The sequence below is a fragment of the Adiantum capillus-veneris genome, chromosome 6 (assembly GCF_014529385.1).
Source record: "Adiantum capillus-veneris isolate H3 chromosome 6, ASM1452938v2, whole genome shotgun sequence".
Classification (NCBI taxonomy): Eukaryota; Viridiplantae; Streptophyta; class Polypodiopsida; order Polypodiales; family Pteridaceae; genus Adiantum; species Adiantum capillus-veneris.
The window spans coordinates 69,217,228-69,289,316 of NC_140936.1; positions in this window are offsets into that span (position 1 = coordinate 69,217,228).

The window sequence follows — 72,089 nt, forward strand, 5'->3', positions numbered from 1 at the left end:
GCTACCATTGTAAAAGGGTGGATGGTGAGAGGGCTCCCATAACCCTAAGACAATGTGCTAGTGATGCTATAACCAAATCTTGTCACTTGAATCCGCAAGCTCTAGGTGCCTTCTTGTGAAAATCATAAGGTTGAAGCCAAGCTGTACACCCTCTCTCTCTCTCTCTCTCTTGTGTTTTAGTGTGTGAGAGTGTTCCATTGGTGTTATGGTTAGTGTAAAGTCCTTACTTGATTTTGGGTTTCTCTAATGATTCTCCTCTTTCTTGCATCCTAGTTCACTTTTAAACTAGGTGGTACCCCTTGTGTAGTTGGGTTTTGGCTGTGGGTTTGTTGTTTGGTTGTGCTTCTGGTTGCCCCAGCCCCAATTGACACAGCACGGGAGCCTTGAGGGGTGTTTAGAGGTCGCCTTTCTTGTTGCCCACCCTAGACCGCCTCACAGGCTCACAAGACACCCCAATTTTGCCCTCTTAGTGACACCCTTCAACTTGCAGGCAAACCCTTTGCAAACACCCGCAGGTACACAAAGAGCAAGAGAAAAGGAGGGGGATGGGGAGAAGCAACACAAGAAGTAGGGGAAAATATTTGGTAATATTGCATAGGGAGATAGTACAGTCAAGTATGCAGCTCCAATGACAAGGTTGCAATACATAGACTTTAAAAGCTCCAATCACTCTCTCTGGCCAAAAAACCCCTTAAAAAATCACTCCTATTCCCTTTTATAAGTCTTGGCTAAGGTTAAAAAGCAAAAATAAAAAGATCTATCTAGCTCTTACAATTAACCGAAGCTTCCTTTAGAAATATCCTTGCATGGCCACCACTTGGCACTTTCTTGGTGTTTGGTATCTGCATGGTGCACACTTGCCCAATTTGGCCACCCGGCTCTCCATTTGACTTCATCCCTTTGGTTTTTTCTCTCTTGCTCTTTCTCGACACCCTTGTTGTGGGATTCCACTTTTGATTTGCACCTTGAAGCCTTCAAGCCCTCACTTGCTATCCCTTGGCGGGTTACCTCCCCTTTCTAAGGGGATTTCTTCCTCTCACAGCCTATGCCATGGGACCCTCTCCTTGTATTGCCTCGGACTGCTTCTCACTCCATCGCAAGAATTGCCTCTTATTCCATTTGAGGGAGGCATTAGTGATATCGCTAATTCCCTCCTCTATTGCTTTCAAACAAAAGGGGCCTTCAAGGGCCACAAAAACGAGCCCCAACTGGCCGCGACTTCAACTACCGTCACCGACCACCAACGACCGCTCAGTACAACCAGCCACTGTCGCTGCCAAGGCGCGCTTCCAACTCGACCAAAATCACCGCCCAGGACGCCATGCGCAGTGCCCCATGAGCGGGCCACCATAGCCTCACGCACTAGGGAGCTCACTCTCCTTGTGTAATAGTGAAGGGGGCAACACCCTGGCCCATATAGCCTCGTTGTCCGGGTGTGCGTCCCACATGTGGGATATCCCATGCGACACCTGGCGGTCGCTTGGGTGGCCACCCTCAAATCCATTGCCACACTCCCTAAAAATTTCAAAGAATACTCTTGTTTTTTGTTCCCAGCTTGAGTGCACTGCAGTTTGATACCAAGGAGCCCGATGACCGAGCCAAAAAACCTAGCCACAAGCTAATAGTGCCGACTCCAAACTCATTTGACCTTGCCGGGTGAAAGCATGTTAACCTGTCATGCTTTTTCATGTCCCGGACAATGCTAACTAGCACAATTTTGACATATGCTAACTAGTACAATAACTTGAGCTACATTTCCAAAATCTATGACATATGATATATCAATAGAAAGCACTTGAAACAAGGAATCCAAATGTACAACCTCTGAAAAATTTTGATATTATTTGTAAAACATTTGCCGGACGCCCAATTTTTTGAAGATGTGCTAACCTGAAACTGCTAACTAGCACAAAAAGCGCAACAGGATAACATGCTTTCACCCTGGCACCGCATTTCAAAATTCCCTGAGCCCCTAAACTAAGGCCGCAAAAAACACGAATATTCATCTGTAGTCAACTCCGAACAAGTGCACCCAATCTTCTAGACTCAATATCTTTCCGTTCTGGGCTCCGTTTAATGTGCAGTCAATTCTTGCTAGCTGCTTATGATGCATACCTTGTTGTAGAACCTCCTCGGGGCTCAAAAGATGCGAGATGGCACACCTCCCCATGGAGCCAGGTGGGAACCAACCTAGCCCACGGCAAAACTTCAATTGGCCATAACTTGCAATCCGTGGCTCCTATCTGTATCTGAAAAGACATGTAGGCTCTTTAAATTGAGCACTTCATGCCTATATCTTAACACCCACTTGGACCACCTGTCTCCAGCTGCCCTGTCCGGCAATAATCTACAACACACTGAACCTTCAACCTGCAATAGCTTGGGCTTTGTAGCTCGGTTTGATGAGCCATTTGGACCTGCTCCTTCAGCACTTCAAGCTCTTCATTCTTGGACCCAAAAGTTGCACTTTGTACCTCCTTCATTTGCTCCCCCAATTAGCCCCTCATGGAGCCTTTCTTGGCCTATAAACCGCGTCAGGCATACATTTCCGTTGTTTCTTTTCAGCCCATGATCTTCCTAGTTGCTCCTCCAGCCTTTTGCAATGTTTTTGCTAGCCTGCACATATCTGTCCATGCCACCTTCTAGAGTCGACACACTTTGGCTGTACCAACGACTCTGTGAAGCCCTCCTCTCCAAACTCCATATTGAATTGTTGGATAAGGGCCAAGACTTTGTCCGTAGCACCAAAGGTGCCATCATAGGTAAGGAAAGGGATGCTCTTTCCTCCCTCTTTCAACTTATTGAGCTTGGAAAACCTCTTCCACGTGGCATAGGATTTCCTATGGCCTCTTCTTTTTTATGGTTCAAAAGTTGCACCATCACTTTCTTTAGAAGATGAAGAATTTGAGAAAGATGGAGAAGAGGGTGACCTCTTTCTCACCTTTTTCTTGCCTTTTTCCTCCTTGGCTGCACCATCACTTTCTTCATAAGAGGAAGAGGATGAAGAAGATGGAGAAGAGGGTGGCCTCTTTCTCGCCTTTTTCTTCTCTTGATTTTTATCCCTCTTTGAATTATGGTATGGAGAAGTGTGCAATGGTCTTCTTCATTTAGGAGGTGATGCACAGCATTTTTCCCACTATCTTCGTGGAGCCATCTTTGCCAAGGTGGCAGGAGACTCACTTATTTCTCGTTCCTTTGGTGGGGGATCTTGAGTTCTCCTTTGGAAAGGAGATGCGTCATCAAGAAGAAAATTTTTGAACCTTTTCGTATGGATCCTCTTCTTCTTCCCAAATCGGAGAGAGGCCTCTTTTGGGAGTCTCACAAGGAGTCTTCCTAGGTACTCTCTCGTCATGGTGGGGAGCTTGAAGAATCCCATGAGCACGTAGCTACCGTTGCACTTCACTTTGGAGGGATGCATTTCCCATGGCTTATTGAAGCCTAGAAACAAGGTAGTTAACAAGCATAGGGGCATCATTAGTAGCCTGTTCATTAGCAAAATCAAAGCTATCAACATTAATTTCACTCTCTTTACTATTATCAGCCATTCTAGAAACTTCTAGGTGTACTTTGGCACTTCAAGCCCTATTTGCTACTCCTCTTTACCCCTTTAGAAAAGTACTCAAGCTACTCTACCCATGGCTCAAATATCATCAATTGCAAGGAATAGAAGAGAGGCCCGTCTTTCAACACCAAAACAACATCGGCTCCTATCAAGATTCTAATAGCTCGATAGTGGTTAATCCGTAGGCAAAAGCCTTATAGAACTCCAGTATTATGACCATATCTCTCGATCGTGATGCCCCCTTATCTGCAGGAAGGCAGGCGCACTGCAAGGCTGAAAAAACCCTACTCTACTTACTCAATTGCAATTAATAATACCAACCATTTATAGCTATCTTGAAAACCTCCCTTCTTGATCAAGAAAAGAGAAACCTTGTGCTTTGATGCCAATGTAACATTTAATGGCCTAGTAACTTGTGTGTAGCGGAAATGAGCATGAACATAGTGAGCAGTTCATTAGAATAGATTCCTAATGAGCATAACAAGAGTGCTAGGGTGGAGAGAGCAACAAAAAGCATAACACCTACTTAGATAGGCATGAACAATACTTGAAAAGAAAGAGAGATTAATCTTTTGACAAGAGTTGAGGACTGGATTTACCTGGAGCCGGTCCCCCCTTCAAAAGGCTTTGTATTATAGGTTTCCCCCATCAAGGGAGACATTTTACAATACAATCCTTTTTGTTACTTAAGTAACTAGCTAGTGCAATGAAGATGGAAGCTTCAAGCACTAAGCAAAACACTTCTAAAACACAACATCGATTCCCTCACGGTCTCGGACCCAAGACCTCACACACCTTCAAAGATGGTGAGAGTTAGAGGGATATGGGAATAGATTGAGAGGAAAAAGGAGTAGTATTATGATAAATAAATATATCTCTTCACATAATCACTCATAAAATCTTAGCATAGCTTAGTAATTAGCATGGTAGAGGAGATGAGATGCATTGAAGCTTGGCTCTCGGTTGGATTTGCATCACAAAGCCAAGAGTTGTTGGTGTAGGCCTCCCTTCTCACAAGCTTGGAGTAGATGATGAGCTTTCCATTAAAGCTTGAGAAGGAGAGAGTCTTCTTGCTTCCACACATGAGATTATGTGAGTGTGTGTGTGATAATGCCTATACAAATCAGTCCCCTCTCTCATCTTGGTCGACCCCTCCTGCTAATTTCTCATGCTGGCTTCCCATTGGACCTTTCCAAGCTTAGCTAATAAGAATTAAGAGGCATAAGTGATAGCCTTGTGACATGTGTCCCTCTTTCCCTTTTTGTGAGAGCCTTAGGTAATTAAATAATTCAACTAGACTCTCATTGGACCCCTTTGTCTTCTGGCCAATAGGAATCAGGCAAGCCATTGGGCCGTTGAATGCTCATTGGACCCCTTGGGAGACTTTCCAATAGTCTTCTAGAAAGCTTAATTCTTATTGGTTCTTTTATGAAGTGTTTTTAAATGAATTAAACTAATAGTACTCTAGCCTAATTGTCATTGGTCCACCTCTATGGCCATCCAATAGGATTTGAGTGCACCTTGGGGGAAACTAGGCTAAGGAGCTGACATGTTTCCCTCATTCCATTTGTGTAAAGGAAGCTTGTATGTGTGTGTTTGTGTGTGTATCTTTCATCCCCTGAGGGATCACCCCCTCCTATGTAGAAATCATGAAGACTTTTTTGTACACACACAAAGCATCCAATTTTCCTAAGCTTGACCATTGGACACAACCTTTGATTTTTGGAACCTTAGCATTTTGGAAGTTTTAATGGGCTGAACCTTAGGGTCTTTAAAGCCCATTGTTTCACATTGCTCTTTTGCAAATGGCCATCCTTTGGATCCCTATTTTCCCTCCTTTGGATCCCTCCTGTGGTGGCCGGCGGTCTGCCAGCTTAACCAATATTCTAACTTTTTATTCCTTGGTACTTCTCCATATTAAATGATCAGTTTAACATAAGAAAATCATTTAGGAGAATTATATATTAGTTATTATGACACTACATCTGAGTCCCTCTAAGGCAAGGAGGGAGGAAAGCCTGAAGCTAGGATGGAGTCAAAAGTTGATGGTGAGGTACCTAGAGCTCAACCCCAGGGGGGTAGAAGCAAGCAAAGAAACATGACAGGGCAGTGGGGTGGGAGGGAGGCGGCCAGCAAATGCACCATTTCTTACTACCATTTATCCCACATGTTTTCATAGTAATGACTAGGTTTGCATTTGACATTGGGGGAGTCACCCCCATGTCCTTTAGCGTTTTGATATCTTCAATCTTGTCATCAATTTTGACCTTTTTCTTATGTATGGATGCAGTCACCTTCAATTCTAGATTGAGTAGTTGGGTTAAGTTACTACCTATGTTCTTCTATGTGTTACCATTCTTGTCTTCCCATGATGACGTTTCATCCTTATTAACTTGCTTAGGCGGTTGCCCTTTGTTATCGGCTAGCATAATTTCTCTAGAAGTGCCACATATTGCCATTTGTGTTTTTTCACTATCTCCTTCTTTATCATTTTCCTCATCCTTGTCTTTTGTCAACTCTTTGCAGATCTTGCATGTAGGGGGTAGATCAAAGGTGCGAGCGAGCTTCTTTACATAGCATAGAAACTCATGTTGCAACTCTTTAGTGTGGGTAGTTTGCACATTTTGGAGTGATTCTAGGTTAACTTCAATGAATTCTATTGAGTTGGAGGGAACCAATTGAGCACAGAAGATGTTTGCCTTGGCCTCAAGCTCGATGACTGGCAAGGCACTGTTATGCGTGAATTCATCGTGCACCTCCTTTGCCACATTCTCTATCATCACAGCCTTATCTCATGATCATGGTGCAAATGTTTTGCCTCTACCCAGGCTGCTGCTAGCGCCTCTTGCAATTTCATTCTTTCCTCTATGTGTCAATTTCTCTCTATTGCATAGTCCTCCTTCAATTCTTTTTTACAAGCCCTAGTAGTATAGGAAGTGCTGAGGGATATGTTCATACTCATCCATAAGCAACAACAAAGTGAGGACTTGCCCAATTTTTACTTGCCTTCTGTGGACCTTGGGATATGCCTTCTTCATAAAAGTCCACATTACCCATGCCCATGATACATCTTCTTCATGCTCTGATTGTGCCATACATGCCATGCATTCCCTTAGGACTTTCAAAAGGGACTATATCAACAACCTTTGGGTACTTCAAAAGTACTATAAAAACCACTCAAATCTCTATCTCAAAATTATTTGTCTTGGTAGCTCTTGTGTAGCACTCCCCTAACTTTGGTCGTGTGAAGTACTCCATTATCATTGCAAAGCTAGATCCTTGGGCAACTCACTCTTCTTTAGCCATCAAGGGGAAGTTGTAAGCATGTGGATATAATGTCTAGGGTAATAAAATTCTCCTTAGGGTTAGCATAACTCTTTTGTTAGTCTTGCGTTATTTAGATTAGATCACATTTTCTCCATCCCATTGGTAATTTATTTAGATTAGGTCACATTTTCTCCATCCCATTGGTAATTTATTTAGATTGGAACACATTTTCTCCATCCCATTGGGAATTTATTTAGAAGGGGATTTGTCTCTTTGATAGGGATGAGACGATTTCGGGTGTATAAGTCTTTAAACGGTGACATGCCTATACTTTGATGGGAGGAAGAGTTGTAAGAAACTCCACCAAGTAAAGGTGCATGGTCCATTTGGTTTGTTCCTGAATACAATATGCATCAAGGATGTCTCTGAAGGTTTGTTCTTAAAGTTTTCCCATCAGCTAAATATGTGAATGTAACAACAAAGAGAGATTTCCAAATTTTTTTAATATGAATTTAGAATTTCAATGATATGTTATCCTTTAAGGTAACACGTGATACATAGATGAAAGTTTCATAAATATGTGATTTAGATCCTTAGTTGAGTAGATTATCTTTGCTAGAAAAAGATGAGCATCTTTTGTAAGCATATCCACAATGAGTTAGACATAGTCATAACCTCAAGAAACAGAGAGTCTTATAATAAACTCCATGCCCACTTCATCTAATGTGTAGCAATTGGATATAATCTCTTGGATAGAAAAATCTTTCAAACTTGATCTATTTGCATGTTCAAAAATTGGTAACATATTTAATATGAAGTATTTTGATCCTGACCAAAAGAAGTAATGAGGTAAAGTAGAATAAGTCTTGATGTACCTCTTGTAATAAACCAAGCCAGTAATTACTTCATGTCCTCTAGAATACAAAGCCAATTCTTAAATTATCGATCCCTTTACTCTATTTTCTTGCTTGTCTGTGTTTGACTGTGTTTCCATAAGTGCACGAATTTTTCAAAATAGTGATTTCAAGTAATGTTATGACCAACCTTATCAAATAGCGTTGTGAAAGAAAGGGTGATTGTTATGAGAGTACTCATCCAATACATTTACGAAATCTAGAATTTCATCTCTCTCTCTCTCTCTCTCTCTCTCTCTCTCTCTCTCTCACACACACACACACACACATGCACACACACATACTCGTATCCCACCCTGAGAAAAACATTTTGCACAAATGAAAGTTGTAGTTTCTAGGACAAATAAAACCTCCTTTGAACTCAACTTCCATGCCATGGTGTGTATTATAGTGGGTCCATAGGGCAAGAATTTTAGGCACACTTTAACCTCTAACTTATTTCATGTTAGGATCTCATACTTGCATTTAATGATTCCCTTAAACATATTCTCCCTAAGTCTCTTCTCACCTTCCTCATACTCTTTGGTGTATCTCAAAATTTCAGCCTTCGGGCCTCTGGCATAAGTTTGTAGTGCTTCACATTCCTTGTTGGCATGAAGCTCACACCACCTTGCATGCACAACCTCATACTCTAGTTCTATCAAATTTCCAAATGTCCCACTTTCTTGTGTTTTCTCTTATTGTGTCTACAAAATGATGACTTCCATCATTCTCTTTACTTGGAATGCACGGTCCACAATGTCTCCTTTGACGGGGTTGTAGACTAGACACTTTGAAGGATCTTTTAAGCCTAAGCATTAGGAAAAATATGAACCCTCTAGGGGCCCTTTGGGATTAAGGTTATTTAGAGGTCAGCCAATAGGAAGAGGGTGGTGAACACACTCTATACCCTCAAAAAAGTAGGGGGACAAGGTAGCCTTACACCTCTTAATTGCCTTTTACCTAGTGAGAAGGTAAGCGAGGTGGCTAGGGGAAAGGGGGGGGGGGGGGGGGGGGACCACTTTGACCTCTTTTCCCCCACTTTTTGGCCCGGATTTAAAAATACACTAAAAATTTCAAAATTTCAAAAAAAATCAAATTTCAAGTTTTCCCTCCTTAAAAGGTCCCCAAACCTATTTCATGGTCAAAAAAGTATTTTTGACCTTCAAAAGTTAAAAACGTGCAGTAAAAAATCCAAAAATTTTAATTTTTTTTAAAACAAATCAAAACATCATTTTCACCCTCCAAAGTCTTTCCAAACCTATTCTATAGCTAAAAAGTGTTTTTCTCTCTCTACAAACCCTTTTCAAAGCTCTCCATTGCTGCAACAACCACATGCACCCCCTATAGTCCATCATTATCTCTCTGCTAGCTTTCTCCCACCTCCATTGTAGCACCAAGCAAGCTCTTCCTCCATCTCTTCCCCTTGCCCACCACATAGTTTGACACCAAGCTAGCTCCTCTCCCTTCTCTCACCTCCATGACAACATGAAGCAAGATTCTACTCATTCTACTTTCATTCACTCACACTACATGGAAACCTCTACTCCCGAAGGTGGCAAAAGTATGAGCTCACATGAGTTGCATACCACAACAATAGGAGGTGTGAATATCGCATGGGCATTTCAAGGGTTCATCTCCAACATAAAGATAGAATGGTAAGAAAACTACCCTTGTAGCTTACATTCAGAGCTTAACATCATCTCCATCTTTAAGTTTATCATGCTGGAGAGAATTAACCTCTTTATGGATTTCAGTGTTTAGGCTTCACACCTCATAACACTGGGTGGTGCTATTTTGTTGATGGCTTTGGTGCGCCATCTATAGTTGTGTAGCATGTGATTTGAGTCTCACAATGTAAGTAAGTTGTGTTATCTATGGAGAGTTGTCAAAGATTTTTCTTGTAATTTGTTCTTCGTATAATTGTCATTAGATAATTGGAATGATATCATTTTGTACTTTATAACTTTGTGCTCACATAATCTTTTGTTTACTTACAGATTCAACTTGTTTTAAGAGGCCGACATGAGCAAGCAACCATGTGCAGAGATGGAAATCACTCTATTTTTGTTCCTTGAGGAACCTTTCACTACCATGTTAAAAGATTTTGATAAGAATAGTAGGTGTTTTTTAGAATCTTAAACCAATAGGGACTCTCTAGGAGCTCTCATAGAAGCCATTCATATAGTACTACTATCTTCCCTAGTGTCATAGACACACAAATACTCAAGTGTATATGAATCTCTAGATGAGGAAGACAAATACTTGTAAGAGAAGCCTAACAGCAACAACATTGTCTCCATTTGTAATTATTTTTCATGAGGCTGGATTCTCTATAAATGCAATATAAATATGTTGTTTTGTTAAATGGTGTTGCATTGAGTGAGAGTATTTAATTTAGATTACTGAAGTTTCATACAGATCTGAGAAATATTGTTTACTTTTATGGATATTTTGATTTGCCTGTACGATGATTCAAGTTGCAAGTCTTAATCACTCCACCTTGAAGAAATTCAAGCAATATTTTGATTTCAGTTTAATCATTAATGGTTATTCTTATTAAAGTGGATCATAAACTTTGTCAAGATGTCCTCATTTGGGGATGTTGAATATATATCATTAGCAATGTTTCACAAGTTAAGAAAGCTAAACTCTTGCTTTCCAACATGTTATTGCTTCCATACTATGCATATGCCAAGCTTGATTAGGGGTGAAAGCATGTTAACCTGTCATGGTTTTTCATGTCCCGGACAATGCTAACTAGCACAATTTTGACATATGCTAACTAGTACTATAACTTGAGCTACATCTCCAAGATCTATGACATATGATATATCAATAGAAAGCACTTGAAACAAGGAATCCAAATGTACAACCTTCGACAAATTTTGATATTATTTGTAAAAAATTTACCAGACGCCCAACTTTTTGAAGGTGTGCTAACTTGAAACTGCTAACTAGCACAAAAAGCGTGACAGGTTAACATGCTTTCACCCTTAGAGAAATGATCACTTGAGATGAAGGTGTCTATGTATAGGGGTGACTTATTATTGATTCTTGTTTCATCATACATATATTGTAAAGCCTTTGAGTTTCCAACTTTTTGAGTAGTGTTGAAAAGTCCTTGGTATGAAATCTTCTTAAATATCCCTATTCATTAGCTATTGGTAGCTATTTCTTTGGTATTGCTAAAGATGATACCAATAGATATCACCTTGTGAACTTAGCTGTTAAATTCCGGATTTTATTTTTACCATGTAGCTCATTTGGATAGAGAAATTCTAAACATAAATTATAGATACATGCATTGTTAACATAGAAGATATGTACCACTCGAGCCTATGTAAACTTCCAATCAAGAAACCTTTGGTTGGATACTATAACAATAGGGGTCACATGTGGTTTCAAATACCAAAGAAATGGCTTAACCAAAACATTCCCAAGAACACTAGGTGGACACAAGGAAGTAAATATTGGCTCCTTGTTTGGTCATTTTTCTAGTGTTTAATGTTTAGTGCACAGGATTTGTGAGGCCGTTGACATGGGGAGTTCACTAAAGTATATGTAACATAGCACATGTGTTCAGCAGAAGGGATTTTATATTCTTGTAAAGTTGCAGAAACATGTGTAGATAATGCCTATAAGAGGTACTTTTAATCCATTCTAATGAACACACCTAATATAAGAAAATTTTACATAGTGAATGCTTCGGACCTTTGAACACAAAGAGAGGGGGGGGGGGAGCTCTAATTACATCTGAGTGAAAAGAAGTGGAATTTGTACTGTCATGTTTCATAAAGATTTGCTTTCAATTAATCTAAAAAAAATTTGGTATCCTGGGGTGCAGACAAGGCCATATAATGCAAAAAAAGGGTGGCCACAAGGGCGCGTAGTGAGCCATCCAAAACTGTCGGATGGGCCATATGTGGGTCCTTGTGGCCACCCTTTTTTTGCATAATTAGGCTATTGCTGCACTCCAAGACCCTGGAAAAGATGAGATAAACCTAACATTGAACTTTTCAAGCACATTATGCCTTCCTTCAACTCAACTTACTAGTTCCCTGCACCAAAAGGGAAAATCACATTGGACAGTATAAAAATCTAGTCTCATACTGCATAAACATCTGGTTTCATCAAATATTAACATTCTTGCTATTATAAGGGGCAGACAAGGCCATATAATGCAAAAAAAAGGGTGGCCACAAGGGCGTGCAGGTGAGCCATCCAAAACTGCTGGATGGGCCACCTGTGCGCCCTTCTGGCCACCCTTTTTTTTGCATAATTAGGCTATTGTTGCACTCCAGGACCTTGGAAAAGGTGAGATGAATGTAAAATTTAACTTTTCAAGCACATTATGCCTTCCTTCAACTCAACTTACTAGTTCCCTGCACCAAAAGGCCAAATCACATTGGACAATACAAAAATCTAGTCTCATGCTATATAAACATCTAGTTTCATCAGCTATTAATAATTTTGCTATCCTAAGGGGCAAACAAAGCTAGAAAATGCAAAAAAAAAGGGTGGCCACCGAAAATCCAAATCACTATGGAGACAGTAGACACAACTCTTAATCATTTTGTCATTGCAAAGTCATCTGAAATGATGTGAGCCTCTACAACTTCTTGAATAGCCTCCAACGCTATTGCTTGCATTTTATCCATAGCTTTGAGGCACCTCCTTCACCGTGTGAGCATATTTTTGATGCATGGCCATGATTCAAGTGTTAAGTTTTTTTTTTTTTTTTTTTTTAGGTGTTGAACTTTTCAGTTGTTTTCAACAGTTTCTAGATTTCAATCGGCTCCGAATCTGGTCTGGGCTTGTCTCACATGAATTTGTTCATCTCATCGTGCTCTTTGACCATCATGTGATGAGAAAAAACCATATCTTGCTCGCATTCTCCAAAAATCAACGTGCAAGTTGACAATTTATTTAAAAATGATGTAAAACATACATTTTTTACTTTTTTCTTAATCTACGGGCTCCAACGAGCATTAGAAACAAGGAATCTGAAAATACTCAAAGAACCATTGTTTTATTATGTTAAGGACTGTATTTCCTACATACAAAACTTTCCCAAAATCTCGCCCTAACACCTTCAAAAGTGGCTTCCAAGGAGTGCACTCGGTCAAAATTTGAGACTGAAGAAAAACAATGAGAATGAACTCCTAGACGGTGTATAAACTTTAGAATAACCAAAATTTCCTTCAAAAAAAAAGTTATGCTAAAAATTTGAAAATAGCCCCTCCTTGGAATCCCCACAACGATAGAAGTCAAAGGGTTCAAGGAGAGGTATGGTGTCACAAGTGCATGGTGGGAATCTCATCGAGGTTTATTCCATCAAGATCTCTTGTACTTTATCATGTCTTCTCATGTACAATCTTACCCAAAAAAAAATTTGACACTTTAAATGGCTACAAATCTTATTTAACTTATCAAACAATCTAAAATATGGTAGACCAAGAGTGCTCTTACACATCAACAAACAAAAAAGTCCAAACTTCCTATACATTCGTGAACAACTCCCAAGGGGTAGTGCAATCATAGTTCTTACATCCATTCCATGGCATGGTATGCTCATGGGGTGACCTATCATATAAAAATATCTCTAGTGGGGGTGCCCTCATGTGAGGAAAGGGTGTGTTGCTGATGAAAAGCTGTTGTATTGTCCTACTAGAGATCTCTCCATGTTAGCATAGTGATTTTTGGTGTAGTGGGATCCACATTGCTTGAGGAGAGCTTTGTGCTACCGTAAAAGCTTCATGTTATGCCAGTTCCTTGAGCCATTCTTGCAAACAACGCCACTTAACTAGCATAGTAAGAGGTCACCTTGTATCATGACGCATTAGAGACGTGTTCTTCAAACAAAAATATGTATGAATTCAACATTTTTAAGTTGTATAATAAAGACACTTATTAAGTATATGTCGTACAAATTTGCAAGTATTTCCATCCAACTAGGAATAAAAAATCCTAAAATATACATTAGGATGAGATTACCCACCTCTAATAATGATGGATTTGAAGCACCTACCTGCAAGATGTAACAAAGAAGGCTGTCTTAGAGAAAAAGTGGTGACACTTGACCTCTCTAACCTACACCCACTGTTTCTTGTAATGCCACTGTTTTGAGCTGAAGAGCTTGACATTCGTGCATTCACGAATGCAAAGAAGCACCTGCACCCATACACAACCAATTGCAATAGCCTAACAATCCTACTTCTCCCCTCCCAAGATATTGAAGAACCATACACATTCGTCTCATCGACAGTATGACGATCTTGGGATGACCTCTGCTCACCCTCACGTGCGGGCTTGGGTGCAAACACCGCAGACAAGCAATATGTACACTTTTGTTGTGCAGAGTACATGGTGGTGTAGGCATACGATTTGTGATGTCCGTGAGCACTATGGAAGCTATTGCGTGAGGAAGCACAGAATGAAAAGAAAGAGGGGGGAGGGAGAGGGAGGAACATGGGAGGAGAAAAGGGGGCAGGGGGGGAGAGGGAGAGAGAGGGGAGGAGGAGGAGAGAAGGGGTAGGGAGGGAGAGGAGAGGGAGAGAGGAGGAAGGAGGAGAAGAGAACAAAGGTTTTCTTTTGGGGGGGATTTTGTTTTTTGAAAAAGTGGACTTTTAGTGTTTGTAGGTTTAAAAAAATGTCAAAAATGATTTTTTGATGTGTATATATGTTGGGAGGGAGTTTTAAGTCAAAAATAAGTAAAAATAACTTTTTTGAAAAAAAGTCAAATTTTGGCTCTTAGTGACCCACGTTTTTGCTGATGTGGCCACACCCTTTTACTCCCTTCACTTTCCAAAAGCTAGAAAGAGAAAGTGACCTCTTAAGTCCACATCCTACATGTGTCTAAAAAAAAGGCTAGAAAAGTCTACTCAAAACTAGCTTCTTGAATGCCCTTGTCCCCTTAACCCTACACAACATTAGCCTTAATCCCTAAAAATTAGGATTCCTTACAAGGCCCATGCAAAGTCCATATTTCTCCTAATGGTTCATATGTGTTGAGTAGTTACAACCATGCTCCACAAGTTCTCTCCCTTTTCTATGTCTCCAATTTTATTTCGTCACTTGCAATCTCAATGGATTCTGCAGGACTCCTCTCTCACTAATGATTGACTATTATCACCTACTTTCACTTGGCACATTTTCTTTTGATGTCTGAGCGTTGTATTCCTCTTCTTTCTCTTTAGTCTCACTTCTCTTCTTTGCCATGTTAGGCTACTCTTGCTTTGTCTCTTTTTCTCTTTGTTGCTCTTATGGAGTGTCATCTTCTGTTGGCTCTAGAGGTCCCTCTTAAATGGTTGGCTCTTGAGATGCCTTCTCTTCTTTGTTTTCTTCCTCTTTTGTATGTTGAATTTCAACAAGTTGAACAACGGGTGTATCAAATGTTGGTGCCATAAGGATTTCCATAGGTATTGGAAAATCCTCTTTTCTTTCGTGTTCTACCTCTTTCTCTTACTGATTCTTTATTGCTCTTCGTGCACTTGGATTTCTTCTGAGTCTTTCTCTCCTTCTTGGAGTTTGTTGTTGTTGACCCTCTTGGTCAACTCTTCTCTTGGTACGGAGTTCCTTCTCAGCTTGCAATGTTGCTTCCCTAAGTGCCCTTTCATCCTTTTCCTTAGCATCAATGTCTTCTTGATCCCTCTTGTGTACTTCGTCCAACGATAAGCTCTCATCTATGGAAAATGTTATTCAAATCAACCTAAGAAATAATAATTACAAAAATGTCCAAAAAACACCTATTGAGGAATTTGACTCTGCAACTACTGCAAAATTAGATGTATCATCATGGCTTGTTTCTAAACCCTATGTATGGATGTGTGGAGTGTCAGATTGTAAGATCTAAAGAAGATTGTAAATTAGAGAGGTCAATGGAAGATGAAGCATATACACTTGAACCATTTATTAAAGAGGAAATGGAACCCCTAGTGTGGATATAGATCTTAACTACTTGAGATGTGTCCATCAACAAAGTAACTCCTACCAAGTTCTGTTATAAGAAGGACTCCCAATTTGCATTATTAGTGTTGTACAAGATTCCAAGGAAGCATAGACTATAAAACAAAAAAATCATGCCAACATATTACAAGAGCTTGAACCAAAAGTGAACTCCAATTTATAATGTGAACTACTAAAAAAACAGTCTCTCCCCAAAACTCTAAGGATAAATTTGCAATACTAAGCATAGTTAGGACTCTCTCTTAAATATTTCTATTCATGTGCTTAGCAACTCCATTCTGAGTAGGTATGTATGGTGCAATGTGTTAATGCCTAATCTCAGGTTTGTTATAGAAATTCTTGAATTGTGTGAAGAAATACGCTCCCACTATAAGAGGAGTAGTCTATAACCACTAGCATTTCCGCAGAAAAGCAAAGGAAAATGGAAAGAGAAAATATTGCATACGCGGCAATAACCACGACTCCCATTGTAGTAGTGGTTTGAAAGCAATAATCATGGTAGCTGCGGCGGTAATATACCCGCTGCTATTACCGCGTCAATTGCCACATGTATTACTGTGCTAATTATCGCTAAATGCCTATTCAAAAATAAAGGTGCTCATTTGGGCCACCCAAAATTGGGTGCCCAAATGAGCACCTTTATGTTTGACCCGCATAAAACAATGAAACATCAGTTGTTTTTTGAAAGAGTATACAAGAAAAACAAAGAATTAAAATTGTAAGATCCGCAATTTTTGGGTATGTTTTAAAAATAAGAAAATTAGCTTTCAATATCTATTTTGTCAAATTTTGAGTTAAGATGCTTGATTGACAATATTGGAAGGTTCTAAAGTAAAAAGCAAGGCCGTTTTCATGTTTCAATAGGTTAGATGAACGTTTGGTTCAGTTTTGGAAAAATCCGTTATTTTTTAGCTTTTTATGCTTTTAGGTGTTTTTTTACAAAAAGCAAGGTCGGATCCTTAATGTATATATTCCACTGAAGCTATGGTTCAATTTTGTAAAAATATGCTTTTCGAGTGCTTTTCACGCTATTTTTAGCTTTTCATGATTTTTAATGCTTTTTAGTAAAAAGTGGGTCCGCTTTCTTATTCTAGTGGACGAGGGGAACCCATAGTTTGATTTTAGAAAAAAAAATAATTATTTTCGGCGCTTTTGAAAAGCAATGTGCTTTTTATGATAACCTAAACATAGAAATATTAATTTTAGTCTCCGTCAAATTTAAAAATGATCACTCGGAGCAAAAACGGGACCAAACGAGACTTTCACGAGAATTATTTTTATAAAAAGCAGTATCATAAATACGTCGACCAGTATAGGAAATTCATAATTATGTCGAGACATTATGGTGCAGCATAGTCTAGCTAAGGTTCCATTAGTTGGCCAGATACTGTTCAGTTGGTCAATTTTACTGTAAAAATTGAATGGTAAGTGAGAGTGTTGACCACCAAAAGTAAAGGCATGTTTTTAGCAAAGTTACCAAAAGCTCGTAGCTATTTCTAGCTCAAAAACTAGCGCTAGTTTTTTGCTTGGGGGTTACTCCAGCCTGCTGCACTTGCCTATAAATTGCCAGTTAGTGCTCAGTTTTTAGTGGCGTCTGTTGCATCTACTACCACAAGGCTATACATATCTATTATACAGAGTGGTGCAAGCTCTTCATCACCATCTCCATAAGCTCTTCTCTCTCGGGAAGAAGAAGAAGAAGAAGAACAAGGATACTCTCTCTCTACTTGCTTACTATCTCCTCTCTCATTTCACGGTGTAGACGCTCTCCGAAAACTTTCATGACAGATACCTCTACATATCTCTCATCATAATTCTCTTGTGGCAAAGAAAGAAGACTCTCAACATCCCCTAATTGATTCTAAATCACGGTGAGAAGCTCTAAACTCCATAGCTACCATCATCTCTCTCTCTATGTCGTTTTTTGAGTACTCACTCTCTCGATGATTTTTTTTTCGTATACGAGTGCACGTATGGATTAACCGAGTACGTATGAAGTTGTCTCATGATTATTTCATCATGTTTAACACGTTGATTTATGCACACAATGTGTTTATGATCACGTGTGTGCATGAAAAGCGATTTTCGTTTCACGTCATAGAAGTGGTAGGAACACTGTTTTGGTCATAATTCACAAACCGTTATGAATCAGCTCAAACCCTTTCTACCAGAGATAAAACACATCATTTAAAATGTATATCATGTTTAGTTGTTGGTCAGACTCTTTTTATGCATGAAAGAACCATGTCTTAAGAGTCATATGTGTGTAGACCCTGATTGATTGTAGAGGATATGTCAAACTCCAAGTGTGGGAGTTGGTTCAATGTGATTATGATTTATGGTTAAGGTTTGAGATTCCCTCATGGATTATGGTTGTGATTTTATGGTGAAAGCCGGTGTGGCTCATGGTTTTTTTATTATGCTGCCGAAATGCTGCCAAAATTTTTGCAGCCATGTTATGTTCTAAAGTGGTTATGCAGGATTGGCCGTGCCTCACCCAAGTTGGGTGGAGTGCTCACCCATGTGATGTGATTGGATTATGGTTTATAGTTTTGGGACTGGATCATGAAGTGATCTAGATGGTTCATGATAGGTTTGTAAGGATAGAGACCCTCTACAGTCTAACTACTTCGAAAAGATTGTTTGTGCATATGGAAAGTGCTATTGTGATTGGACTCACGTGTTATGTTTCTCATGGCTGCATCACTAAAAGACTAGGATCACCTACATCGCTTATAAGGCCTTAGACTAAAGGGTCCTTGACCTAGGGCTTTGCTCCATCAGGGGTGTTGCCTAGATCTTCTTCTTTTTTGTTAGGCTCATATATATGGTTACTGCATCGGGGGTTGAACAACCTACACGGATAACGTGTTGGGAATTTTTCCTTGGATTTGCCTAAACACCCAGATCTAGGAATCGAAGAGGCGTGGCACCTAGACTGGTATGGTTGGTGTTGATACCCTACCACCTACTTGTACTTGGGATCCTTTCAGAGCTCGAGTTCATGGAGGGATGCGAAGTGGCCTCAGCTTATGTCTGGCTTGGGTAGGTTGGAGGTGTTCTAGCTCGCTCCCGGTGAAGTCAAATTATCTTTTTCCATAGTAGAGCAATGTGGATGGGTGGACCGGTCGATCTCTACACAGTGTCCGGTGTTCTGCTAGTTATTTTGTCATAAACTATTTCAGGGCGTGCCATCCCTACACAGGGTCCGGTGCTCTACTACTTATACCCAAATTCTTTAATCGCATTAATACATGGTTACCTGTTGCATTTAGACGGGACATTTAAAGATTCTCTGTTGTCATTCTCTCACGTCTCTATGCACTCTGTTTCACCCTCCACTATATTCTCTCTCTCTCTCTCTCTCTCTCTCTCTCTCTCTCTCTCTCTGTGTGTGTGTGTGTCTCTCTCTCTTCTCGTAACATGGTTCACACATATATTCACCCTACATAATGTTATATTTTTCTTGAGTATGCTTTCATTCATAACACCCATTCAGGGGTAGCACTAGTCGCTAGGTACCTCTAGATGCAGTTCGTCTCATGGACTAAACTTCATGCTTGGTCGGGCACTGTGAACTCTTCCCCTGTGCAAACACTTCCGCAACCCTGATGTATATTGAAAATTGTATAAAGGTGTAAATTTTATATTTTGTGCTTAGACCCCCAAGGAGGGGTATCTCTCAGAAATTGAATTTACTTTACCTTGACAATTTAATGTGCAGAAGATCAACTATTTAAAAAAGTTACAAATAAAATGAAAATAGTTGTGTATACATTGTGCCACATTGGGACTTTACAAAAGTTTGGACAGAAGCCTATTTGTTTAGACTTGCCACTTGTAGTTATCCAGTCACTGTGTTGAATTGCTCGTGAGAGATGTGGTTGTTCTCAAACAACCACCATCACCAAGTATCAAATTCTATATGTCGCTCTTGATACTTGACCATCACTCTGGTTGGTCGAGTAAGAGTGATATTTTCCAAAGTTAGCAATAAAAATAACAAATCATTAACTATAATCTTTATAATCACCGATTTAGGTTGTAATTTAATCAATCTTACATATTTTTCCTTCCAGCTTGCTTTGCCTCTCGATCCATAGTGCGTTGGAGTTTGTCTAGTACGAGCTTCACGTTGTTGTCTGTAAGATGATCCCGTAGCTTGATTGCTCTTTTCTTGCATTGCCTACTCCCCACCCCGCTTTTTTCATGGTGCCATCGTGATAGCTCCTGTCTGGATCTCTAGCTTGGTTGGCTGTTGCGTGCCATACACTAGACTGCTTGTTTTTCAAAAATGTTTTTATGTAGCCCTCCAACTATTGTTGTGAAAAATATCGATCGGAGAGGCATTTGGAAATCTAGCATGCAGTGCGTTCTCAATATAGCATGCATGACGGGGCAGTTGGTCTCTAAACTTTACTAAATAGTTCTTATACATCGAATGTATAAGAATTTGAAGATGGCATTGAAACGCCCTACCCTGTGTTGTATCGAAGCCCATATCCCCGCCATATTTACCCTGTACTAGTGCCCTTGCTTGGGTGTTTGGCACAGGTGCGTCAATTTCCTCATCCCCTCTGTCAGGGGTGGCACGCTCTGAAATAGGGGACTTCATTTCCCTGCCACTTACAAAACAAGAGAAGCCACAAGATTTCCTGTCACTTCATCTCTCCTAGTGCTCACTGCCAAGGAAGTAAATGCTAATATGGTGGCTCAGTTTGTGTTGGATAACATCTATTGCCGTTTTGGTGTTCCATGGGTGCTAGTTTCTGATAGGGTTCAAGGGTTTAGAAGCAAGTTAATGCGTGCATTAGTGGAGAAGTTAAAGATTCAACATCGATTTTACTAACCCTATCACCCCTAGTGCAATGGTCTAGTCGAGAGTGCTAATGGGCAAACCGTGTATAAGCAGGATATTGAAGGGGAAACAAATCTAGAGAAATGTCTATGGGTATACATGACGTCTTATAAAGTAGCTACAAATTTCACTCCGTGCAAGCTAGTCTATGGTAAGGAGGATGTATTTCCAATGCATACACAATTGGGTGCTTTAAAGGGTATGTGGGATGTCAATGCCACTCAACAAGGAGTTCTACAAGATTTGATAGCCAATCTGGAGACTTTGCATATGGGCAAGGAAGCAGCAGCGGACTACTATGTGAAGCAGAGAGAGCAGATAAAAATGAAGCGGCTGCTTCATTCCAAAAAATGTCAAATTAAGGTGCCAGATGGGTTAGTTAGAAAGAAGTTTCCTAAGTTGAAGACCCCCCACTATAAATTCCATTTTTTCAATGAAATAGGGGCTTTTCTTGTGCCATTTGAATCATGCAGAGTGAATCTCTTTGGAAGAAGAGTCTGCCTATCAAATCCCTTTGTAATTTTTCTTGAAACTGGCCATTGTGATGGCATTGCAAGCTCTGTACATGCCTTTTGAAGCATAATCAAGCCATTGTTGCCTTGTTTTGCTGGCATTTCCCCTTCCCCCCTTTCTCTTTCTCCTGCTCTTGTGTTTCTCGGTGGTGCTGACAGTGTGGATGTGTGTGCCCATTCGGACCGATGGTATTTTGTGTGTGTTGTGTGGAGGACTTGTGGAGTGTGTAGGCATTGGGAAAAGAGCAGGTGGTGGTCTGCTAGTGTAAAGTGCCTTTTGAAGGTGTTTTCTGAGAGGATAGGGGTGTTGTGTGGATACCTTGAGCTATAGAAAGGCCTTTGTTGTTGTGTGAGGTGTGTTCCTCCATTCCCCCTCTCCAACGTGCCAATTTTGTCAAGCACCAATATCTAAGTTTTTTATGGTATGTTCAAGATGGAGAACGAATACCAATGTTTGGAAGAGGCCATGTAATCATGGTTACATGAGTAGATTGTGCTATTATCATTGATTCATATTGAAAAAGATGCAATGCAAAAAAAGTATCAAAGAAGCTTTCAAATTTTAGAAAGTAAAATAAAAGCCAAGCGTGAAATTGGTGCAGTGATACAGAGCGCTCCATTTCAACAGTAGAAATGAGCCCCAAGCACTTGCACCACCTAAATCCTCCACCGGGATGCTTCCTAGCCAACCTCTTTTCAAGCAGATAAACGTCCAAGGGAGGGGACTATTCTTGAATACAAGTATTCCGGTGTGTAGTGATGTGGGGCATTCCATTTTAACATGAGAGATGAGCCTCAAGCACTTACACCACCTAAATAATTTACAAATTACCTATAGACAAAAACAAAGGCTCTATCTCTTGTGAGTGCATTAGAAGAGTATGCCAAAATGGAACTTAGGGAAACGAGCCAATTCTTATATAGGCTCCCCCAAACGAGGAACCAAATGGGCATGGAGGAGTGGCTTCATCAGCCTATGGTTTGGAACCCCATGATCACTATGGAGCAGGGTAATATGCTCAGCACTCGGCCACAAGTGGCCTCCCATGGCTGCCGGCCCAACGAGGAGCTACAAGGACTGCCTACAACTTAGTGATCTTCCATAAGATGTGTAGAGGGACAGATTGAGTATGCTCAAAAGAGGGTCTATTAACTACTTAGTCTATAGCAGAACTACTACTTTTGAATAATGAAAATGATTTTTATGAATTAAATTTTCACATATTGATTATGGGATCCCTAGTTTTTAACGGCTTTGAAGTACGGTATTAAAGATTGTTAAGGATTTTCCCGTTATTTGAGCAGTGCAGAATAGCCGAACACAGAATAGAGCATGCCAAAATAGCCAAGCACTTAAATAAAGATGGGTTTCTAAGACCACCGAATGTGTTCTCGGTCAGAAATAGATTTATTATATTAAGTTTTGAGGATGTTCGAGTAATATTTTTAAGTATTTTTAAATGTACTTGTTCCCATAAAATTTTGCAAGAAATTGTTAGGTGAAGTCCCCATCAAAATTTGTTAAAGTTAAATAAGTGAAACTGTGGTTTTAATGTCTATTTAATGCAGGGAATCAAGTGACTTCTAAAAATGAGTCATTTTTATAAATGGCCAGCCAAGTTTGAAAGAGTCAAAATCCCACTTAAAGGTAATAACTAAAAATTGTACGTTCTCTCTCTCTCCTACTAGCGTAGAAAATTCTAGGACCATGCGTGGGCTACATGCACACAAGATTTGCACCCCTACACCTAGCTGGTATAATTGCCTACCCTCTCTCTCTTTTGGATGGGCAAAATTGACCCCCGCCCCCGCTCCCATAGACTTTATAATCACCCATGATTTCTTCTATGGGAGGCATGAAGTAGGGAAGACACACACACACACACGCACACAGAGAAAGAGCTTGAGGGGGATGGGATCCCTTGTCTCCTACACATAGACCTCTCTCTCTCTCTCTCTCTCTCTCTCTCTCTCTCTCTCTCTCTCTCTCCCCCCCCCCCCCCCCCCCCCCCCCCCCCCCCCCCCTCTATCATTGTATCACAAATTGTACCACCAAGTTATTGCATTAGCTATCACATCCATACAGTCCCAGCTGGTAGTAGTATTATTAATTTTTTAGTTCTTTTTTTGTATCCAGACATGTTATCACATTCATATTTTCTAACAGATTGGTCTCATAGGTCATTTTGGCCTTTTGAAGACGTTAATATATTATTTCATTTCATCTCTCTCTCTCTCTCTCTCTCTCTCTCTCTCTCTCTCTCTCTCTCTCTCTCTCTCTCTCTCTCTCTCTCTCTCTCTCTCTCTCTCTCTCTCTCTCTCTCTCTCTCTCTCTCTCTCTCTCTCTTCATCCTCTCATGTCTTGTGTGTGTGCATTCTCCTCTCTCAGAGAGAAGCACACTTAGACACAAGCGTGTGTAGGGCAAGGAAAAGACTCGGTAGGTATTTCCTACACGAGGCAAGGCATGAGGAGCAAATTACTCAGAAGAGGGATTGTTGTCCAAGGTAAAAATGCAGCCAAACAAGCCTCAAAACAGCCATTTTCAGCAAAGGAGTTGTTTGGGAACGAGTACCAGTCGAGGTCTTATAAGCAAAAAGTAATTGCCAACGTGTTCGTAGAAGGGAAAAGGCTCAAATCAGCCTATTGGCTGTAGGTAAGTAAGTTTCAACAAGCTTACTATTTTCTTTTATGAACCTATGAATAGTTTGAACCACCCGTTGGGTTGTAAAATCCTTAGAGCGGCAGGGACTCCGGTCCATAAGAATAGTATGAATAAGAAAGAGGTGATTCGTGTGCTCCCCTCTCTCTCTCTCAAGAATCCAACACTTTATGTTTCCCGCATTACATGTGTTCTCCAATGCATAATATGTTCTCTTTCCCGCTTTCAAACGACGCATAGCACATTCATGCCACTTGTGATTGGATGGAACCTCAAGGCCAAGGTACTTAAAGCTCTCAACAACTTCAAGTGTCTCATGGTTGTACACAATGCATGGCTTCTGCTTATGGTTGGTTTTGTGCATCTTCTAAAGTATGTGCTAGAAGCACTACTTCATCCGCATACAACAAAAGCATGATTATTGCATTGCAAATAGTGACCTCTTCGATGCCTTCTTCTTGCATAAAATCAAGTACCATTTGTTCCAATTGATTGATGCATAGACCAAAGAGATTTGGTGACAATGGACATCCTTGTTTAACCCCAATAATGCTTACAAAAATTTCTAAAATTCCTCTTCCCATGCGCAATTGACATATCACCTTCTCATAGATTCGAGAAACCACAACCATAAACTCACTTGGCACTTGGAGTTCTTCCATCCTTCTCCACAAATTGTTACGTGGAATCATATCAAAGGATTTCTTAAAGTCCACAAAACAAAAATACAATCGCTTGTCTTTCAACCGACTTTCCTCCATGAGAACGCAAAGAGTGACAAGATGATCAATGGTGCTATGGCATCAACAAAAACCCGCTTTTCATTCTCTTCAGACCAATCACTCAATTTTATCTTCATTATGCACCCAAAGAAATTTTCCATAAGAGACCCAATCATTATAGTCCGATAGGTTGTTTACGTTCTCTACATCCCCTCCTTTATGCAAAGGCTTGACCTAATTAGTACTCCAATCATAAGGCATACAATGTTTAAGTGCAAGGTTGAACATATCACACATCCACTCATGGGTAAAATCTCCCATCCATTTGATCATCTCTGGCTTGATACCTTGAATATCCCTTTCTTTGCGAGTGGCCAACTTTTCAAACCCACCGCATACATCCTCAATAGTAAAAAAAGAGGGCATACATAGGAGTAAACCATAAAATGGAATTTTTTAGCATTTGGTTGCTCATATAATTTCCTACAATGTGTGTACATATCCACAAGACTCAAGTTACCAAAATTGTCAACCCGCTTGCCCCTCAAGTTTCTCCAAAATATTCCACATGCACATGCTTTTTCTTGGACTTGAAAAAGTTGTTGCTTTACTTCCCATCTTCTTCTCTTCTTTTGAATCAATTCCTTATATGTATACAAATGACTTTGATAGTTGTCTCTGTCCATCGTTGTATCAAGCTTTATCAAGGACTTTTGAGCATCCTGACAGTCTTTATCAAACCACCTTTTGCGTGATCTATCTTTGTTGGTACCATGGAGATTCTTTATGGCAAATAATTATTTGGCACAAGAAAAAATAACTTTCTTAAAAGCTTCACATTTAGTTTTCAATCGTGCATCATATTGAAGCTTTGTCATCCATAACTTTTGCTCAACCATTTCAATGTACATTGGTGCTCATTTGAAATCCATACATAGTGATATCTTCTCTTCCTTTTGGCTGAGATTATCATGCTCAGTTGCTTCTCCACAGACAAGGTCAATACATAAGTTTCGATGGTATAATCCTGGGGTCCATTGGCCAAACATAAAACTCTTTATGCGATACATGATGGGTTCTAAGAGTAGCATATAGTCAATCACATTATCCCATTATGTTTTCTACATGTAAATTCATTGGTTCCACTCCACAAGATACATCATTGGCAATGAGCATACTCGTGCTATTACACATGTGTAAAAGTAGCTTTCCATAGTGATCTCGCTCTTTCGCATCCATTGAAGTACGATCATACAAGTGAACTTCCTCCAACTCCCTTGAAATGTATGGCATATGAAATTGTTGAGTATCATGTTGCAATGTTTTTGTGCGAGCATTCATATCCCCAAATACAATAACATCATCTTCACCTTTGAAATAATCAATGTCCTCTTCTAAATCAAAAAATGGTTGATCTCTATCCATGCAAGCATAGAAGGGGGAATCATGATGAGGAGTGTAGCAATCGGCTATAAAAATGGGTGCTCTTTTTGGTGTCATAATTTTCAGCCATAAATAACATTTATACTTGTCATCTTTCACAATTGATACAAAAGATTCCAATCCTTTCTTAACCATACATGCTAACCCTCCTTGCCCTCTTTGTTGTTGAGATTCTTTGACCACATCAATGAATGTATATTGTAATCCTTGAAGACATTAATCCTTTGTGTATCATGCTCCCAAGTTTCAACAAGAAGTACAACATCGGCTTTGCTTGTTAGTTCATCAATGCAAACCCCGGCGTTCCATGGGTATCCATTACAATTCCAAAAGCATATTTTCAATTGTAACTCAGCCTCATAGGTTGCAAATCCCTAAATTTGCTCAAGGAACTTGCCTCCTCCTTGGAAAAAAATTCTTCATGAGAGATCTCCTTGTTTTTCTTATTCTTTTTTTCATATGCCTTGCGACGCATATTTTGTTGCTTAACATTGCAATCTTCACATACAAAACATTTTGCATCCTCAAATAGATCCAACTATTATCAAGGATAATCTTTCATTTAGTCTCATCCAGCATGGTGCATATAATTTGTCGTTCTCCCGAGCAAGGAGCTCCTTGCTTACCCACTATATATGCTCCATAGACCAGAACTCCATACATGCCAAAGTGGGTTTTGAAGAAATCTTCGATAACAATGGCAAGAGAAGGAGGTGTCTCTAAGTTCTCTTTGGAATTTCCATGAATAACAATGTTCTTGGAACGTCTCTCCTCGTTCCTTCAACTCCTCCACATCCACATTCTCAACATTCTTTGTTTGAGCCATAGCTTGCATGAGAGAGGAATTAGGAACCACATTGCTACCACATACATAATCTCAAGACTTGTTTATACATACATTTTTCATGCCGCATACATCCCGGCTTATCGTGTCAAATTTCTCCTCTTTGAATACATGGTCATGCTCTACTTTGCTCATCTGCTCCTTCAAAGCATTCAAGTCCACAAGAGAGCGTTCATTGACTTCCTCTTTAAGTTGTATCAAACGTGTTGTTTGCATCTCAAGTTTCCTCTTGAGATTCTTATTCTCAACCACAAGAACCCTTAGCGTACCGTTCTCCATTGCAAGTGGCCATAAGTCTTCACCTTGTTTGTTTATGTCTCTTGCAATGATACCAATTATGCCATGATCATGGTTTCTGATGTCATTGGTTGAGTGGTCATACTGCTATCCCCACACTTAGGAGATTTTGGATGATTTTCTACAATGGTTGTGGACCTTGCTGAAGAAGAAGAACCCTTGTGTGTTTCTAAAGACATTGTATGTAAAATAAGAGATGAGAGTCAACTTTTTTGAACATGTTCACTTCGAAAATGGTGCTTCTGAAATGCCTTCCATAACTCTAAAATTTTTTGTCTTAGGACCAGGGTGGAAGCATGGTAGGCTAGACTGAAAAGCACTATCCCATACATAGGTTTCTAGAACTCAAAAACTACATTTTTCGAGAGAACATTTTCATTAACAAATGAGTCAATAAAAATTATGGGTGTCTAACAACCCAAAATCATGATAGTGAACCTGTTATGATTGGAGCCACCAGAGCAGCTCTCTCTCTCTCTCTCTCATGCTTATCTTGCTTCATTTCACTAGAGAAAGGGTGGCATCGTAAGTTAGTCAGGCTTGAACATAGCTCCTTCTTCTTCAGCTTTTGTAAAGCTTCATTTTGCTAGAGGTAGGTGTTGCTCGGACATTTTCAAGTGTGTATAAGTGTCCGCATAGCTAGAGGTAGGTGGTAAAGAAGCTGCTACTAACCATTTTCAAGTGTTTGCAACATCTTCACAGTTGAAGGTTGGTGCTAATGAAGTTGATGCCAACCATCTACAGGTATCTGCATAGTTGCCAACCATCTAGAAGTGTGTGCACAACTGGTACAATGCAATCTAAATAATCTCATGTAGAGCCATCAGAAGAACTACCATGCAACTCACACAAAGATCAAACAAGGGATGGGGGATGGCATGTATAGGTGGTACCAAAAAGGAGTGTCTTGGACACCTCTTTTGGGAGGAGAGAGAAGGTACTATATTGTTTAATTTCAAATGTTATAAGAGAAACAACTTGGCATAGATGGAGGTAATAAGGCGGGCTATCAAAGAGATGTCATATTCAAATATAATCAAACAGCTCAACCTCCTTTCAGTAACTCCAACCAAAACAGCCTGGAGTCAAAAACATTTGGTAGTGCAGTCGACAACAAGCGATTTTTGACCATATCTCTTAGCTCGTGCATGATTTTCACATGACACCTAAGAGAGAAAATGTTTTAAATGATGTGTTTTATCCTTATTGGTATAAAGGGTTCAGGCTGATTCATAACAGTTTGTGATTTATGACCAAAACAGTGTTCCTACCGCTTCTATGACGTGAAACAAAAAGCGCTTTTTATACACACAAGTGATCATAAACGCATCATGTGCACAAATCAGCATGTTAAACATGATGAAATAATCATAGGGCAATGTCATACATACTCGGTTAATCTATACATGCACTCGTATACGAAAAACAATCATTGAGAGAGTGACAACTCAGAAAAACGACATAGAGAGAGATGATGATGGCTATGGAGTTTAGAGTCTCTCACCATGCTTTAGAATCGATTAGGGACTGTCAAAAGGCTTCTTTGCTTTTTCGCAAGAGAGCGGTGATGAAAGCTACGTAGAGGTATTCACCACGAGAGCTTCCAAAGAGCACGTACACCGTGAAACAAGAGAGAAGATATAAGCAAGTAGAGAGAGAGTATCCTTCTTCTTCTTCTTCCCAAGAGAGAAGAGCTTATGGAGATGGTAATGAAGAGCTTGCACCACTCTATATAATAGATATATATAGCCTTGCGGTAGTAGATGCAACAGAAAGCATTGAAAACTGAGGTGTCTATGCCAATTTATAGATCCTCCAATTGCTCGAAGTGTGCCCCAAGCTACAAGTAGCGCTACCTCTCAGCCAGGATTAGCTTCCTGCTTTTGGGGAAAGACTCCTAGAGTCTTTTCTAAAAACATGGCATAGCTTTTGGTAGTCAACTCTCCCACTTACTATTCAATTTTTCAAGTGAAACTGACCAATTGAGCAATATCTGGCCAGCTAATGGAGCCTTAGCTAGACTATGCTACACCGTAATGTCCCGACATAATTATGACTTTCCTGTACTGTCCGGTGTATTTATGATTCCACTTTTTATAAAAATAATTTCTGTAAAAATCTTGTTTGGTCTCGTTTTTGCTCCAGGTGACCATTTTTAAATACGACGGAAACTAAAATTAATAATTTTATGTTTCGGTCATCCTGAAAAGCACATAAAGCTAAAAGTAGCATAAAAAGAAAAAAAAAATGAAATTGAACCATGAGTTCCCCTCGTCCACTAGAATAAGAACGCGTACTCGCTTTTCACTAAAAAGTACTAAAAGTCATGAAAAGCTAAAAATAGTGTGAAAAGCACTCAAAAAGTAGATTTTTACAAAATTGAGCCATAGCTTCTGCGGAACACGTAGATCAAGGATCCAACCTTGCTTTTTGTAAAAAAGCACCTAAAAGCATGAAAAAGCTAAACATAGCAAATTTTTCCAAGACTAAATGAAACGTCCGTCTAACCTACGCGAACATGGAAACGACCTTTCTTTTCACTTTAGAAACTTACAATGATGTCAATCAAGCATTTTAAATTAAAATTTGACAAAATAGATATTGAAAGCTATTTTTCTTATTTTTAAAAGAGACCCAAAAATTAAGGATCTTACATCCTCCCACACTTGAAAAATTCAAGGTGTCCTCACCTTGACATGAAATCTAGATAATTTAGTCTCATTACATCATCACGTTCCCAAGTGGCATCTTCGTGAGGATACGTTGACCATTTAACAAGGTGCTCAACAATGGTCCAATTACATAGAGACTTAGTTCTACTTTGAAGTATCATTTCGGGATAAACTTCAAAAGCTCCATCGGTAGAGATAGATAATAGAGAATCATGAAGAATATGTTGTGGATCAGTACATACTTCTTGAGTAAGCTAACTTGAAAAACATCATGTACCTTTATTTTGTGGTGGTAACAAGAGTCTGTAAGCATGATCATTAATCCTCTCTGTGATTACAAAAGGTCCACAATATATGGCACTTTGCTTCTTACACTTACCCATTGATAAAGAACTATGTTTGGGTTTCACTCTCAAAAATACTATATCACCCTCTTCAAAAAGTCTGGTAGATTGTTTTGGGTCAACATAACTCTTCTGTTTATCTTAGGTAGTCTTAATATCCTACCGTATAAGATCGGTTTATAGTTTCATTTCATCCAACATTTCTTTGGATGCTTGAACTCGTATGAGAGGGTCTGTTTTGAGTGGAGTAAGACACTCTTGTCCGTACAATGCTTGAAAAGTAGACATTCCAATTGAGCATTGGAATGAGGAATTATACACAAATTCACTCAAATACTAATATCTAGTCCACTTACTCTGCTCATGCATACAATAATCTCTTAACATGTCTTCAGTGATTTTATTTGTTCTTTTTGTCTGCCCATTAGTTTGAGGATGATAAGCAATACTAATGGCTAACTGGGTTCCTGTAACTGAGAATAAGGCTTTGCAAAAATTAGAGGTGAACTTTGCAGCACAATCAGATATTATTCAACAAGGTAAAGTGTGATACATGAAAACACCTTTCATGAAGACTTGAGCTATATCCTTAGCCATAAATGTTGTCTTGACTGGAAATAAATGGGTCATTTTTGTAAGCATATCAACAACCACAAAAATAGAGTCATATCCGAGAGATCTAGGAAGTCCTGTAATAAAATCCATGGATATGCATTCCCATTTCATTTGTGGAGCATCAATAGGTTGAATCTTACCAGGGTATCGAATTTCTTCAGCTTTAATACGTTGACATGTTAAGCATTTTGTAACATAGTTCAACACATCATGCTTTAGTCCTGGCCAAAAGAAACTCTTTCTTACTGTAGAGTAAGTCTTAATGTATCCTAGATGTCCTGCTATAGGTATATCATGAGCTTCCTATGATATCTAAATTTTGATTCCACCTAGCTTGATTTGGAATACAAAGACGATTACTAGAGTAAAAGTCATCACCTTCAATGTGGAAGCCTTTGATTTGCCTCTTTTGCTTCTCTGTGTGATTATTTAAGTTCATCAAGTACTGGATTTTTATGTAAGATGGGTCATGAGTCATACCTTCTTGAATAATGTCAATTAAAGAAGTAGTATAGGTTTTGACAGCCACTACAATACTCTTCTTGCTTAAGGCATTGGCCACAAGATTTTCCTTCCCAGGCTTATATTCAATTCCAAAATCATACTCGCATAACAAATCCATCCATCTTCGTTGCCACATATTAAAGTCAGGTTGGGTGTAGATCCACTTCTGGCTTTTATGGTCGATATGTAGTTCAAATCTCCTTCCAAGAAGATAATGTTGCCATACTTTAAGAGCATGCACAACGGCCAATAATTTCAAGTCATATGTAGGATAATTTAACTCATGTATACATAACTTATGAGATTCATAAGCTACTCGTTTTTCTTCTTGAGACAGAACGCCACCAATTGCTTGTCCACTTACATCAGCAAGAACAGTGAATGTCTTTGACAAGTCTGGAAGCTGAGCATTCACCAAAGCTTCTTTGAGTTTCTCAAAACTAGCTTGAGCACATTTATTTCAAGTAATTAAAACACTTTAGACTTCTTAAGCGTATTAGTCAATGGAAATGCAATCTTAGTGTAGCCTTGAATAAATGTACGATACCATCATGTTAAACCAAGAAATCTATGTACTTCTCGTACTAATTTTAGTGTAGGCCAAGCTACAACAACTTCAATCTTACTTGGGTCAATAGAAACACTATCCTTGGATACAATAAATTCCAAATATTCCACCTTGTTAGTGAAGAATATGCATTTGCTATGTTTAGCATAAAGCTGATTTTCATGGATAAGCTCAAGTCCTCACCACACATGTTGTTCATATTCTTCTCTGTTTCTTGAGTAAACCAGGATATCATCAAAGAAGACAAGAACAAAATCATCAAGATGCTCTCAAAACACATCAGTATGAGACAATTAAAAGTTGCTGGAGCATTGGTAAGTCCAAAAGGCAAAATTGTAAAGTCATAATGTCCAAAACGAGTATGAAATCCTATCTTTGGTATGTCCTTCTCGTTCATTTGGATTTGGTAATACCCTGACTTAAGATCAATCTTTGTGAAGATAGAAACTCCATGTAATCGATCAAGCAGTTCATCAATCCTTGGTATTGCATATTTACTCTTGATTGTTATCTTATTCAATCCATGATAATCAATACAAACACGTAAAGTATCATCCTTCTTCTAATTAAAGAGAACAGGAGTACTCCATGAAGAAATGCTGGGTCGAATGAAACCTTATTCAAGAAGTTGCGTTAATTGCTCCTTGAGTTCTACAGATTCAGGTACTGACATTTTGTAAGATCAAGGGCAATTGGTTGAGCTCCTAGAGTGATCAACATCACGCTTGGGTGGTGGCTATGAAAGGTCTTTGGAAAATACATCATCAAATTTTGTTATCCATTCGAGTTCAAGTGAATCTATCTTCTTCTCCTTAGGGTTAAGCTTTACTGCATAAATACTTTCATGTTTCCTATGACTCTTCATAAGTTTGGTAAAGTTCACTAGTCTGAGCTTAAGCTTTCCCCACTTCCTAGTTACTATAACCCTTGAGTTTTGGTCATTTTCGAAAGTCAATGAATCGCCATTGCAATGTATGTGAGCATCACTGGCTTTATGCCAATACATTCCTAGGATTCCATAGTCGATTCCTATGGGTAAGACTCTTAAGTTTGCAGAAGTATTATGACCATCCAAAACAAAATCCAAGTTACCCACTGATGTAGAAGATCTAACCTTTCTACCCGTAGCTAATTCTATTGTAAGGTCTGTATCAGGGTGTTTAGGCAAAATGACGTTTCTGATGCACTTAGGAGATATGAAAGAATGTGTACTCCCTGAATCATCAATAAGGTAAAATGGTTATCTTGATACTCCGTTGGGGTTTGAATTACTAAAAATTTCTCATTCGCTCCCTAATGTTCAATTGCAGCATGAACATATGTGTTTGCCTGATTTCCTTCACCTCTAGCCCCTTGAGCGTCCATTCCAAACAAAAGGTGGATTGCCTAGTCTAAATTTCCCTTGGTTTTGAGGTTGTCTTTAGTTTTGGTTAACTTTTTGCTGATTGAAGTTCCTCTGAATGGCTGATGGTCTGGGTCTAAAATCTCCAAAGTTTCGATTCGGATTGAAGTTTCATAATTGTCCATTAATCTTCTGAAGCTTCAATTCCTGAAATCCCTGGATTGATGACAAGCATCAAGAAAAGTGTAGCACAAATGATCATGTCTGGCTTTCATACGTAATAAGTTCACCCTTTTTTGTTGTGGATTTCGAGACCTTTGTTCCTCATTGGGACAATGTTGTGCCGCTCCGCTCCCATGACAAGAAAATGAGCAAAGGAATGCCGATTAGGTGTATTCGAATCCTGCATGGTTAATCAGCAGTAAATAGGGCTTGCTAACAAGCCAATTTATAAGCTAAAAGTGTGCCAGATGCGGCTTAAAAGGGCCAATTGATTCCTTAATGATGCTAAAAAGGACTATGCTTAAAGTGAGCACATATGGGATATTATGATCTAGAACTGTAGTGCTTAAAGTGCTCTACCGGCTTGTCTTTACGGCTCGTCGATTGGAGCTACAGTGAAACAGTTATGGCAGTTTAAAGTTCAAGTCGATTGCAGAACCACACCAGATTGGGCAACTGCAGCAGCTGAGGTGACGGAGATGAAATGAATGCACGGGCCTTAAGTGCTTACATTGTGGAGCGCGTCGGTCTTTTTAGATCATGGATCAAAGTTACGGTTGCCAAGCTATGGGCCGTTAAAGATTCTCTGGGGGTCGGGTCTAGTCGGCTCGATCGGAGTGCCATCTGGGAATTTTTGAGCTTTATTTGGGTTTTGATATGCGGGAGCAACAATTGCTTTAGGAATATCATGTCCGGAAAGACGTCTTTTAGAATCCAATGATTGCGGGGAGTGCTCAACACGGAAGTGGTAAGAAGCTTTGGGCTATTTTCAGCCAGTGCGAAGGGAGTGCTCTCAGGGCAAAGAAATCACCTATGCTTGCATCTTGAAGACGTATGGCACTAAGAAGCTGATATGAGCATTGAAATTCACAAAGATATTGTTAATCAAGGACTGTTGGGCATTGCATTGGTGACATGTATGCCTAATGTGGTGCACTTAGGAGGAAAGCCGGCCACCTAAGGCCATAAGTTAAAGGGCCGCCCAAGGCCATACGTAAAAAAGGCCACCCTAAATGTAATTAGGGTGGGAAGCCAAGGAAAATGGAAAAAGGCATGGCAGGAGCAAACAGCGAGCTGCACAGGCAACTAGAGAAGAGCTCGTACAGGGCGGAGAAGGGGTCAGCTGAGGACGACAAGGAGACAAGAACCACCTAGCAGGCCAGGGCACTCCATTTGAGGCTGCTTGCATCGAATTCCATGGTACTCGCCCTCGTCAGCTGCCATGTCGTAGGGAAGGTACCCATCAGCGATATCGCTAATGGGTAAGTGCTTTTTTTAAGCAAGAGGGGAGGCCCATGCAAACTATAAAGAAAGGGATGGCTCTTGGGGGCTCACATCATCATCATCTTGTTGAACGTCCTCACCTGGGGATTGAAAGCTCCTAAGCACTCATTAAAAAGCTCTTAATCTCTCATTTAAAAGCTCTTAAGCTATCATTAACCTACTCTTAACCTCCATAAGACAAGCTTCATAGCCTAATCTCGCCCTTAATCAATCTAATCCTATTTTCCTTAAGCCAATCCAAATCTCTCGAATTCATTAGCCATGCCCTCTAAATCAAGCCGGGGATGATCTTAATCCCAGATCTCATCAGCATCTTAATGATGACCTCTCTAAGCCAACTCTCGGGGATTCTTCTTAGCCTTTGTAACCTTAAGCTTAATCCAAGTTTGTTTGATCTGTTGAAGCCAAAGCCCTCGCTCTCATAAACCAAGCTTGAGCTATAATCCTCAATCATAAGCCAAGCTTGATCTCTAATCTCACCTAAGCACAAGCTTTGATTCCGAACCTCATAAGCCAATTTCATAAACCGAGCCTAAGCTCTCATAAGCGGAGCTAATCTTATTATCCTTAAGCCAAGCCGAGCTTCTAAGCCATCATTAGCCATTCGAATCGGGAAGCAAAAGCCAAATCAGATGGCCATTGGAAGAAGAAACTCCTTTGCCTTAGCGGGAGAAGCAGAAGCCAGTTCAAATTAGGTCATTGATAATTTCCTTGATTAGCACCTGGATTAAGCCAGTTTTCATCTTATAAGGAGCATTAAGCCTCCATTAGTGATTGATTAACCATGGATTCCATTGATTAACTGCAATTAGGTAAATTTTTTGTTTGAACATTGTTGTCATTTATTGTGTCTGCTGCACCTCTTTTCCCCGCACCTCTCACAGCCAAGGGCCCGATGCCTTCCCGTCTCACCTTTTGCACAATTATCCCCCGACATTCCTGGTGAACGCGACGTGAAAAGAGTCGGGGTGAGCAGTGTGGCGGAAGAAGATTTCGACACCGCAAGAGGCTGCCATGCAGCAAATGATGCAGCAGTTTGCTGCTTACATGCAACAACAACAGGCTACCCAACAGCAGTACAATTTGCAAGAGAGGATTCGTAAAGCTCGACATACGGTTACCAAGAAATTGCATCGATTTGAACGATGGGATATTAGCAAGTTTTGCAATATCTACGAGTGGAAAAATGGAAGAGAATGGAATTGATGATGATCAGAATGCAGTGGAAGGGTTCCATTTGATTATCAAGCCAGAACTTAGGAGTCAAATTAAAGAAATTCAGGCGATTCAAGGCCTGAATTGGCAGGATTTCAAGAAGGCGCTTCAAGAGGAGTACTTCCTTGAGGATTCGCAAAGAGTAACAAGGCAAAGCTTTATGAAGTGGATGAAGAAGAAGAACAAAAATCTATCTGCACGAGAGTTATTACGAGAATTTGGGAAGAAATTCGAGCAATTGTCTTCGACAGAGCAACGTTCAATGAGGGATCAAAAGTTTGAGTTTTTCATTCAGGCTGTTGATCCTCGACTTCAGAAGAGTTTAGTGCAGTTTCTGGAGGATCTAACAAGAGAATTGGGCTTATCATCCGACTCGAAGGTAGTCATTGAAGCAGTCAACATGATTGTGAAATGACAGATGAGAGTCGATAAGCTGATCATGGTGGCTGACATCATGGATGTTGCGGAAGAGGAACCTAAAGAGAAAACAATCTCGACAATACCCAGAGTGGAGGATCCAGTTCTTGACAAATTGGTGAAAGGTATTCAAGAATTGAATTTGAATTTTAAAGCTATTAAATTTGAAGGATTAGCTGCAAAAGGGTCTACATCTGAGCCTAGACAACAGCCACCATGCAAAGGCTGGGACCGATGCATGTGGTGTGACAGTGAAGACCACAAGTACGTTAAATAATGTGATAATTTTGACAAAGCATATAAAAGGAATGTGGTGTTCTGGAAGGACAAGAAGATACACCTTAGGGAAACAGGTGAGATGCTCCACTTGAACTTCGGTAGGGGCGGCATGAAGAAGATAGTTGAAGAGATTCAGCATAATGTTGCTCTTGTGGAAGCAGCTACATATGGGCTGCAAGTCTGTGGGAAGGGTGATGATGAAGGTGCAGGTACCAAGGGTCAATTGTGGCCTTAAAGACCTATTTAGGAATTTTGGGCATTATTCAAGTCCCATTTCTTATAACGCTATTAAAAAAATTAGTATTTTTGTGTAGTTTGAGCTATCATCTATTCACGGTTACAGTCTATGTTTCATATACCCCTTAACACATATCTATAGGGATATGTGTATTTATATACATAACTTATATGCATCAACTACAATGCATCAAAATAATGAGGGAAGCATGGCACTAAAACTCAATTTGCATTATACAACATTATTCATGTAGAAAAAGTTTTTTGAATCAGTAGCTCATATTTGAGACATTAATGTTAAAGAATTGGCTATATCAACACTCATAAAAAGAATCTACAATAATCAAAAACAAATTTTACAATTGAAGGGACCTCAAAATAGTCTGGTATTTAGAAACACCAAGATAAAAAATAAAATCCAATTCACATATTTACATGGATCTAAGTATTGTACAACTCATCCGAGGAAATGATTCTATGTCAAGAGGCTCAATGACTAAATACATCATTAAACTTTGCGTTTTCTCATGTATTGCTCCAATATGTACAAGGTTTCTCTATCACAAGCTACTTCATTTACCAACATATTGAAAGTATACTCTCGTTTGTCCCTTGCATAGATCCAACCAAGTAACCATGCAGTGATTGTTCTCTACAAAAAACTTTCAAGCTCTTCTATTGATTGATTCCACATTTTTGGAAAAATCAAGTAGGTTCCAGGCATATTCCACATTACACTGTAAAGGGCCTCGTCAAAAATTAAGGTATTATTTCCATCCAAATCATGAAAAGTTCTCCATGCTACATCCAAGTTCCTGTGGTATACAAATCAATATCCAATTAGAAGATCTGACTTTTGGCATGCTGCCGGCCCTACTATGACATTAAATTTTTGATGGTGTTGTGGAAAGCATAACTCAAGAATATGACGAGTCCTTCGCAATCTATTAGTGCTCGAAATCCACACCTCAAACCATTACCTGCAAAAATCAAGGAAAGTGAATGCATCTTTGCGAATAAAATGCCACACATTTGTACTCTCTTCAACGAAATGCATATATGTTTTTCCCAATCTGGGCATACATCACCATGTTGCATTTCAATGGTCTTAAGTAAAACACCATTGAGTTCAAGGATCAGTACTCTTCTTTGTTTTTGTATAGTATCTCAGGGTGGTGGAATCAGTTTCCTTCTAGGCCTATGAGTCCTCAATGACATGTGCCACCTCAATAGTAAATGCTTTGTACATTTGAAATCAAATTTATATGCTTCAGAATATCCTGTTCCAAAAAAAAGGCATGATGGTCAATGGAAGAGATATTATTTTCAATTAACACACTGTGCACCAACATTATTTATTTTATCCATGATATATATAGACTTAAACCTTGAGAAGACAACAAAATAAAATATTTTTCTTCAATACACTGAAGAAATCTTGTACAAAGAGCTCCAACCACAAAGATAAAAGAGAGACTTCTTTTCCAAGGTTGAATAACATCTTGTTGATAAAATATAAAAGTGTACATATTTGGTTCATGTTCAAATAATTGGACCCAACACATTGTTTTGGCTGGAATACTAGAGCTCAACACATTGTTTTGGTCAAAATCTTCTTAACACATTTCCACCACTCTAGATGTATGTGAACATTCGAGGTGATTGAGTCAACGCCCACGCCAATCCCTTACTGGTTGTTTTCTTACACTTGCAATAACAAATATGCTAGATTAGATAAAAATTTGATTTTTTTTTATATTTTTTGATAAATCTAAAGTGATTCCTACCCATAAGCTTAAGTAGGTCTTTTGTAGCTTTGATATGTATGCTTTTGCTGCAACTCCGCTAATGAAATGACCACGACCATACCCCAAGCTAGTAGCATAAGCAATAGCATGTTGATCACTCAAATTTTTTGTTTTGTGAGACAATTTTAACAAGTTCAGCTGGTTTGAAGGTAATAGTGGCACACCAAACTTGGATGCCAACATAGCTGGATCCTTGCTTAAGGAGTTTACTACTTTCTTGCACCTACTTTCTTGAACATAACTTAACTTGTTATTGCACAATGGTAGCTGTGAAGATGCACAAGATGAGCTTTCCACTTCGACTGAATTGTTGTCAAGTTCTTCCCTTAGAACTTGGACATTGAACATGCCCCATTCTTCCATAATGTCTTGAAACTTTGTAAATAGGTCATGAACCTCTATGATTGGAGATTGTTCTATCCGATTGAGTGAAATAATAGATCGAATGTCATCTGTATTGTTTAGATCTAAAAGGTATGGTATAAGCTCATTGCAAAGAAGATAGTCAGGCCTCCCTTGAAAACTTTCAGGATATAAGCAGTTATCTTTTGGGTTAATGCATCCCTTGAAAGGGCTATCATCAATGAGCAATGTATTCTTTATACTGCATAAATTCCTGCACTGATACCAAACCACAACAAAAGCTTAAACATAGCCTCAACATTAGGCTTATCCTGTCTATACACTTTTCGACGATTATGGATGTAGCAATCTTCTTGTCCCCATACCATAAAGAAATGATATTTTCTGTGTGCATGCTTTTCAAGAGTGTTCACATAAGTGCAAACATTCTTTTGTAGCATGGTGGACCAAATACCAACATGAAAGTACTGACATATCTCATCCAAAAATTCAAAACAACCTAGGCGAACAACAATTGTGGTGTGACACAATCTGTGTCTTCTTTGCTGAGTAAAACTCCATTAAGATCAAGAATGAGTGCATGTTTCTTCATGCTGATTGCATCAGCAATATTTTCTGCATACAATAAAAAATAATGATAACAATTTAAGGTTTTGCACTTATAAATCTCAAAACAAGGGACCATATATTTGCAGCACACAATTGTAAATTGCACACGTTTATTTATGTCTCATACTCCCATACTCATCTATAATGATGTCTCCTAAAAGTGATTACATTTCTCTATTGATGTGGGAAGATTGAAAGCCTAGTTTATCTCCATCTCTCTCAAAAGAATATAAGCTTCCAAGTGGCCTACGTTTTCGTGCATCAGGACGTAGCTCCTCAACGTTGATGTCTACTTCTGGTACACTGGATCCTTGATTTTCAATGTCAATTTCACCTGCAAAGACAACATAATAGAATTTTGTATTATCTTCCAAAAAGGGCCATATCTATACTAATCACATTGGACAAATAAGTACCTTTGTTTTTCTCACCAACTTCAATCCCTTGCTCCCTTTCTCGAATGCTTTGGACTTTGTTTGTATTTGGTGTCTCTTTTCCTATCCCTTTGTCAATTTTTTCTTGTATGTCCTTGGTTGCAAGAGTTGCTTGGAGCTCATCATTGGCTTCACCCTTCTTCTCACTACCCTTTGCATCCTCTGAGGCATGTTGTTAGTGTCATGTGAAGGTTTTGGAGAATTTTGCACACCAAATTACTTTGATGCTCTACCACCACCATCTCCTCTTCATTATTCCTAATGTCACTTTCACGAATTTGGGTCTCTCCAATTGTAGGTAGCATGTTATCACTTTCTTAGTCATGTCATTTGAAGTTTTTTGAGAGGTTTGTTCTACAAGATCACTTTTGTGCTCTATAAGATCACCTTTATGAAACTGGGTCTCTCCAACAATGGTGGGTAGCACTTGTGCTGCTTGAGATATGTTATCTTTGTCTTCTATTTTGTTGTCTTCATCGAAAAGATGAAAAAAGCCAAATTTTTACCTATTTAGAAAATAGTTTAGTGGATTTTCAATAACCATAGAATCCATTTCATTTCCATCATCTAACCTAGACGTTTTATGCTAAAAAGGCTCCATTTAGCACATTAACACAAAAATGCTCACCCTTGCCAATAGCCTCAAATCTATCAACCTTGCTAACAAAAATAGCAACCATTGCAGAGTCCACAGTTCTATCTATCCATGAGTCATCTCTTGTTGCTTGGATATCTCCATATTCAATATGGACCCTAGTTGACTGGCTAGAAACCCCTTCAACACGCATTCGGATAATGATGAAATCAATGAAACACACTAGCACATATTCATATTGTTCATTCAATGTGTTTAGATTGAGTGCCAAATTTGCAAAAAAATCTATAGAGAGCTTTTCTTTAGTACCATGAAGATCCAAGACGACCAATTGAAATGGTATGTGCTTTGTATTGCAAAAGTCTTTGATCTTCCCCATATCAAAGCCCGCCCCCTTGATTCTCCATGAAATAGACTCATCTTGAGATATTATGCCCATATTAGCTCTATAAAGATGATTGAGGAGAGTTATTACACTTTTTGGAAGTGAGGGTGGAGGCTTCTTTTCTCTGTTGTGGGAGTCCTTGACACAGTACTAGCTATAGATCCTCATTTGATTGTATTCATGCTCTCCTAGCTTGTACTTCAAACTTGCTCCCAATATAAATTTTCCCTTGTCAGATCAAAGAAGAATGATATTATTGCTTCTTTCAACACTCAATCTGTTTTTAGCTTCCAAGCCATCTCATCCATGTCCACTCTATGAGGGGTATGCTTGCTCTTCTTTAGCAAGATGGGTTTGTCCAGGATTGCATTTTGTAGTTCAAGAACTTCTTTATTCTCGAGGCCTAAAATGCACCTGAACAATGTAGGTGCCGGTGTTGCTGTGCCAGGTGCTTGTTGAATCTGGCCACCCTTCATAGTTAGAAATTTAGGATTTTTGTTGGAACCTTCGTCAACAATTGTTTCTCCCTTTGTATTTGGGTAGCAAGCCTCGAGCATATTGTCTCTTGATCTTGACCCAATTCTTCCATATCTTCTCATCACATAGAAGCAAAATGCAAGTCAGTCTTGACAAATCCCTTTTGAAGTGTGTGCTCTGTTGTCTCAACAAAGGTCTGCAAAAATGAAAATTCCAACATCAATATTGACAAGGCTCTAACTTGTGGGATTGAGATGCATACTTAATAAGTTCAATCCTAGCTTGATTGAATTGTTTCTTTATATGCTCACATACATCTATGCAAAGTCCAAAATACATGGGTATATGTAAGTGGGGCTCAAAATTAAGTTCGAACCTCGCTTGTTTGTGCTCTAGCCTCATATGCAAGTGACACTAATCTTAAGTTAAACCTCAATTTACGTTCTAAATGAGCACACGGAGGTCTTGCTTGAGCCTATGATAGACTCTAGTTTACAAATAGATATTGATTAAAAAGACTCACATCCATGTTTTCAAAGGATCAAACAAGTACCTTCCAAGCCTCAAAGTTCTTCTTGGTTTGGTTGACACCAGGTGGTGGCTTAGAAGGACAACCATTTGCATGCCATTGTGCTCGTGCTTGCATAATCTGGTCAATAAATGGCTCCTTTTGCATTGACATTGCAACAGATAGATTCACATCTTTGGAGATTTCATGAGAGATCTTTGGTGGGCAATTGAGAATAATCTTTGATCGTCTATATTTGAATTGTTGACGCAATTTATGGGTAACCTTTGCAACGTTTGCACCCTGCAAACGTTTTGCAGCACTAATGGAGTGTTGTCCAGAGATGATCCAGTAATCAACATTGCGAACATCCTCTTTGGCAATTTTGTCAAGAGGATGTTTTTTTGAAGGATCACAAGGCATCAAAATTTCTAGTATCTCTTCTTGCTTTGGTTCTCGAATGAAGTCTAAAGTAAAAATCCTGACCCAATCTAGATTTAATATTCTGTACACATAGTTTGATGGAGCAGGAAAACACCTTGTCACGTCAATGCTAAAGACTTAATTAATCCCAAAAGGATAGAATCCCTTCTTGATTTCTAAAGAGGTCAGTGCCTTGTTATCTTCGGATGGAGTTTCCATGTCCATCAACTCCTCTTCAGAAACCTCTTTTTCTTCTGCACTCTTTTTCATCTTCCTCTTTGCTAGTTTTTGTCGATCTTCCTCAAGAGTAGAATCATCCTTTGACTTTCTTTTTCTTCTGAGTCCTTGTGCATCTTGCTTTGTGAACCTTCTTGCTCCTCTGAATTAATGGCGGCAGTGATCTTCTCTACATGTGTTGAAGCGCTTGCACTGGCACCTCTTGATGCTGCAAGTACACTCCTAACTACGGCTTTCCCTGTCTTCTCCACAACTTTCTTAGATAGTGCCCTTATTAGTTTCTTTGCAGGTACAATCTTCTTTGGTAAGCTCAAGACTCGCTTTGCATGTTTCACTGCCTTCACTAGGTCTTCCACACAGTCCATACGTGAGTCTTCTTGATTAGTAAAGCTGGAGATCTTCAACCCTAATTTTACAATAGAATTTTCTTTTCCTAGTTTGCTACCATTCATGTCTGCTACATGAAAAGTGCCCAATGATAAGCAAAACTTGTTTGCCTTTGTGGTCTTTCCAATAGGTAGCACATTACATGCAAAGCATGGCATTGCTGTTGCATCCACATCATCTTTGACACCCACAAAAATCCCCATGTCTCCATATTTCATATCACCTTGTGAAAAATATAGATGGATGTCACCTTTGTAGTTTGCATCTGTATCGTAGGTATCCACAAACCACTTCACTCCTTGTTCTTTTGTTAATTCAAAGGTCTTGTCAACCTTTATTCTTGGAGCAGTAGTTTTGGCGTGAGTGGAAATTCCAAGAACATCGAGTGTGAAGACTTGTGCACCCTGCTCTGGTATACTTGGTACATTGGAAGCCTCCATTCCTGAAACAACCAAAAAGAACAATATTAGAACCTAAACAAGGAGCATATGTTTAAGTTAAATAGTACATTTAAAAAAAAACACTAGCATGTGTAGGCGAGGCTCAAACTTAAGTTTGAGCCAAAAGATTTTGTTTTGTACCCTTGCTAGCCACAAGGATGTCATGAGAGTAGTCTTGCAACTTAGTGCTACATTAAATTTGAGCTTAAAAGTGAAGCTCTATGATTTTTTTAGCCAGAAGGATGTCATGAGGCTAGGCATGCACCCTAGTGCTACATTAGCATATGGAGAGGAAGCTCAAACTTAAGTTTGAGCCTAAAAGTGAATTTTTCTAACCAGAAGGATGTCATGAGGCTAGGCATGCACCCTAGTGCTACATTAGCATATGGAGAGGAAGCTCAAACTTAAGTTTGAGCCTAAAAGTGAATTTTTATTCCCTGATGCACTTGAGGCTTGAACTTAAGATCGATCCTAAAGGTGCTATTCTATGCCCTTGATAGCCATAGATATGTCATCAAGCTAGCCTTCCATGTTAGTGCTATACTCGAATATGCAAGTGGGGATCAAAACTTAAGTTTGAGCCTCTTTTCATTGGTAGCCAGAAGGATGCCATTAGGCTAGACTTAAGTTCAATCCTAAGTGGTTTTCTATTCTTGCATGAATCCTAAAAGGACTTACTGAATCTAGATTTTCATGATAGTGCTATACTAATATATCTAGGTGAGGCTCGAACTTAAGCTCGACCCTCTTGCCTCTAGTAGCCACAAGGATGTCCTCGGCTAGCCTTACAACCTAGTGCTACGATAGCATATGCAAATAAGGCTAGCCACAAGGATGTCATGAGGAAAGCCTTGCATCCTAGTGCTAAATAATATGCACTTGAGGTTTGAACTTAAAATCGAGCCTAAAGGTGTTCTTCTATGCCCTTGGTAGCAACAAGCCCTACATGCTGGTGCTACTCTAGTATATGCAAGTGTGGATCGAACTTAAGTTTGAGCCTATTGGCATTGGTAGCCACACAGATGTCATGAGGCTAACCTTACACCCTAGTGCTAAAGTAACATATACAGTTGATGCTCAAACTTAAGTTCAAGGCAGACTTGCTATATTAGCATATGTAGGCAAGGTTCAAACTTAAGCTTGAGCCTCTTTCCCTAAGTAGCCACAAGGATGTCATTAAGCCAGACTTGCTACAATAGCATATGTAGGCAAGGTTCAAACTTAAATTTGAGCTACTTTCCCTAAGTAGACGCAAGGATGTCATTAAGTTAGACTTGATATACTAGCATAAGTAGGCAAGATTCAAACTTAAATTTGAGCCCCTTTCCCTAAGTAGCCACAAGGATGTCATTAAGGTAGCCTACAATAGCATATGTAGGCAAGGTTCAAACTTAAATTTGAGCCGCTTTCCCTAAGTATCCACAAGGATGTCATTAGGTTAGACTTGCTATACTAGCATATGTAGGCGAGTTTCGAACTTAAGTTCGAGCCTCTTTCCCTAAGTAGCCATAAGGATATCCCTCGGCTAGCCTTACACACTGGTGTTACAATATCATATGCAATTGAGGCTTAAACTTAAGTTTGAACCTAAAGGTTTTGTTCTGTTCCCTTGGTATCCACAAGGATGTCATGAAGCTAGACTTTCATGCTAGTGCTATGCTAGCATATGTAGGCAAGGCTTAAACTTAAGTTCGAGCCTCTTGCCCTTAGTAGACACAAGGATGTCATGAAGAAAGCATTGCATCCTAGTGCTACACTAGCATATGAAAATGAGTCTTGAACTTAAGGTGCTATTCTATACCCATGGTAGCCACAGTGATGGCATTAGGCTTTCATTCTAGTGCTACACTAGCCTATGCAAGTGAGGATCAAACTTAAGTTTGAGCCTCTTGGAATTAGTATCTCTAAAGGATGAGTCTAGACTTACTCCATAGTGCTACAATAGCTTAAACAGTTGAGGCTCGAACTTAAGCTCGAGCCTCAAAGTGTTTTTCTTTTCCTTTGGTATCCACATGGATGTCATGAAGCTATACATGTATCGTAGTGCTATACTGACATTTTTAGGAAACTTATATACTTAAGTGAAAGATTTTTCCCATTGTTTGCCACACAAGGATGCTATTCTATGACCTTAGTAGCTATAAGGATTTCACAAGGCTAGCCTTTCACCCTAGCGCTACGGTATGAAATACTCAAACTTTAGGTTGAGTCTAGAGATATTTTTCCATGTCCTTGATAGCCATAAGGATGTCATGAGGCTGTGCCCTTGCACAGTAGGGACACACTGCAAGCAAGTCTCTTTCCATTGGTAGCTACAAGTATGTTAGGAGGCAAGCCTTGCATCCTAGTTCTAAAGAATATGCACTTGAGGCTCGAACTTAAGATCGAGCCTAAAGGTGTTCTTCTATGCCCTTGGTAGCAACAAGCCATACATGATGGTGCTACTCTAGTATATACAAGTGAGGATCCAGCTTAAGTTTGAGCCTACTGGCATTGGTAGCCACACACATGTCATGAGGCTAACCTTACACCCTAGTGCTAAAGTAACATATAGAGTTGAGGCTGAAACTTAAGTTCAAGGCAAAATTTCTATATTAGCATATGTAGGCAAGGTTCGAGCTTAAGCTCGAGCCTCTTTCTCTAAGTAGCCACAAGGATCATTAAGCCAGACTTGCTACAATAGCATATGTAGGCGAGGTTCGAACTTAAATTTGAGATGCTTTCCCTAGAGCTATTATGCTCTGGCCCTGGTTAAGTCTCAAGCACTTGCATGAGGCAACACTATCATGCTAAAATATCCACAATAAGCTCATGAGGCCACACTAGAGTGGAATATGCTAGTGCTTTGAGAGCATTAGAAGGTGAGGTTTAAGCTACATCAATTCATTGTTCTAGTTTCTCAACAAGGAAACAAGGCACCAAAAATGAGCTAAATATCAAAAGCAAAGAATCTAAGTCAAGTGGAAATGTCACACTCAGTACCCAACCAAGTAAGTGTTGTTATTTATCTTTTTCTTTAAGTAGATTAATTACTTCATTACAGTTTAAAAAAAGTTAATTAAAGTACTTATTGATTACGTACTCTAATTAGAGTATAGCCAATTACTTTCAATTTATAGAGCATGATTTTAGATGTAGTTGTAGTTTGATTAACTTAATGATAGAGTTTAACACTAGAATGGTAACAGGACACTTTTATGTCCTTGGACACTTTTGTGTCCTGTTAAGTGACCATTTTGCTTGAATTATTTGAAGAGTATGAAAATGAATTTCTAGGTGCTATATATCCACAAAGTTGCCTTATGAGCTGAAAAAAACTTAGCATTTTTTTTTGAGGATCGATCTCACCATTAACCTTACTCTTGCACAACATTTTTGAACCTAAACTGTGTGAAAAAACGGGTCCTGTTTTTGGCTTTTTTCCAATTTTTGGCAACTATACCACTCTAAACTTCATGCTTGTGAGGTTTAGATGGCTAGAGGTTAGGCCTTCATACTTCTCAACATGTTTTGATGCTTGTAGGGAGAGCTAGGTGTTCAAATTAAAAGTTATGACCAATTTACAAGAATTGCATAATCCTTTTTTCTGCCCAAAATTAGCACTTTTATGATTTTTTTGGTGGCTTTCTTGATATCCAAATTCAATTTTGATTGTGTAACTGTAATGTATGACATAAAGATAATCTTCCTTGAGTTTTGGAGAACCTAATATGCTATATAGCATAGTATATGATGATGGTTGAGTTTTTTGATTTGCTGAAGAATACTGAAGAATACGATACATTTTAGAGTAGCAAGTATAACTTTATCAATATTGCTAGTTTCTTAGGCTAATTGTGTGTATTTTGTAGGTAGTAACCATATCTAATCATAGACTACAAACTTGGCTAGATATTGAGTAGTTTCTATGGGTTTCTAGAGGTCATAATGCTAAACCTAGTTTTTTCATGTTTGCTGTATTTAGCACTTTATCATTGCCCCCAAGGTTTCAATTGTAAGAGATCCATTATCCTTTTGACATGATCCATGGCTTCTTTTGAATCCAAAGGCCTAAAGGGAACTAAGAAAACATGTATATAGTATGTGTATTGAGAGTGACTATAGAAACTTTGATGATAGGTCCGCAGAATGGCAAAGATGCAACTTTTTTGTACCTATTTTTTTTGCCCAAAAAAAATTAGTGAGGTAAAATCAACCAAATGTTTTGGTCACCAACCCATTGAAGTTAACGGGGCATTTTATCTCATGTCCTACAAAAATCTCCACTCTTATTTATATGCAATCAACCGTAAGAAATTGCTGTTTTGGGCAAAATGCACTGGTCCATCAACTTTGGAGGCTTGTAGTGACCAAGGGATGAGAAAAATTACAAGTTTCTCATTTTCTCCATATGTAGTAGTTATTGAACTATAAGCTCATGAAAGGATTTTTCAAAATGAGTGGATCTACTATGGTTTTGGAAATTATCCCCAAAACCCTGAAAGGACACTTTTATGTCCTGTTAGGTTACCATTCTAGTGTTAAAAGGTGTATCAAGGAGGCGGTAGCAAACAATAATGAGTATTAGTCATTAGAAGTAGATTAAATAGAGATTAAAAACTAATAGAATGAGATTGAAGACTGAATTTTGAGATGCATTCAGAATTGAAAAAGGACAATAGATTAGAGGAGAGGAAAAGATTAATATTTGAAAGGAGAGTAGAAGTTTAGGACCTGTGAATGTAATCTCAGAAGACAAGTTACAATGGTTAGTAGAATGAAATTTTGATTGATGCAGGTTTAGGAGAGATTAAGAGGACGGGAGGGAGTGATTAAGAGAAGGCAAGGGAGATTACACAGAGAGATTAGAAGAGTTTAGGGAGTGATTAAGAGGAGGCAAGGGAGATGACATAGAGAGATTAGAAGAGATTAGGGAGTGATTAAGAGGAGCTGAGGGTAATTACACTGAAAGATTAGAAGAAGATATCACACACACGAGAGAGAGACAAAGAGGTGCACTTGGATAAGCCTTTCGAATTTGAAATTCAAATTTCAGATCTAGACTCCACTGCTATATCAGATCTTCACCTGCAATCAAAAAGAGAAAGACATGCACACACACACACACACACACACACACACACACACACACACACACACACACACACACACACAGTTAACGTAGAGCGTTTTGGACTGCAAATAAACTCATAGAGGAGAGGGAGATGGGAAAGTAAAGGACTGTACCTGTCACATCGTCGTCGGTTTTTTCACAGTCTCCACAAAAATCCAAACCCCGTTTTAATGTAGAAGAGAGAGAGAGAGAGAGAGAGAGAGAGAGAGAGAGAGAGAGAGAGAGAGAGAGAGAATTAATATAGAGATGTGAAAAAGAGCCTTGTGGAGGCACGAGTAGATGCGCAGAGGGCAAGGAGATACGGGAGTAAATAATCTCACCTGTCGCGCCGTCGTCGAATTCGTCACCGTCTGTAGAAAATCCAAACCTATTAAAATATAGAAGGTTTCAAAAGCATTAAAAAGTCTTTAGTAGCTTTTCCCACCAACCCTACCAAGGTTAGATTAGCAAAATCACATGTGTGGACCTAAACTAATGGTTTTCATGATGGTTAAAAGAAGTGGAAAAAAAAACTTTTCACGAAAATCAACATAACTTTCACATACGGAGTCCGATTGCAAAACTTTTTGATGAGCCTGTAGCTTGAGAGAGGCTCTACGCTTTTCTAAACAAACCAATTTAATGAACAATTTTCAAAAAAACGACGTTTAAGGGGTCAAAAAATTCGACAAAGTTGTGGGTGTCTAGAACTAGTTTTTTGAGAGTTTTGGGAAAATAATACTCACAAGTTGGATATAGTTTTGACTTCCCTTGGCTAAAAACTCTTAGGATCAATGAGTGAGGGACCTGCCTCCACCAACCCTCTTACTTAACTGATTTCGTGGCACCTTTTTGCAAGTAAAATTATCATGCTACAACACGTAAAACACCAGGACTATAATCATCAAGAATTGATTTACACATAAACAACTGAGAAAAAACCTCATTGTATTTTGAATGTCCATCAAGGCTCAATTTTCATAGCATAATCTCCAAGTCCACCTATACTCGAACTAATGTCCTATCCTAAAAGAAAACTATATGACTAACTAGGCTCGAACTTAAGTTTGAACCACTCATGCAAGTACTTTGAAGCCTCACCTTCTTGTAAGCTCTGACTCTTTTGATAAGTCATTCAAGGAAACTTATGTTTTATGTAAAGATCATAATTACCTTGGCTCCACCTTACAACTCAAACTTCAATTTGAGTCTCCTTCCAAATTCAAGGCTACTTCAACATAGCTTGGGTTTTTTCTCACACCTCTTGTTGCTCGTAGATTTCTAATACTTGAATGTGCATCTATGCTCAAACTTGAGTTTGAGCCTTCTACCAAATTCCATGGGTACCTCCATGTAACCTGGGCTCCATCTTGCAACCTGTGTGACAAGTATAGATTTCTAACACTTGGATGTACATTTAGGCTCAAACTTGAGATCGAGCCACCTTTAAAATTCCATGCTTGCCTCTATGAAACTTTGGCTTTCTGAAACTCCTTTTATCTAGGTATTTATAGCTCTTAGATGTACATCTAGAATCAAACTTGAGCTTGAGCCTCCTACCGTCCTGCGTGGGTTGACTCAATATAGCTTGAGATCCATCTTGCAACTATTTTAAGCTATAGATTTCTAGCACTTAGACCTATATTTAGGCTCCATCTATGCTCCGGCATTGTAACTTAGGCACCATCTTGGAACTATTTTCAGCTTTAGATTTCTAGCACTTAGATGTACATTTAGGCTCAAACTTGAGCTCAAGCCTCCTACCATCCCCAATGGGTTGATTCAATATAACTCGAGATCCATCTTGTAACTCTTGTGAGCTATATATTTCTAGCACTTGGATGTGCATAAAGGATTCATCCTCCTATCAAATTTCCATGGGTGCCTCTCCGATGTAGCATAGTCCCTATCTTGCAACTCTTGTCAGCTTTAGATTTCTAGCACTTGGATGTACATACAGGCTCAAACTTGAGCTCGAGCCTCCTACCATCCTCCATGGATTGACTCAGTGTATATTCTCTTAGTTGAATGGAATGCAAGATTTTGCCAAAATTGTGAGTGTATCTTGGGAATGCATTAAATTTTGAGTTATATATTCAGATATACAATTTTACTGATATCTCTTGATTTTCTCAAAAATTGTAGGGTCCAAGACAAAGGTGATTCAGTGTTTCTTGTTGATGGTTCCACAAGGAAAGCTTGTGGGGTTATTCATTCCACTAATGCATCTCAACATTGTGGTTTTGAATTGATTGGCACAACATGTGTGGTGATACATGTTGTAGAAAGTTTTGATGACACCTTCTTGATTACATTCATCACAATGGATGCAAGAACCATGTCTCAAGTAGTTGGAAGCATCATGAAATGGCCATTGCATAATATTGTTATGCATTAGAGGAAAATCTCACACAATAGATGAGGATTTTCTTATTGGTCAAGAAGATGGCTTGATAGATAGAGCGAGTTGGAAAGAGAAAAGAGTCATCCTTTGGGATGACAATAGATCTACAAAACTTGGTAATGGAGTGGTATTGCTGGTCCACCCATATGAGGCTATAAACTGTACTGATCTAGGTGAGAGTAGCTTGGGTGTCATTGTAGAAGGGTCGATGCATCCACATCAAAGTGATAATTCAAGTTTTAATTTGGTAAGCTGGCCTATTAGGCAGCTCACATTTGAGAATGGTGAGCCCTTGATCAAAGACATTGGATCTTCTTTTGCCATTGAGGGTATTCAAGATTTCCTCACAGAAGAAACGGGAGATTCCCTTGACAACTTATATGCTTCCAGTGATGAGTATGAGGATGATGGCATAGATAACAACGCTAAATCTAGTTTTAAAGAAGGTATCACCAGTACAAAACTAGGTCTTCTTCTTCATACTCAAAATGATAGAGAGCAAGATGCCATTGTCGGTGACTATGATATGAGAGATGGGACAGGTAAGAAAAGGAGTTATGTACATAGAGTTAGGCCTAGAAAAAAAAAAAGGTAATGCTCGTGCTTTCAACAAACAATGTGATGCTGAAAACATTCACAAAGTTGCAACAATTGATTGTTGTGAGATGCGATGCTACCAGATTGGAAACAGATCCAAAATCATGCAAATGAGGGCAGATTTTTGGGGACAAAGCTACACTAGCCGATGCACATTTTTATTGGATGGTATGATCATGGCTCATAGAAAAGATCAAGAAGAGGAATGCTTTGAGTTTACTTTTGATGGAAAGAAGGTATGTAGTAAAGCATGGTATGTAATGCATGGAATAGGAAAGTCAACATTTTACAGGCTGCGTAAAAAATTCTTGGATGGAGCATGCAATCGCAATCATGGAAACACTGGAATAATAAGGAAGATCTTGACACATGTTGAGATGGCAAAAGCACTCATGCAGGGCTTCATAGATAATAATGCAGATCAAATGCCACATAAATCAAGGACAACCATGCATGGCACTCGGGAAACTCAACGTGTTCTATCAACGATGTACAAACAAGTGGACATTTTGTGGGAAGTAAACGACACACTTGTCACAATGGAATACAAAACGTTGTCACAGTCAACATTCTCAAGGTTGTGGAACACAGTCTTCAAGATAGTCACTTTATCAAAATCAAGCACATTCTCTAAATGTGACATTTGCACATCAATAAAGGTCAAGCTGGAGTCTACCAAAAATCAGGTGGAGCGTGCTAGTTACATGGCATAGAGGAGAGCACACATGTTGCAACAAATGAGTTGTAGAAATCTATACTATGCTTGGAGGAGCTCTTCAGATATGAATCCAACCAAGTTCTTGTGCATTATACATGACAAGATGGTCCAGAGTAAGACTGCTATACCACAAATTAAACCAGTTCCAAAATCTCTCAATGGAGTTGAGAGGCTTCCCGTATCCTTTACAGGAATGCTCACTCATGTGTTAAGTATGGAGCCTGATTTACCCTTGTAATTTTCTGTGGTAAAAGCGCACATTTGTAAGGCCCTCATTATGAGGAGAAGCCATCGTGCGTGAAGGAAAATCACTCACCGGAAACCAAAATTTTCACGGACAAGAATCAAGGGCAACTTTAGAGGCCTCGGGGGCGGAGGCCCCCGAGACTTTTTTTTCTCCGGAATATTCCTTTTCGCCGGAATATTATGGCCGGACGGCGGCCGAAAAGTGGTCGGAAAACAACCGGTCGGTTGGCCGGTGGCCGGTGGTCGGAAGTCAACGGCCGGTGGCCGATGGACGAATTCAAAAGCGGACGAATTCAAGGGCGGCTACACATGGCTGTCTCTCATAAGAGAGGGCAACCCTTTTGGCCTATAAAAGGAGGCCATTTCTACACACATTTCATAGTGTGAAGTTGATGCAACAAGGTGAGTGTGAGGTGGTGAGAGTGAAGCAAGGCGGGAGCTCTATCAAGGGTTTAATCCCTTTGTAAACTACTTTTTCTTTTGAAGTGCTAAAGCCATTGAGTGGCTACTTTCCCGTGGACATAGCCCACATTGGGTGAACCACGTATATCGTGTGTACTCTCTCTCTCTCTCTCTGCTCTATAATCTCTTGTGTGTGAAATCTATCTCTCTCCATTAAGTAATCTACTCAAATATCTATTTATCTACGTCTTATTTCCCAACATCATGGACATGGACAAACAGCTTATGGTCACTTTTCATTGGGATTATGGCCGAGTGATCCCAACTTCACAATTGCATCTCTCTCAAAATGTCTAAGAAACTTAGAAAGAAGAGATAAACATATGTTTGGTGACTTGAGCTTAGAAAACTCAAGTGTAGAACCACGAACAAATCTTTTTTATTGTGTTTTGTCTACAACTTCTCTCTATCACCATATGAAAGTGCTTAAGGAAAAACCAGTACTGCAAGGAACAGAGTGCTCAAAATGAAGAGGCAGAGACTGATCTAATCACAAATGTGAATGTGGGCATTGAGAATTTTTCTTCTAGATAGGGAAATGATTGTCCAAGGATGCAATCAAACTTTGGTACTAATGCACATGTACAGGAGGATGGAAATGTATTTGGGTTCAAGAGGTTGCCAAGAACATTGTTGTTGCAACTTGACAATTGTGGTTCAGAAAATAAGAATCGATATATGTTTGCATACCTTGTTACCATATACATGTGGTAGTGATGTGTGTGAACACACTAGGACCGTCGGGCCATTTTTTCCCTCTTTAGGAGGTTTTTTTCCCTCGTGCATTGTATATATGTCCATCACTCTAGGGCTATCTATCTTTCCATTGCACACTAAGTTATACACTCTATATTGTGTGCCTTGAGCTTTCTTCATCTTCTCCAAGCTGTGTGTGTTTCTCTGCAACCCTAATTCCAACAATTGGTATCAGAGCAGGTCACGTCCTCCCGGGCTTAGTCGCCAGCTGCTCCAGCACTCACCTGCTCACTTTCTCCGATTTCAGTGAGCTTTGGGGAGCGTTCGCAGGTTGACAAAAATTTTGGGTGCACTCGAAGAGCTCGGTCTGCTCATAATTTTGATTTGGGCTCATTTCGGCCTCTATTTCCACTACAGGCAGTACTGCACAGGCTATTTCGTCATTTTGTGCAGGATTTCTGTCAGTGCCATTTTCTGCATAACAGGTGCCTTATAGTCTTCTACAGTTTGTGTTATATAGCACAGGTTGTTCCCGCTCCGTTTCTCCTATTTTCGGGTAGTTTTCACATCAGGTGCAGCATTTACCATGGCTGACAACAACAACACGGATGTGTTCAAGATGTTTGCTGCTGACAACAGGTTGGATGGGGACAACTACCCTATGTGGGCTTATATGATGCAACATGTTCTTGTGTCAAAGGGTGTCTGGAACATTGTGTAGAGCATTGATGTACGTCTTGGTTCTGAGGATGTAGGCGATGTTGAGGATGTTGCAGGTCTTGCTGCAAGGATTGCAGCTGTTAGAGTTGTTTTGCCTACGGCAGAACAAGCTCGTTGGGATGTTATGGATGCACAGGCTCATGCATTGATTGCGTTGTCTGTGAAGTGCACCATTGTTCCTCACATCCGCTCAGCAAAATCTGCAAAACAGGCTTGGGATATTCTAGCAGGTTTTTATGCAAGCTGCAATGAGGCTAAAATTGCTTTGCTGCGTAAAGAGCTGCAGTCAAAGATTATGCATGAGGAAGATGATATGGACACTTTCCTTGCTGGTGTCAAGGATATCAATGAGCATATTATTTCTACAGGTGAGGTCATTTCAGACAGTTCCCTTGTGCAGATTGTTCTTGATGCCTTACCAGATTCCTACCAGACTTTTGCTAGTACTTGGAGACTTATGACCCAAGGAAATCCTGAAGTTGTCAAGTTTGATGCATTATGCACATTGCTATTGCAAGAGTCACTTTCCAGAAAAAACAGGACTAGGCAGCGTGCAGTTGAACATGATTTTATTGCTTCTCAAAGAAAGGGTGGTAACAGTAATGCAGCCACTTCTTATGGTTCTGCTGCGAGTGGAAAAAATTCTGTTCCTAATGCTTCTGCTGGTAGCACTTCGTCTGGCAATTCTGGTGATTGATAAGGGAAAAAACAAGATGCGTTGCCATTATTGTAAAGCCAATGATCACTTGATCAAGTCGTGTCCTAAGTTGAAGGCCAAAGAGGCTAAGAAGAAAGAGGGTGGTTCCACTGCAAATGCTGGTTCCACTACAAATGCAGCCATTGTTGAGTCTTATGTGAAAGGAGACTGTAATGCTGATGTTGATGCAGAATGGGCTTTTAGCGCAGAGTGCACTTACAATTCTACTGTCCATGATGCATGCTTGTCAGTTGTTGCTGCAGATTCACATGTGTGGTATTTTGACAGTGGTGCTACAAAGCACATTACCTCACATCGTGAATTGTTTACCTCTCTCGAGTCAGCCCCTCATGGGAATTCAGTCACTTGTGCCAACAACGCCTCTTATCCAGTTCAAGGAGTTGGAAAGATTGTGCTCACTGCTGCTAATGGCAGTTCCTTCAGACTTGTTGATGCACTTTATGTACCTGGGATTAAGAAGAATCTCTTGTCTGTATCCGCACTTGCTAGACTTGGACTTGTAGTCAAATTTGTGGATGACAGATGTACAGTTCATGATCTCAGTTTTGGTGAGTGATGAGATTGTTGCATTTGGGCTTTTGTGCCTTGGGCTGTATAAGCTCACTTTGTATGACAAGTGTGGACAAAATTTTGTAAATGCTGCAAATTCAAGGGCTATTTCAGATGCAAAACTTTGGCATGCACGTTTTGGTCATCTGAATTTTGCCAGTTTGCTGCGTTTGCAGAAATCTGATATGGTTGCTTCTTTGCCTCCTCTTGAAGCACCTGTCAAACATGTTTGTGAAGGCTGTATTTTGGGTAAGATGCAGCGTTCTAAATTTCCAAAGGATGGTTCAGTTCGGGCCACATGTAGGTTGCAGCTTGTGCATAGTGATGTTTGTGGGCCCATGCAAACTCCGTCCTTGGGCAATTACCTGTACTTTGTGACTTTCATTGATGATTACTCCAGGCATGCATGGGTATTTCCGCTTAAAGTGAAGTCCGAAGTTTTTATGTGCTTCAAACAATTTCTGGCGATGGCTGAAAATGTCTCGAAATGTACTAAGGGCACCCTTAGTTCCAATTGAGGGGGGGAGTATATGCCTCATGAATTCAATGCATTTCTGGCTAGTCGTGGGATAAAACACCAATGTACAGTGCCTTATACACCTCAGCAAAATGGTGTTGCTGACAGAAAAAATAGGTCACTAACAAAAATGGCACGATGTATGGTCCAAATTCAAGCTTTGCCGCACTCTTTTTGGCTTGAGGCCATCACGTGTGCCACTTATGTACTTAACAAGTGTCGTACGAAAGCTTTGCAGTCTATTACTCCATATGAAGCACGGCATGATAGAAAGCCTTCTATTGAGCACATGCATGTTTTTGGCTGTTTGGCATATGCTTTGGTACCACAAGTGTAGCGCAAAAACTTTCATGATAAGGCTGTCAAATGTATTTTTGTTGGTTATAGTGCTGAAAGCAAAGGTTACAGGTTGTATCATCCGCAAACAAAACATATTCTGGTTTCTCGGGATGTAGTGTTTGTGGAAGATTCTATTCAGCCCTTGCTGTCATATACTAGAGACAGTAATGTAAGCTCACAGGACATTTATGACACTTTGTTGCCTCTTTTCAGTGGTGGAAATACAAATGTAAGTTCCAATGAGGCAAATGTACAGCCTACGGGGGTTTCTAAAAATGTTTTAGATCAGCCTATTACTGATGCAGATGTACATGATGTACTTGATGAGGAAAGGGCTGAAAATGAGCAGGCTAGAGGTATGCCAAAATGGCTAGTGCACACTTTTCGTGATAGTAAATTGGATGCACCTTTGTCTAGTCGTACTCGTTTAGGCTCTCATGCATCTTATGCATCAGATTGTTATGCTTTGGCTGTGTCTAGTTTACATGATGTTGAGGAGCCTCTGTCTTTTGATGAAGCACAGAATTCAAAAAATTGGATGACTGCCATGCAATCAGAATATGATGCACTTATAGAAAATGACACATGGACTTTATGTGATTTGCCTCCTGGAAAAAAGGCCATTGGTACGAAGTGGGTTTACAAGTTGAAACGCAAGCCGGATGGTGAGATCGATCACCATAAGGCTCGACTTGTTGCAAAGGGTTATGCACAGCAAAAAGGCATAGATTATGAAGAGACTTTTTCTCCCACTTGTCGTATGACTACTATGCATTTTCTATGTGCATTGGCAGCTCATTTGGGTTGGGATGTACATCAATCAGATATTGTTACTGCTTTCTTGAATGGTGACGTATTTGAGGAAGTTTATGTAACACAGCCTCGCGGTTTTGTCATAAAAGGACAAGAGGACAAAGTGTGCAAATGTAAGAAGGCTTTGTATGGGTTGAAGCAATCTCCTCGTGCTTGGTATGAGAAAGCTGACACTCATTTGGTCAAACAAGGTTTTCGTAACAGTCCAACAGAAAGCACATTGTATGTAAAGTGTGAGGGTGATGTACTTCTCATTGTGGTTCTTTATGTTGATGATTTGCTAATCACTGGACCAAATGAGAGACATATTGTTGAATTGAAGGCTGATTTGAATGCTACTTTCAAGATGAAATATTTGGGGTTGTTGCATCATTACTTGGGTATACAGTTTAAGCAGTATGATGGTGGCACCATCAAATGTCAATGCAAATGAAGAGGAATGGTCGCTTAACATTGGACTTTCACCTTTGCAATCTTCTAGCAATGGTTCCAATTAGTCCACCCATAGCTAGGGTCATTATCAACATTGATAATGGCATCCCACCTTTGTAATCTTCAAGAAATCTTATTCAATATGAATGGTGTTTTTTTTCACTTTAGTCACCCAAGTTTTTCTTGCAACTTACATTTTAATTGTTTTATCAAATGAAGCATGTGTGGGAAGAAAATTTTGTTTTGGGTGCATAAGCGTGTGTGTGCGCGCGCGCGTGCACGTGCACGTGAGTGTGTGTGTGTGTATTTGTAAACTAACATGTGCAAAAACACTCTAGTGTATAGTATGGTTGTTGAAAACGGACCATATTGGATCTTGCAGACTCATAAGCATCCACTAAACATTGTATCTCAGTTTTCATATGTGCAACAACCTAGTACAATACAACCTTACCTCAAGTCCATGAGACACAAAGAATCGTCCCAAATGTGTGAATTTTTCCCTATTTTCCTAAATATGTGTTATGCTTTGAAGACAAGAGAAATAGGACAGGTAACTTATGGGAAGTTGTGGAAAGTAGGGAATTCAATTCAAGAAACCACAGGGCGGACCAATCCAGTGGATTCCCTCTCGGTGTATGCATTCATTGCAAAGTCTCAAGCTAATGAGGCTATGGTGGAGGAAAAGCGAAAAAGAGATGAAGAAGCTCATGGGATATCGAAAAGGACAATGAGATTCAACAGTAAAAAAGAAGAAGGTACTGCTCCTAAGCCCGCAAAGTGGAGCTCATGTTGGGTGATATTTTGGGCATTTCAAAACGTGAGTTTCATGAGGAGATAATAGATATCATCAAAAGAAAGTGGAAAATACCATGTGAACAAGAGCCAAAGTCAGTGAAGAGCCAGGCGGTACGCCACATTGAAGCAATTCTAGACGACTATGAAGAGTATTTGGCGAATCTTGAAGAAGAATAAGAGTCGAGGTCTGTGGTGGTGTCAAATCCAATCGTACCTGAGGTAAGACATGTTCATTTCAATGAAGATGAAGATAGTGAAACCATACCAAAGAGTCACTTTTCAAGGATTCATTGTTCAAGAGCAACAACCGAAACTATTGTGAAGCTTGGCGGCATCGAAGAACCGGTCTTAGTTCTCATAGATCATGGATCGGAGATCAATTTGATGGCTAAAAGCTTGCACAACACTACAAGAGGTTGTGTGCTCTTGTGACGCTGTTAGCGACGGAAATACACTGGGTTTTTAAAACCCCCCGCATCGCTAAAACCGTCGATAATAGCGTCGCTACAAGAGCGTCGCTATATGCGTCGCTATATAAAGACGCTCATAGCGACGTTTACACAGAAGTCTATAGCGACGCTCCAGAGCCATAAATAGAGACGGTTATAGCGACGCTCGAGAGAATTTTTTTTTGGTGACAGGGCATTGAATGCCCTGCCACCCATCAACCATATTGTACTTGATTCACTTTTTAAAAAAAGTGCAAGGGTAGATAATAGACCCAAAATAGTCACCCACAAGACGCATTGTTTGCAAAATTGACAAGCGTAAAATTTGTTGAGAGAAAAGGAGAGAACACATCATTAGAACCCCAAAGTGTGTAGAATACACACATGAGATGATGCATATATAGAGGGGACCTGGGTGCCATATATAGAGAAGCCATATATTGAGTAGCTTCACATATAAGCTCAACACCCCCGCTCAAATAAGGGTCCCTAACTGTGGATGAAAAAACCCTTGGGGGATCAAGGGAAAAACCCACAGCTCTATATACACCCACCGTTATATTATAAAAATCATTAAATATACAAATGTTTACGAGGAGCTACATCACTCCTTTTACAATGAATGTTTTATGAGGAGTTACATTACTCCTATCCTATCAAATACAATAATGAATACAAAGGTTCAATAAAGAGGTATAAAAGCTATCGATTAGCTTGTAATCAAAAGTGTCTCCGTGAATCTGCTGTTTCTAGCACTTAGACCTATATTTAGGCTCCATCTATGCTCCGGCATTGTAACTTAGGCACCATCTTGGAACTATTTTCAGCTTTAGATTTCTAGCACTTAGATGTACATTTAGGCTCAAACTTGAGCTCAAGCCTCCTACCATCCCCAATGGGTTGATTCAATATAACTCGAGATCCATCTTGTAACTCTTGTGAGCTATATATTTCTAGCACTTGGATGTGCATAAAGGATTCATCCTCCTATCAAATTTCCATGGGTGCCTCTCCGATGTAGCATAGTCCCTATCTTGCAACTCTTGTCAGCTTTAGATTTCTAGCACTTGGATGTACATACAGGCTCAAACTTGAGCTCGAGCCTCCTACCATCCTCCATGGATTGACTCAGTGTATATTCTCTTAGTTGAATGGAATGCAAGATTTTGCCAAAATTGTGAGTGTATCTTGGGAATGCATTAAATTTTGAGTTATATATTCAGATATACAATTTTACTGATATCTCTTGATTTTCTCAAAAATTGTAGGGTCCAAGACAAAGGTGATTCAGTGTTTCTTGTTGATGGTTCCACAAGGAAAGCTTGTGGGGTTATTCATTCCACTAATGCATCTCAACATTGTGGTTTTGAATTGATTGGCACAACATGTGTGGTGATACATGTTGTAGAAAGTTTTGATGACACCTTCTTGATTACATTCATCACAATGGATGCAAGAACCATGTCTCAAGTAGTTGGAAGCATCATGAAATGGCCATTGCATAATATTGTTATGCATTAGAGGAAAATCTCACACAATAGATGAGGATTTTCTTATTGGTCAAGAAGATGGCTTGATAGATAGAGCGAGTTGGAAAGAGAAAAGAGTCATCCTTTGGGATGACAATAGATCTACAAAACTTGGTAATGGAGTGGTATTGCTGGTCCACCCATATGAGGCTATAAACTGTACTGATCTAGGTGAGAGTAGCTTGGGTGTCATTGTAGAAGGGTCGATGCATCCACATCAAAGTGATAATTCAAGTTTTAATTTGGTAAGCTGGCCTATTAGGCAGCTCACATTTGAGAATGGTGAGCCCTTGATCAAAGACATTGGATCTTCTTTTGCCATTGAGGGTATTCAAGATTTCCTCACGGAAGAAACGGGAGATTCCCTTGACAACTTATATGCTTCCAGTGATGAGTATGAGGATGATGGCATAGATAACAACGCTAAATCTAGTTTTAAAGAAGGTATCACCAGTACAAAACTAGGTCTTCTTCTTCATACTCAAAATGATAGAGAGCAAGATGCCATTGTCGGTGACTATGATATGAGAGATGGGACAGGTAAGAAAAGGAGTTATGTACATAGAGTTAGGCCTAGAAAAAAAAAAAGGTAATGCTCGTGCTTTCAACAAACAATGTGATGCTGAAAACATTCACAAAGTTGCAACAATTGATTGTTGTGAGATGCGATGCTACCAGATTGGAAACAGATCCAAAATCATGCAAATGAGGGCAGATTTTTGGGGACAAAGCTACACTAGCCGATGCACATTTTTATTGGATGGTATGATCATGGCTCATAGAAAAGATCAAGAAGAGGAATGCTTTGAGTTTACTTTTGATGGAAAGAAGGTATGTAGTAAAGCATGGTATGTAATGCATGGAATAGGAAAGTCAACATTTTACAGGCTGCGTAAAAAAATTCTTGGATGGAGCATGCAATCGCAATCATGGAAACACTGGAATAATAAGGAAGATCTTGACACATGTTGAGATGGCAAAAGCACTCATGCAGGGCTTCATAGATAATAATGCAGATCAAATGCCACATAAATCAAGGACAACCATGCATGGCACTCGGGAAACTCAACGTGTTCTATCAACGATGTACAAACAAGTGGACATTTTGTGGGAAGTAAACGACACACTTGTCACAATGGAATACAAAACGTTGTCACAGTCAACATTCTCAAGGTTGTGGAACACAGTCTTCAAGATAGTCACTTTATCAAAATCAAGCACATTCTCTAAATGTGACATTTGCACATCAATAAAGGTCAAGCTGGAGTCTACCAAAAATCAGGTGGAGCGTGCTAGTTACATGGCATAGAGGAGAGCACACATGTTGCAACAAATGAGTTGTAGAAATCTATACTATGCTTGGAGGAGCTCTTCAGATATGAATCCAACCAAGTTCTTGTGCATTATACATGACAAGATGGTCCAGAGTAAGACTGCTATACCACAAATTAAACCAGTTCCAAAATCTCTCAATGGAGTTGAGAGGCTTCCCGTATCCTTTACAGGAATGCTCACTCATGTGTTAAGTATGGAGCCTGATTTACCCTTGTAATTTTCTGTGGTAAAAGCGCACATTTGTAAGGCCCTCATTATGAGGAGAAGCCATCGTGCGTGAAGGAAAATCACTCACCGGAAACCAAAATTTTCACGGACAAGAATCAGGGGCAACTTTAGAGGCCTCGGGGGCGGAGGCCCCCGAGACTTTTTTTTCTCCGGAATATTCCTTTTCGCCGGAATATTATGGCCGGACGGCGGCCGAAAAGTGGTCGGAAAACAACCGGTCGGTTGGCCGGTGGCCGGTGGTCGGAAGTCAACGGCCGGTGGCCGATGGACGAATTCAAAAGCGGACGAATTCAAGGGCGGCTACACATGGCTGTCTCTCATAAGAGAGGGCAACCCTTTTGGCCTATAAAAGGAGGCCATTTCTACACACATTTCATAGTGTGAAGTTGATGCAACAAGGTGAGTGTGAGGTGGTGAGAGTGAAGCAAGGCGGGAGCTCTATCAAGGGTTTAATCCCTTTGTAAACTACTTTTTCTTTTGAAGTGCTAAAGCCATTGAGTGGCTACTTTCCCGTGGACATAGCCCACATTGGGTGAACCACGTATATCGTGTGTACTCTCTCTCTCTCTCTCTGCTCTATAATCTCTTGTGTGTGAAATCTATCTCTCTCCATTAAGTAATCTACTCAAATATCTATTTATCTACGTCTTATTTCCCAACATCATGGACATGGACAAACAGCTTATGGTCACTTTTCATTGGGATTATGGCCGAGTGATCCCAACTTCACAATTGCATCTCTCTCAAAATGTCTAAGAAACTTAGAAAGAAGAGATAAACATATGTTTGGTGACTTGAGCTTAGAAAACTCAAGTGTAGAACCACGAACAAATCTTTTTTATTGTGTTTTGTCTACAACTTCTCTCTATCACCATATGAAAGTGCTTAAGGAAAAACCAGTACTGCAAGGAACAGAGTGCTCAAAATGAAGAGGCAGAGACTGATCTAATCACAAATGTGAATGTGGACATTGAGAATTTTTCTTCTAGATAGGGAAATGATTGTCCAAGGATGCAATCAAACTTTGGTACTAATGCACATGTACAGGAGGATGGAAATGTATTTGGGTTCAAGAGGTTGCCAAGAACATTGTTGTTGCAACTTGACAATTGTGGTTCAGAAAATAAGAATCGATATATGTTTGCATACCTTGTTACCATATACATGTGGTAGTGATGTGTGTGAACACACTAGGACCGTCGGGCCATTTTTTCCCTCTTTAGGAGGTTTTTTTCCCTCGTGCATTGTATATATGTCCATCACTCTAGGGCTATCTATCTTTCCATTGCACACTAAGTTATACACTCTATATTGTGTGCCTTGAGCTTTCTTCATCTTCTCCAAGCTGTGTGTGTTTCTCTGCAACCCTAATTCCAACAATTGGTATCAGAGCAGGTCACGTCCTCCCGGGCTTAGTCGCCAGCTGCTCCAGCACTCACCTGCTCACTTTCTCCGATTTCAGTGAGCTTTGGGGAGCGTTCGCAGGTTGACAAAAATTTTGGGTGCACTCGAAGAGCTCGGTCTGCTCATAATTTTGATTTGGGCTCATTTCGGCCTCTATTTCCACTACAGGTAGTACTGCACAGGCTATTTCGTCATTTTGTGCAGGATTTCTGTCAGTGCCATTTTCTGCATAACAGGTGCCTTATAGTCTTCTACAGTTTGTGTTATATAGCACAGGTTGTTCCCGCTCCGTTTCTCCTATTTTCGGGTAGTTTTCACATCAGGTGCAGCATTTACCATGGCTGACAACAACAACACGGATGTGTTCAAGATGTTTGCTGCTGACGACAGGTTGGATGGGGACAACTACCCTATGTGGGCTTATATGATGCAACATGTTCTTGTGTCAAAGGGTGTCTGGAACATTGTGTAGAGCATTGATGTACGTCTTGGTTCTGAGGATGTAGGCGATGTTGAGGATGTTGCAGGTCTTGCTGCAAGGATTGCAGCTGTTAGAGTTGTTTTGCCTACGGCAGAACAAGCTCGTTGGGATGTTATGGATGCACAGGCTCATGCATTGATTGCGTTGTCTGTGAAGTGCACCATTGTTCCTCACATCCGCTCAGCAAAATCTGCAAAACAGGCTTGGGATATTCTAGCAGGTTTTTATGCAAGCTGCAATGAGGCTAAAATTGCTTTGCTGCGTAAAGAGCTGCAGTCAAAGATTATGCATGAGGAAGATGATATGGACACTTTCCTTGCTGGTGTCAAGGATATCAATGAGCATATTATTTCTACAGGTGAGGTCATTTCAGACAGTTCCCTTGTGCAGATTGTTCTTGATGCCTTACCAGATTCCTACCAGACTTTTGCTAGTACTTGGAGACTTATGACCCAAGGAAATCCTGAAGTTGTCAAGTTTGATGCATTATGCACATTGCTGTTGCAAGAGTCACTTTCCAGAAAAAACAGGACTAGGTAGCGTGCAGTTGAACATGATTTTATTGCTTCTCAAAGAAAGGGTGGTAACAGTAATGCAGCCACTTCTTATGGTTCTGCTGCGAGTGGAAAAAATTCTGTTCCTAATGCTTCTGCTGGTAGCACTTCGTCTGGCAATTCTGGTGATTGATAAGGGAAAAAACAAGATGCGTTGCCATTATTGTAAAGCCAATGATCACTTGATCAAGTCGTGTCCTAAGTTGAAGGCCAAAGAGGCTAAGAAGAAAGAGGGTGGTTCCACTGCAAATGCTGGTTCCACTACAAATGCAGCCATTGTTGAGTCTTATGTGAAAGGAGACTGTAATGCTGATGTTGATGCAGAATGGGCTTTTAGCGCAGAGTGCACTTACAATTCTACTGTCCATGATGCATGCTTGTCAGTTGTTGCTGCAGATTCACATGTGTGGTATTTTGACAGTGGTGCTACAAAGCACATTACCTCACATCGTGAATTGTTTACCTCTCTCGAGTCAGCCCCTCATGGGAATTCAGTCACTTGTGCCAACAACGCCTCTTATCCAGTTCAAGGAGTTGGAAAGATTGTGCTCACTGCTGCTAATGGCAGTTCCTTCAGACTTGTTGATGCACTTTATGTACCTGGGATTAAGAAGAATCTCTTGTCTGTATCCGCACTTGCTAGACTTGGACTTGTAGTCAAATTTGTGGATGACAGATGTACAGTTCATGATCTCAGTTTTGGTGAGTGATGAGATTGTTGCATTTGGGCTTTTGTGCCTTGGGCTGTATAAGCTCACTTTGTATGACAAGTGTGGACAAAATTTTGTAAATGCTGCAAATTCAAGGGCTATTTCAGATGCAAAACTTTGGCATGCACGTTTTGGTCATCTGAATTTTGCCAGTTTGCTACGTTTGCAGAAATCTGATATGGTTGCTTCTTTGCCTCCTCTTGAAGCACCTGTCAAACATGTTTGTGAAGGCTGTATTTTGGGTAAGATGCAGCGTTCTAAATTTCCAAAGGATGGTTCAGTTCGGGCCACATGTAGGTTGCAGCTTGTGCATAGTGATGTTTGTGGGCCCATGCAAACTCCGTCCTTGGGCAATTACCTGTACTTTGTGACTTTCATTGATGATTACTCCAGGCATGCATGGGTATTTCCGCTTAAAGCGAAGTCCGAAGTTTTTATGTGCTTCAAACAATTTCTGGCGATGGCTGAAAATGTCTCGAAATGTACTAAGGGCACCCTTAGTTCCGATTGAGGGGGGGAGTATATGCCTCATGAATTCAATGCATTTCTGGCTAGTCGTGGGATAAAACACCAATGTACAGTGCCTTATACACCTCAGCAAAATGGTGTTGCTGACAGAAAAAATAGGTCACTAACAAAAATGGCACGATGTATGGTCCAAATTCAAGCTTTGCCGCACTCTTTTTGGCTTGAGGCCATCACGTGTGCCACTTATGTACTTAACAAGTGTCGTACGAAAGCTTTGCAGTCTATTACTCCATATGAAGCACGGCATGATAGAAAGCCTTCTATTGAGCACATGCATGTTTTTGGCTGTTTGGCATATGCTTTGGTACCACAAGTGTAGCGCAAAAACTTTCATGATAAGGCTGTCAAATGTATTTTTGTTGGTTATAGTGCTGAAAGCAAAGGTTACAGGTTGTATCATCCGCAAACAAAACATATTCTGGTTTCTCGGGATGTAGTGTTTGTGGAAGATTCTATTCAGCCCTTGCTGTCATATACTAGAGACAGTAATGTAAGCTCACAGGACATTTATGACACTTTGTTGCCTCTTTTCAGTGGTGGAAATACAAATGTAAGTTCCAATGAGGCAAATGTACAGCCTACGGGGGTTTCTAAAAATGTTTTAGATCAGCCTATTACTGATGCAGATGTACATGATGTACTTGATGAGGAAAGGGCTGAAAATGAGCAGGCTAGAGGTATGCCAAAATGGCTAGTGCACACTTTTCGTGATAGTAAATTGGATGCACCTTTGTCTAGTCGTACTCGTTTAGGCTCTCATGCATCTTATGCATCAGATTGTTATGCTTTGGCTGTGTCTAGTTTACATGATGTTGAGGAGCCTCTGTCTTTTGATGAAGCACAGAATTCAAAAAATTGGATGACTGCCATGCAATCAGAATATGATGCACTTATAGAAAATGACACATGGACTTTATGTGATTTGCCTCCTGGAAAAAGGGCCATTGGTACGAAGTGGGTTTACAAGTTGAAACGCAAGCCGGATGGTGAGATCGATCACCATAAGGCTCGACTTGTTGCAAAGGGTTATGCACAGCAAAAAGGCATAGATTATGAAGAGACTTTTTCTCCCACTTGTCGTATGACTACTATGCATTTTCTATGTGCATTGGCAGCTCATTTGGGTTGGGATGTACATCAATCAGATATTGTTACTGCTTTCTTGAATGGTGACGTATTTGAGGAAGTTTATGTAACACAGCCTCGCGGTTTTGTCATAAAAGGACAAGAGGACAAAGTGTGCAAATGTAAGAAGGCTTTGTATGGGTTGAAGCAATCTCCTCGTGCTTGGTATGACAAAGCTGACACTCATTTGGTCAAACAAGGTTTTCGTAACAGTCCAACAGAAAGCACATTGTATGTAAAGTGTGAGGGTGATGTACTTCTCATTGTGGTTCTTTATGTTGATGATTTGCTAATCACTGGACCAAATGAGAGACATATTGTTGAATTGAAGGCTGATTTGAATGCTACTTTCAAGATGAAATATTTGGGGTTGTTGCATCATTACTTGGGTATACAGTTTAAGCAGTATGATGGTGGCACCATCAAATGTCAATGCAAATGAAGAGGAATGGTCGCTTAACATTGGACTTTCACCTTTGCAATCTTCTAGCAATGGTTCCAATTAGTCCACCCATAGCTAGGGTCATTATCAACATTGATAATGGCATCCCACCTTTGTAATCTTCAAGAAATCTTATTCAATATGAATGGTGTTTTTTTTCACTTTAGTCACCCAAGTTTTTCTTGCAACTTACATTTTAATTGTTTTATCAAATGAAGCATGTGTGGGAAGAAAATTTTGTTTTGGGTGCATAAGCGTGTGTGTGCGCGCGCGCGTGCACGTGCACGTGAGTGTGTGTGTGTGTATTTGTAAACTAACATGTGCAAAAACACTCTAGTGTATAGTATGGTTGTTGAAAACGGACCATATTGGATCTTGCAGACTCATAAGCATCCACTAAACATTGTATCTCAGTTTTCATATGTGCAACAACCTAGTACAATACAACCTTACCTCAAGTCCATGAGACACAAAGAATCGTCCCAAATGTGTGAATTTTTCCCTATTTTCCTAAATATGTGTTATGCTTTGAAGACAAGAGAAATAGGACAGGTAACTTATGGGAAGTTGTGGAAAGTAGGGAATTCAATTCAAGAAACCACAGGGCGGACCAATCCAGTGGATTCCCTCTCGGTGTATGCATTCATTGCAAAGTCTCAAGCTAATGAGGCTATGGTGGAGGAAAAGCGAAAAAGAGATGAAGAAGCTCATGGGATATCGAAAAGGACAATGAGATTCAACAGTAAAAAAGAAGAAGGTACTGCTCCTAAGCCCGCAAAGTGGAGCTCATGTTGGGTGATATTTTGGGCATTTCAAAACGTGAGTTTCATGAGGAGATAATAGATATCATCAAAAGAAAGTGGAAAATACCATGTGAACAAGAGCCAAAGTCAGTGAAGAGCCAGGCGGTACGCCACATTGAAGCAATTCTAGACGACTATGAAGAGTATTTGGCGAATCTTGAAGAAGAATAAGAGTCGAGGTCTGTGGTGGTGTCAAATCCAATCGTACCTGAGGTAAGACATGTTCATTTCAATGAAGATGAAGATAGTGAAACCATACCAAAGAGTCACTTTTCAAGGATTCATTGTTCAAGAGCAACAACCGAAACTATTGTGAAGCTTGGCGGCATCGAAGAACCGGTCTTAGTTCTCATAGATCATGGATCGGAGATCAATTTGATGGCTAAAAGCTTGCACAACACTACAAGAGGTTGTGTGCTCTTGTGACGCTGTTAGCGACGGAAATACACTGGGTTTTTAAAACCCCCCGCATCGCTAAAACCGTCGATAATAGCGTCGCTACAAGAGCGTCGCTATATGCGTCGCTATATAAAGACGCTCATAGCGACGTTTACACAGAAGTCTATAGCGACGCTCCAGAGCCATAAATAGAGACGGTTATAGCGACGCCCGAGAGAATTTTTTTTTGGTGACAGGGCATTGAATGCCCTGCCACCCATCAACCATATTGTACTTGATTCACTTTTTAAAAAAAGTGCAAGGGTAGATAATAGACCCAAAATAGTCACCCACAAGACGCATTGTTTGCAAAATTGACAAGCGTAAAATTTGTTGAGAGAAAAGGAGAGAACACATCATTAGAACCCCAAAGTGTGTAGAATACACACATGAGATGATGCATATATAGAGGGGACCTGGGTGCCATATATAGAGAAGCCATATATTGAGTAGCTTCACATATAAGCTCAACACCCCCGCTCAAATAAGGGTCCCTAACTGTGGATGAAAAAACCCTTGGGGGATCAAGGGAAAAACCCACAGCTCTATATACACCCACCGTTATATTATAAAAATCATTAAATATACAAATGTTTACGAGGAGCTACATCACTCCTTTTACAATGAATGTTTTATGAGGAGTTACATTACTCCTATCCTATCAAATACAATAATGAATACAAAGGTTCAATAAAGAGGTATAAAAGCTATCGATTAGCTTGTAATCAAAAGTGTCTCCGTGAATCTGCTGTGTAGCTTGTCATCAATATCGCATCACCAAACATGTCTTCATGTTGTCATCAATATGGCATCACCAAACATATCTTCATAAATCTTTTATTGTCACCAAGTTTGTCTTCATAAAATCAATTCTTTGATCAATCCTACATAGATCATAGACTCCAAAAAGAACATGTCATGAAAATTATTAGCATCGTTAATGAAATAATTACGTTCACAATGCCATAAGAGATGGTTCGCGACGCCACTCTTTTGACGACATATATACGCACGACAACATATGGTACATAAAGTATAAACGTAAAAGTACAAAATGTGTGATTACGTGATACAAATGATATGTGTATATACTACATAAAACAACATTTATCAATGTAGTGATCAATGAATACCATCAAAGTATTAACAAAATATCATCATTATATCAATAAAAATGAATAAATAACCATGGTATCAACGAAAAGCATCATGATATCACCGAGAATAATCATTGTATCAACGAAACAACATCATGGCATCACCGAGAATAACCATGGTATCAATGAAACATCATTATGGCATCATCGAGAATAACCATGGTATCAATGAAACATCATTATGGCATCACCGAGAATAACCATGGTATCAACAAAACAACATCATGGTATCACCGAGAATAACCATGGTATCAACAAAACATCATCATGGTATCAACAAAAATCACCATGGAATCAACGAAACAACATCATGGCATCACCGAGAATAACCATGGTATCAATGAAACATCATCATGGCATCACCGAGAATAACCATGGTATCAATGAAATATCATCATGGCACCACCGAGAATAACCATGGTATCAATGACATATCATCATGGTATCAACGAAAATCACCAGGACCAAAGTATTAACAAAACATCATCATGGTACCATCAAAATCACTATGGTATCAATGAGAAATTATCAATAAAATGACGTAAACTATATCTCTAAAAGAATAATTATACGAGAATCAATGAACGAGTATATCATATAACAAAAGATCATGTACCAACAGTAGCTCGATAGAATTTGGACGATCATCAACGGCTCGACTGAATCGGAACGATGTGTAACTGGCTTCTGCAGCAAAGTTACGTCAGTAACAAATATATGATTGATGAAGAAAAATATAATTGAGAAGTTTTCAATTATGAGAAAAATCAAAAGCAAAAAGTAAAATTTTGATTTTCAAACATATTCGCAGTCCGAGACGATAACCCAAAATCGGTGCAGAATTTAGAGAAACTTTCTTCTGCAAAGTTATAGACCACATCGATTCCGGTCTCCCATAGCAGGAAGTTTCTTCTACAAAGTTATAGAACACATCGATTCCGGTCTCTCACACGGGTAGTTTCTGCAAAATCGTTTTCAATAAGAAAAAAAATAAAAAACAAAAAAACGGAAATTGCTTTTTATGTATGTACACAGTCCGCGAACGATAACTCAAAATCGGTGCAGAATTTGAAAAAACTTCCTTTTGCAAAGTTGTAGACCACATCGATTCCGGTCTCCTGCACGGGTAATTTCTGCAAAATCGTTTTCAATTAGCAAAAAAATCAAAAACAAAAAGCGAAAGTTGCTTTTCAGGTATGTACGCAGTCCGCGAACGATTACTCAAAATTGGTGCAGAATTTGAAAACACTTCCCTCTGCAAAGTTGTAGACCACATCGATTCCGGTCTCGCATGCGGGTAGTTTCTGCAAAATCGTTTCCAATTAGCAGAAAAATCAAAAACAAAAAGCAAAAGTTGTTTTTTAGGTATGTACGCAGTCCGCGAACGATAACTCAAAATCGGTGCAGAATTTGAAAAAACTTCCATCTGCAAAGTTGTAGACCACATCAATTCCGGTCTCCCCGGTGGGTAGTTTCTGCAAAATCGTTTCCAATTAGCAGAAAAATCAAAAACAAAAAGCGGAAGTTGCTTTTGAGGTATGTACGCAGTCCGCGAACGATAACTCAAAATCGGTGCAGAATTTGAAAAAACTTCCTTCTGCAAAGTTGTAGACCACATCGATTCCGGTCTCTTCAAAGGGTAGTTTCTGCAAAATCGTTTCCTATTAGTAGAAAAATCAAAAACAAAACGCGGAAGCTGTTTTTCAGGTATGTACGCAGTCCGTGAACGATAACTCAAAATCGGTGCAGAATTTGAAGAAACTTCCTGCTGCAAAGTTGTAGACCACATCGATTCCGATCCCTTTCGTGGGTAGTTTCTGCAAAATCAATTTTGATCAGGAGAAAAGTGGAAAACAAAAACGTACTGCTCTGATACCATGTTGAGAGAGAAGGAGAGAGCACAGAAGTAGAACCCCAAAGTGTGTAGAATACACACATGAGATGATGTATATATAGAGGGGACCTGGGTGCCATATATAGAGAAGCCATATATTGATTAGCTTCACATATAAGCTCAACAAAATTGACAATTGTACACATCATAGGCAAAATGAATTGATTGGCAAATGTAATAATGACAATTGTACAACATCATAGGCATAAAGAATTGATTGGCAAAATGAACTGCGGTGACAAATGTAATAATATACATGGTTCAAAAAGACGTATAAAATCCGTCTCATGATACATAAGCTATGAGAAACCCTAAACTAATGCTATCTAGATACGGCTAAACTGACGTTGTCTAGTCAGACGTCTCATCGCGTCCAAGCGGCGTATCTGTCGGATTCTGCAAAAAAAGACAATAAGACAGCTTTCAGTAAGTATAAACATATAACGACATTTATAAAACAATACAAAAAATAGAAAAGAGTAAACCCTAATACTAACCATGCCGCCGCGAGAACTGAGAA